Source organism: Hyalella azteca, unplaced genomic scaffold (assembly GCF_000764305.2).
Source record: "Hyalella azteca isolate HAZT.00-mixed unplaced genomic scaffold, Hazt_2.0.2 contig13566, whole genome shotgun sequence".
Classification (NCBI taxonomy): Eukaryota; Metazoa; Arthropoda; class Malacostraca; order Amphipoda; family Hyalellidae; genus Hyalella; species Hyalella azteca.
Genome location: NW_025943482.1, coordinates 72,342 through 144,430, shown reverse-complemented (window position 1 = coordinate 144,430; position 72,089 = coordinate 72,342). Strand labels below are relative to the sequence as shown.

The following is a 72,089-nucleotide window of genomic DNA, read 5'->3' as shown; positions in this document are numbered from 1 at the left end:
ATCTTAATAATAATAATCTTAATAATAACAACAGCGGTGAAGGCTAACACGAAGTCACCGTTCACCAAGAGACGCTGGTCCACATCATCATAATTCATCTCTCTTATCTCTGTGCAACATAGACTCATGAATAGCTGTTGAATTCATGCCAGCTTCTCAAGATAGAACTTGGAAAGACATCAATTTATCTTCATTGAAGTTTTAAATCATCAAGATAAGAACTTTAATTACCTAAGATAGAACTTTAAATCTATCACGATCGAACCTTTTAATAATCAAGAGAGAACTTTCAAATAATCAAAAGAGAACTTTTAAATAATCAAGATAAAAGTTTCAAATAACCAAAAGAGAACATTCAAATAATCAAGAGACAATTTTAAAATAATCAAAAGAGAACTTTCAAATAATCACAGTAAGACCGTATAATAAGAATTCAAGATATAAATTTACGTTATTATCACAATAAGCTTGCAGTGAAGGTTTATCCTCATGCTCCCTCGCATCTAAATCTCCCAGTCCCCGATTTGTCCGTACTAACGAGCCTCATGTCCGACCTACACAATTTCACGCAAGCCTACCCCAATATGTTCGCCTGCAAAGCCCTGCACTAGGATCATAGACCCTGACATGGCGTTATGTCCATCCATGCAGCATAGCTGGACTCGTGGATATATCCCGTGAGCATTTATTCCGTACCTACATCCCCAGTCACCCCCTTAATATGTGCGGGTAAACACTTGATGCTTAGCCATCTTTGAGTCCATACTTCCTAGATAAATAAATATAGGCAAGGAAAATCGGCCCGAATCAACTATTTACACCGTATACTTCACTTATTGGTGGATTATTTACATCGTTTACTTCACTTATTATTGGTTGATTATTTACATCGTATACCGTAAAATGGGGTAACTTAGAGCGGCGGGGTAACTTAGACCACTTTTCGTTTTTTTAACAAAAACCCCCACAACTCAAAAACTATTTGACATAGAAAAATTTTGTCAATGGGGATTAAAGGCCTAATACTGAGGCCACATAACACAATAGAAAGATTTGAAAAGTTTGCATATTTAATAGGTTAGAAAATTAAAAATGTGACCCATGAAAAAAAGCTATTATTTAAAGCCTGTCAGAGTACCCCCTCCATTTTTTTTATTTTTTGGTTAAATAACTCCAGGTTTTGATGCATTGTAGTAGAACTCTAGTTACATATGCAAATGACAAATTTTAGGAAAGTGTCATAGTTCGCAAATGGAGGGCGCCGCCCCCAAATGGGGTAACTTAGACCACCTAATGTCAGCCCTGACGGGGTAACATAGACCGGCTTGGAAGTTAATATAAAATTACCATATATAACATATTTTATGTTTGACAGCCTATTTATGTTTTTTCTTTAGGTTTCAGACTCTACAGAGTCTTATATATGGTAATTCAACTTAATTTCCAGGCCGGTCTATGTTAACCCTGTCAGGGCTGCCATTAGGTGGTCAGAGTTCTCCCGTTTGGGGGAACATAGACCACCTGGGGGGCGGGACCCCCCATTTGCAAACTATGACACTTTCCTCAAGTTTGTCATTTGCATATGTAACTAGAAGAGTTCTACTACAATGCACCTAAACCTGGAGTTATTTTACCAAAAAATATAATTGATTTTAACACCCAGTCTAAGTTACCCCAAGAGCTGGGGTAACAAAGACCATCACTTTTTTTGAAATTACATAAAGACTATGAGAGGCAGGAGCCAGCAATTTATGGTGAGTGAAGCTAGAGTATAGACCTGTATTTTGCATGTTTCAATTCAAGTTTAATTAAGCTAGTAAAAAAATGGCATCATTTATAAAAAAAAGTGGTCTAAGTTACCCCATTTTACGGTACTTCACTTATTATTGGTTGATTATTTACATCGTTTACTTCACTTATTATTGGTTGATTATTTACATCATATATTTCACTCATTATTTGTGGATTATTTACATCGTATACGTCTAACAGCCTACACCTCAAGGTAAGCAAACGTAAATTAAGATCCTCTCATGTAAACAGGTACCTGAGAAATAGTTTTAGGCCCAGAGTCATGCAGATGTACCACCTTCAACGCCTACTCCCAAGCAATAAAACTAATATAAAAACTATTCAAAATTATACTGAAGTTTCAAACCTGAGCCTCAGCTATGGCCATCTCAGGGCCCTTGTACCACTGTGCTATCCTGAAGCTCACCCTTAGCAAGCTCACAACGAAGCTTCTCGGAAGAAGCTCATGTTAAAAGGGCTGAAATTGCAGGGAAGATGATGCTGTATATATTCAGAGTATCATATCTCTTTACATGAAACCATGCAAAAGGGAGAGACTAATCAATCCATTAATGTAATCTCATCTGGAGATTAATGTTATTTCCAGCCTTGAGATTAAGGTCATCTCCCCTTACAATAAGGGTATTTCCTTGAAGGTGCTCCACGTTAAAGCTTTCTCCCCATAGGATAAGGTCATCTCACCTTACAATAAAGGTGTTTCCCCTTGAAGGTACTCCACGCTAAAGCTGCCCATAGGTTAAGGTTATCTCACCTTACAATAAAGGTGTTTCCCCATGAAGGTGCTCCACGCTAAAGCTATCTCCCCATAGGATAAGGTTATCTCACCTTGAAGTACTTGACGGTCTTGACCTTAAGCTCAAGCGTGGCATCCTCATCACAGAGCAGGAGGGTGCGCGGGTGCTGCTGGAATGCTGACACCGTCCACATGTGGTTCACCCCTTCCTCGATGGCCATGTGCAGCGCGTACGCTTTGTGGCTCCCCGTCACCAGCACCATCACCTGTAACGTCATCACTGTTACACGCATCTCAGTAAACGCACATGGTGTGTGGTGGTCACCGTAACGAATATTAGGACAATTACACATTTTTTAGCGCATATTCTCATTTATGGAAAAAATGCGCTATTGTGCTCGCCATGTCCGTCTGTCTGTCCGTCCGTGACCTCAAGTTTTCATCGACGGGAACATGCGCTCTCTGTCACTCACTGCTGTGAGTACTGAGTTATATTTTTTACTTCTTATGCACATCCTACTACAGTACTCCCAGACACGATCGCCCAACACTGACGATTAAACTTTGCCCTCAGAAAAGAATGAAATAGCGGCATCTGCATTGTTTGATATCGCAAGGCGATTGGCAAAACTCCATTAAATTAAGCGGAATAAATGGAAAACGTCATTCCCATTTATTCCTATTTGTTAAAACTGTTTGCATGAATAGCTGAATGGGTTGACACACGCAAAAGTCAGTCGTTGGTGGACCAATACAGGCTTACTTGCCTGCTACACAACAATCAAGAATGACATAATACTTACGCTTCAGCGAGGCAGCAGCTTAACTCGTTGGCGTCCATGACGGCTCACCTCATTGGCGTCCATGACGGCTCACCTCATTGGCGTCCATGACGGCTCACCTCATTGGCGTCCATGACGGCTCACCTCGTTGGCGTCCATGACGGTGCCCACGCCCACGGTGAGCGCCTGCTTGGGCACGAGGCTGAGGTCGTCGCCGAAGAAGCGCGCGTTCGCGGCGATCGTCTCGACGTTGAGCGTCTTGACGCGCGTGCGCGACACCAACGAGGACCCGGGCTCGTTGAACGCGATGTGTCCATCCGGCCCGATGCCTGCCCGAGCAAGGGGTTAGTAGAGGGTTCAGGGCACTAAACGGCCCGATGCCTGCCCGAGCAAGGGGTTAGTAGAGGGTTCAGGGCACTAAACGGCCCGATGCCTGCCCGAACAAGGGGTTAGTAGAGGGTTCAGGGCACTAAACGGCCCGATGTCTGCCCGAACAAGGGGTTAAGTAGAGGGTTCAAGGTTTCCTGCTTGCACATCCTTTCCTGGTCGGGGGTTATAGCTCTTGCTCTCACTCCCATAAGGGACCCCTGCTCTCCCCCCCTAGGAACCCATGCTCTCACCCCCCATAAGGAACCCATGCTCTCACCCCCCATAAGGGACCCCTGCTCTCACCCCCCATAAGGGACCCATGCTCTCACCCCCCATAAGGAACCCATGCTCTCACCCCCCATAAGGGACCCCTGCTCTCACCCCCCATAAGGGACCCCTGCTCTCACCCTCCATAAGGGACCCCTGCTCTCACCCCCCATGAAGAGCTCAATGCCCCCCGCGTCAGCTATGAGCTTCTCGTAGTTGTCGCACTCCTTCTGGAGGTCCTCAGCGTTGCCATCCAGGATGTGCACATTGACAGGGTCGATGTCAATGTGCTTGAAGAAGTTCTCGTACATGAAGGTGTGGTATGACTGTGGGTGGTTGCGGGGTATGCCTGTTCCATCAAACACACATTGAAAGGTCATCATAACTGAGTATGAATAATTGATACTATAATATTAATTTTATTAAGCTGTTTTAAGGAAAAAATTGCAGAAGGGATTACATTAATTATCATTACCCATAACCCAGGGAGTTAATGTGTGAACATCCTGGGAATAACATTTTTGTATTTAACCTTTGGTTTATTGAAGGTAACTCTCATGACCAGGCCTTTAGGTAATAATAGCATTTTTTCATGATAATTAATGCATTCGCAAACAACTTTTGTGAAAAAACTCAACCTATAATTCAAACTTCATATTAGCATATAAAGCTTCACACAATGTTCATGTATTTACCAAAATATACCTATAGGCTATAGATGCATCACCAGTGACCATGGCTAAAGTAGGAATGGCTCAATAAAATATACCTATGTAGTATGGTACTGCATATACATGGGCATATTAAGAACACAGGCTAGGATGGCATCATGGTAGGAGTGTACGCATTAGACATGCGCCTGCATACCGGGTACTCATCCAAGAAGGTTTTGACAAACTTGCTAAAAATAGGAGTGGGGCACATACCAACATACTCGTCCATGTTGAAGGTCTTGACATACTTGAAGCTGACTTTACCAGCCTTGTGATACTCCACCAGCTTCTTGTAGGTGCCCAGTGGTGTGCCCCCTGTAAGGTAAAGCTCATGTAAGTATATTGTAATTCATTTCTCTAATGCTTATGATTTACTAATTTACTTTTTGGCAATAAAAATCTTTTACAATATGGAAGTACTTAGACAATAATATTTTAACAAGAATTCTGTATATACAAAATTACATCCAATGTTTCTACTGAATTTTTTTATAAATCTCAAATGCTTTTAAAAATTTAATGAATGATTTTGTATCAAGGTTCAGCCTAATACCTTCTTACCATAATAGCAAATCCAGTAAAAGGAACCTTAAAAATCTAATAAGTGATTAATAAAAACTCTTTTCACTTCAACCTTCAATAGTGTTTTATTGGACAATTGAAAATATACTTTATTAACTCAACTTGAAAACTAATTCATGTTTCATTCTGTTTAAAATAGAACAAATGTTCATGTCAGCAAATAAGAAGCATTTGCAATGAGAGTCTTGCTGACATCAAAAGATGATTCTGAAATGCAAACAAAAGCATCTCCTTGTAGCATATTATGAAAATTCTTTCAATTTATTCTGGATAATGCATATTACAATAAAGAAAAATATAAACTGCCATTACCTGCCATTCAGGTGGCATGTTGCAAGCAACTCACCAGTAGGCAACCCGAGAACAAAGAACTTGTCAGGTCCAGGATTGAAGTCGTTGATCCTCTTGGTGATGTAGCGAGCTGCCCACTCTGTCACCTCAGCTGAGCTCTCTAATATAACTAAACGCATCCTGACTATCTACTTTTCTATAAAAATTATCTGAAAGTAACTAAAATTAATCTGAAACTGAAAATTTGTAGTTATTTACCAGGCTGTAAAGTAAGGCCTTTTAGCTTGAGATATTGGCATATTTTCAAGCTCTCCATCAGCCACCTCAAGGTGAATTTGGTGTCCATAACCAATCAAACTATGAATGGACTGATCAACACCTCTTTCACTGCGCATTACTTCAGCTTGTTGATTGCTTGTATCTGTCACCCAATTGTATTGCACATATGTCTTGCGCGCCTGCAGCTACTGTCAAATGAAGTAATGAGGGATAGTTTTGAGCATTTTTTTGTTAACATCTTCTTACCATGAAACATTTCATAAATGAGTTTGGGCTCATATTAAAGATCTTTGCAAGGGCTATTGGATGGCATCTCCAAATCCATATGCAATTGGTAAGGTGCCAGACACAAAATAATAGCCTCCTGAATTACCCCTGGGAATGGGGTAATAAGGGAAACTTGAAATAAAATTAAATTTTTAAAGTTTGAAGCATGCAGAGTGTACTCATCCATTACTAACAGTACTCTGATGTCCTCCTGTGCCTTTGTAGATGATGTAGATGTATAATAAATGATATTTTCTGCAATTTTTACTTGCTTTTCCTTATTGATATGCTATTACCTTATCCATACTTTACTGTACCGTAAAATGGGGTAACTTAGACCACTTTTTTTTCTATAAATGATGCCATTTTTTAATAGCTAAATTAAACTTGAATTAAAACATGCAAAACACAGGTCTATACTCTAGCTTCACTCACCATAAATTGCTGGCTCCTGCCTCTCATAGTTTTTTTGTAATTTAAAAAAAAGTGATGGTCTTTGTTACCCCAGCTCTTGGGGTAACTTAGACCGGGTGGTAAAATCAATTATATTTTTTGGTAAAATAACTTCAAATAACTCCAGGTTTTGGTGCATTGTAGTAGAATTCTTCTAGTTACATATGCATATGACAAACTTGAGGAAAGTGTCATAGTTTGCAAATGGGGGGCTTGCCCATTGACAAAATTTTTCTATGTCAAATAGTTTTCGAGTTGTGGGGGTTTTTGTTAAAAAAGCAAAAAGTGGTCTAAGTTACCCCGCCGGTCTAAGTTACCCCATTTTACGGTATTATTGATGTGACATTACTATATCAATGGACATGCTATTGAGCATTGACAACAACCATGTCCACTTCAAGCTTCATATCAGCAGTCATGTAGCATTTCTTCTGTGTCTGTAAGCTTACAGAATGGCTTGTAATTTAGCACAATTTCAATTTGGTCAAGTGATTTCACTATACAAAAAAGATCGTAAAAACATACCTGGAACAGAAAGGAATATTTTAGTGACAACCATCATATTTTTGGAAAAATAAATGAAAATTTAATGCATCATCAGTCATCACAAAATTGTGCATATAGGTAATATCATAGATAGAATTGAACATGGGGCAACACAGACTAAAATGTAATTAACCTAAACTATGGTTTAGGTTAATTACATTTTATTCTATGTTGCCCAGTGCTCAATTCTATCTATGATATTCTATGCACAATTTTGTAGTGACTGATGATGCATTAACTTTTCATTGAGTGACATTTTTTACACTGAGCAACCTGAATGCAATTGAAATTCTTTGTTGTCAATTGATTTTTTGTTAACTGGAGCTTTGCTAACCAAGGTTCTACTGTAAATGCATTTTTAGGGTTGTCTCTTATTACCCTTGGAGGGAAGGGGGTGTCCCTTATAACCCCGTCTTGCCAAAAATTGCTGCATTTTGGGGGGGGGGGGGGTTGGGCTATGCAAAATCTGTCAATCACGTTTTTAAGCTAACACCTGTGACCTGTGTGCAACTTTTATAAAGTAAAATTTCTTAGCATAACAAATATTTTTTTGCTTCAAGCCTTGGCAGAGGTACTTTTAAAAAATCTCACTCGAGCACTTTTTTTGAGGGATTCTTTAGAGGTAGTGAATGTATGATTTCTCAACATTTGTTATGCTACATAGATAGTAAAAATGTTGAAATTTATGCCACTATTTTTAGTTTTTCAATATTTCAATTACTTCAGTTGCTGCAACATTTCTATGAAATGTCAGAGGAATGACCCAAATTAACCCACCCGCCTCTTATTACCTTGTTTGATGAATTGATGGTAGTACAAGTATAGTTGATTTATTATTATTAATTACCGTATTATTTTCATTATTGACCAATTATTATCTTCATTATTTATCATTTAACTATTTGTTCAGGTTCAGCTATCATTGACATTTATCTATGCCTTCTATGGTGTAATGAATGCATCAATCATCATAAATTCATTGTGATTGAACAAATTTTTCTTGGAACTTGTTGAGAAGAAGCATCCCAGTAGCCAGTCCCCAGATATTACTGGAGACGTCTGGAGTGGGGGAGCAAATTCTTAATTGATAAAAACATTACTAAGGTCTGACTCTGACCGTCTGAGGTCTGACTGGTCAGCGAGGGCCTGCCACCTGAGGTCTGAGCCTCTGACTCAGACTCTGAGGCGTCAGACTGTCAGGTCAGGGTGTATTCTTAACAAGGTTAATTGATTGAATAATATAAACAAATTAGGTTTACTTAAACATCTTTTAACAATTACAATTCAAAATTTCAATGTAAAAAAAAATAATACATGGCATTTTATTAACAAGGATATACTAGTTACTACCTAACTTACTACTAGTCTAGGGTCTAGGCCCTTCGCCCTTAGGCTACATTTTTTTAACAGGGTCATACTGTTCACTGGAGAGTGGGTTGCTTATTCTCAACATTTATTAACAAGATCAAAATTTCATTGTTCACATACCTTCTATTCTATATATCTTCGATCTACATTCAAGTTTTCAACACAAACAGTAAAACAAACAAGTGTTTGAGGTCACCTACGACTACGAGACTTACCCAGCGGCCCAGCCCATACGTCCAGTTCACTGAAGAGTCCAAATTGGCCTATTGTAGGAGTCCTACAACACCATTAGTGAGTTTAGTAGGATGTGATGATTAGTTTGTGAGTTAATCATTCGCGAGGACTTAGGCCTAAGCCGTAACCGGGCGTAAGATTCAACTTAAAAATGAGAGGCTATTGAGAGCCAAATCGCGACTTTTCTATGCATTTTGGAAGAAAAAAAAACGTTAAAAAATAACCAACCTTTATCCTTTAACCAATACGGGTTTCAATTTTTGTAATGGTAAATGTAATCACCAAAATGCAAAACATCGCAACTAAAAATTGCTGATAACTGATAAGACCGTTGACCCTACCAGCGCATTAAAGGATCACAGCTGTCTGTTGTCATGCCAGTGCCCAGTTATTAGCGAGATATATTTCTTGCTATCAGGGGAGTTAGACGAGAGGCTCAAGTAGTCAGCAAAAACAGGTACACAGAGACTGGAAAGGCGACTTGCGCGGTAACATGACAGGCTTATAGGCGAAATTTTTACTACAAATTTCATAACGGTTTCAGCGTTTATTAGACCGTAGGCCTGTCGCCGATTCCCAACAATACAGAACATCCACAGCATGTTGCGGGCTTAACTCGCAACTCGATGCTTCATAGTTTCTTTGCTGAACCGCCCGGCCTCCTTGCCAATTCTAACCAGAAACTGGCGCACAGAGCTGGGAACGAACCCGCACCTCTCTGCTCCAATCTTGGTACTCTGAACTTTAAGGAGAGCGTCTTGGTCCAAAATCGACAATTTTGGCTTTTCCTGTTTTTAGTCTCATCTTAAAGCTGGCATTTTGACCTATCCAACGGTACCAAAACCATCTCTGTACGTTGATTTATGCGTACACGACGATCCCGAAAGGGTGGGGGTTGGGTGAGTTCTTTTACATTTAAGATGGGGAATAATTCCCGCAGTGCACTATAAAATACTTGTCTACAGACATTTAGCTCCAGTAACCTTGCTGCAGTCGTACGGGGTGGTTATTGCGCCGTCGCTCGTACCATCCTTGACAGAAATTGAGCTCCAGTATCGTCTAGTTTCATTCCTTGCAATGTTGAATGCCGACGTCGAGGCGCCCGGGACTTTGTCGGGCTCAACTGAACATTCACACTTATTGTCACTGGAAACCTATTTCCTCCTACAGTTTCGAATAAACAGCAATGAGACATATACCATACGAAAAATGCTCCCACACCCACAAAAATGGAAATTTCAGAAAACGCCTTCTGCAATTTGTAGATATGGTCTTTACGCATCGAATGATATGTGTCTCGATGCCGTAGCTTGAAAATCCTAGGCCCGCGGATATTTCTACAGTACCCCCTTTTAATTTAGTTTTCTAAGAATTTCCCGTTTCTTTCATTTCTTTCGAAAAATTCACATGAACAAAAAAGTCTTAGAATTCCGTTTTACATACGTGTATTAAATTTCGAAGTGACCCGTCCGTAAATAAATAAGTTTTTTTTCGGACCAAGACGCTCCCCTTAATTAACGACTAAGCCAATCTGCTTAAAATATTGATATATATTTATGCACATCAAATGTTCAAATATGTTTTTTTTTTCAATTATTCGATCAAAACCGCACATTCTCGACCATTACAGGACTCGAACCTGCAATCTTCGGATAAGAAGTCCGACGCCTTCTTCATTAGGTCACACGGCCAGTAAATACTCAGTGGAATAAATACACAATACACAATGTATGCATCGGATGGAGGTAATATTATTTTCATTTTAAAAATGTTTTCATAGTTTTTAAGAAATACCGAAATGCACGAGTCATGTCTTTATTAAATGACTGAAAATTTTCTAAGCTTAGTTGTTAAATAAAAATAATAATAATAATTATATAAAAAATTATAAAATAATAGCGACAATAATATCGATAATGATGAGTCTAAAGAAAAAACATAAACGCAAGCTAATTCGTCCATCAAAGTTCTTGGACTAATCAGACTTGGACTAATCCTAGATGCAGAAGCGATGAAGCAGTTGCAGTTGCTGTCGTGCGCCCGAATCTAGAGTTTGGAAACGTTGTGTGGTCACCGAGATTTAAAAATGACAAAAATATATTGGAGAATGTTCAAAGGCGAGCAACAAGGATAATTTCAGGCTTGAAGGGCAAGTCCTATGAAGAAAGATTAAAGATTATGAAGCTTCCAAGCCTCAGTTATCGACGTCTGCGTGGGGACCTCATTGAAGTGTAGCGACCATGTTTATATATTTCCTCCAGTTACCCCCGCAACTCATTTTCTGGGAACGTTGCTAGCCTAGTGAATTCTAGCAGAGTTACCCATCAACTCTAACTCAACATTATCATCATGTTACTGCCTTAAGCATCATTATCAATTAGCAACTGCAGTTGATATTCTGTTAAATATGATTTAGCTACATATGCATATTATTAGCACTGACCTAAGACGTTGCAATATTAAGTAACGTCTGTAGTAATAATCATTTACAAATCTGTAATACAGCGCGTAACTTGGTCTCCAGACCTAGTTTCAGTAAATGAGGAGAACTCCTACTGTGTTTCATTCCCCAATACGAAAGACAATTGTAAGACGCTGGCGCAGTCTGGTCTCTGACTTACACGCCTTAGCCGAACCACAGGGCGTTTGGTACAACCAAACGTTTGGCAAGAGTCACAGACCTTAAGGGACTCAATACCGCGCTCGCTGCTAGCATTCTCACGTCTTACAACTGGTGACCCTGAGCTCTCATCAGAGTTCACCCACTCCTCGCACCACTCTGCACTAGGGCAACGATCGCTACGTTGCGTGAACGGAAGCTGCCCCCGCGCGGAGCCTGCCAGACGGTAGTCCTATACACTGCGCCTCACTGCTGCGCACAAAGAGGTTTCATTCACGTGGTTCTCCTCGACACCATGCTCGGCACAACTGCAGAATCTCCTACCCTGACACCGGTCAGGCAAGCCACTTCAACCGACTCCCACACAGACCTGTCAACCGACTCACCGTCTGTATCGGCAGTTGCACTGAAGCTGCCACAAATATGGAGACAGGACCCTTTTGCCTGGTTTGCATACGCCGAAACAAATTTCAACCTACACGGCATCACACGAAGCCGTACCAAGTATAATCACTTGGTGTCTGCTCTTCCGTACGAAGTAATAGCAGAAGTGCGGGATATTTTGTGCTCAACCGAAGTCGAAGACCCATATGGTTTAATGAAACAAGCCATAATAGATCGTACCGCGATTTCCGAACGCGAACGATTCCGGCAGTTACTTTCTAGAGAAGGCCTTGGCGACGGTAAGCCATCGCAGCTTCTACGTCATATGCAAAGCCTACTCCAGCACGACAGCAAAAATTTCGACAATAGATTACTACGCGAGCTTTTTACGCAGAAACTTCCCGTCGCGATCCAGCGTGTTTTAGCGACGATGCCAACGAGCACGGCACTGGAGACCTTGGCAAGCGTTGCAGACCGCGTAATGGACGTCGACGAGAACTGCATTAATGCAGTACAAACATCGTCCCACTCGAATCCCCAGATACTAGACTTGGAAAAGAAAGTATCTGACCTTTCGGACCAAGTCTCAAAATTACTCGCCATAGTGCAGAAAAACGAGGACAGATCATGTTCCCCTTCAAGAGACCGCCAAAGGCGCGTGCAACACTGCAGCCCTCAGCGACAAAACAATTCCACAGCTTCAGGTCAGCAGTGTTACTACCACAAGAGTTTCGGAACGGCAGCACGAAAATGCGTTTCTCCTTGCAACTATAAGGGGAAACGAGAGCCGCGAGTGATGACGACGACCACCGCTCGCAAGCGCCGAGTTTTACGACTCCCGGATCGTCACACTAACTTGAACTTTTTAATTGAAACCGGTGCAGATGTTAGCATACTTCCAGCATCTACTACCGACCGCTCGAAGCCACCAACGTCACATCTCTACTCAGCGAATGGATCATCCATACCTGTTTTCAGAGAAAAGTCGCTCACCTTGGATTTTGGCCTACGACGGACGTTCAGGTGGGTGGTTTTGATCGCAAATGTGAAACAACCTATTCTAGGCGCCGATTTTTTACATCATTTCAACCTCCTGGTCGACTTGAAAAAGCGCGTTTTAGTGGACGGTACAACCAATTTGAAAACAACTGGTGACCCCGAGCTCAAGAGAGTCTCCACCGTCTACAACCGGTGACCACGAGCTCTCGAAAGAGTTCACCCCCACAATTCGCTCCACTTCGCACGGGGGCAACGATCACTTCATCGAGTGAACGGAAGCTGCCTGCCACACGGAGTCCGCCAGTCATGCAAACTGGCGACCCGGAGCTTTCACCAGGAGTTTACCTCCCTCCGCACTGGGGCAACGATCACTGCATCGCGTGAACGGAAACTGCCCCTTACTGCCATGCGGCTTACGTGTGGTTGACAGCATCGTGGTGCAGCTCGTACCTGTACCCTTGCTATCAGCTTTTATGGTTCTCTACAGTTTATTAGGACTCTTCAATATTGTACCCCTGAAGTTGAGATCCTGTCTCCCGGAGCTTTTGGACTTATAGTGAATAATAAATTGTGTGCCTTGTACAGTGGAATTTATGTATCGCCTGAAGATCACCAATATACTACGAAAAGTCCCTCGTGTTCATTCCTCCTGTCTAAGTACTTATATCATTAGTCTGCTTACATCGCAAGTTCACAAGGAATTTAAAAGCAAAGAAAACGCCAAGAAAATTCACCATATCGATATTGAAATCGTTTCGGAGTCCAGCTCCATCATCAGTTCGACTAAACTAAAAATGAATTATTAGAAATTTAATTTAGTAGAGATTTTGAAATGTTAGAATTTATATTTAAAATTTCCATCTTTCTTAAAGTGAAGAAAGAGTTTACTTCGCTCCGTACCTTTGATCTAAACAAAAAGAGACGAGCCTAGATAGCCGCCGGTTTTGCCAGCGAATCTTGCCTCTATTAAATCATTAAATTTCCTCTTATATCATCAACCTCCATCATTTGCATGCCATTCTCTAATTAACTTCATTAGTTTCCACAACAGCAGCGTTGGAAGTAAGGTTGATGGTGCGGTCAGAGAAGCATCCTGTATGACCAACAGGCCAAGCTATTGGATTCTCATTCAAAAACTGGGGTCCATGCTTCCAGAATTCTAACTTCTTTAGCCACTCGGCTGCAGTTACGCCCCTCGAAACCATATCAGCAGGATTATCAGAGGAGCAGACGTAGCGAAATTTAACGCTGATTTCAAACATTTCTTCAACATCCAAAATTAACTGTCTTACGTCTCTGACTCGGTTACGAGCAAAGAGGTTTTTTGAGTTCACTTTCCCGGACAAAATCCAAGAAAGGACAACTTGTGAATCAACACAAATGAAAATTTCACGCAAATTTAAGGTGTTCAAAGATTTAAGCAAGTTAGAAAGGCATTTCAGAGCCAAAAACACGGCTAACAATTCCAAGATCGGGATGGTTTTGGCTTCAAGTGGGGCACTTTTGCCTTTAGCAAATACTAAGTTCGGTTTACTTGAAGAACAAGTAGATTTCAAGTATGCACAAAATCCATACATGACCTTAGACGCGTCAGTAAAAATAACTAATGAAACTGGATCTTTGTCTTTTGCAACCATACGTTGAAATGAAACCGAATTAAGCTGCATTACATTGGCGGTAAGCTTCTGCCACCTGCCAAGCATTTCATTACCCAAGGGCTCGTCCCAACCAACCTTGCTTAGCCAAAGATCTCTTAATAAAATTTTACAGCCAGCAATGATGGGGAAGAATATGCCTAAGGGATCAAACAGTTTTCCTAGGAACGATAAGACTAGTCTTTTACACGGGTTACCTTGAGGAGGAGTAATTTCAGCAAGTTTAATTTCGTCAGTTTGTGCATAATAGCGATAACCTAGCAATTTCTCGTGATCAGAATCGTGGACCGCGCCAGAACCGTCGCTGGAAAATAATGCGTTAGTTGAGGGACAATTTGATGACCATGAACGTAATTCAAATCCACCTTCCCTCATACGTTTACAGGATTCCCGGTACAGGTCGCACAGCACATTAGGATCATTACCGGTTATTACCAAATTATCCACGTAAAAATGGTTAGCCAAGAACTTTGAGCAAAGATCAAGCGGGTATTTGGCAACGTGCAATTTAATAATATAATTCAAGATAAATGGCGAGGACACAAATCCAAACACCAAGGCTTTGTAACGATAAGCAGCAAGTTTACCATCTTCATCATACCACAGCACAGAGAAACGGTTTCGGTCAAAGATCGATTTAAGTTTAATTTGCAAAAAAGCTTGCTTTATATCAGAAAGCATTAAATAGGTATTGAACCTCAAATTTATCAAAAGGAAGAATATGGTTTGGAGCAAATTTACGCCAGGATAGGCACACTGATTCAATGAATGCGAACTTCTAGTTTTGAAACTGCAATTTAAAACTGGTCTTACTTTTGTGGTGACCTGGTCACCTTGTCGAACCACTGGACGATGAGGTATCCACGTGTGATCGGCAGTGTTAATTTCCTGTAAGTTAATCTCCTCCAAGATATCGTCTCTGATCTGNGAAGTTGTGGAATCTTTAGCTGGGGAACGCAAGGTCAGCGTTTTAATTACGTCAACGTAATTAGTGAATATATCGTCAATGCTTGGGTAATTGTTGCCGACTTTGCGCACCATTTCTTGCCGGACAGGCATAGGCAACTTGTTAAAGATTATATGAGAAATGAAATGCTTGCTAGCATTTTCTGCCAGCAAATCCTTATTGTAGACCTTCAAGTCGGCAAGTAAACACCGGACATCATTAATGAATAATTTGGTCTGCAAGAACGTCACATCAAATTTAGGCTTACTTTCTAAGAGTTTCTGATAAAGCTCGCCAATCAAAGCTTCTTTGTTCAAGAATTCGGCTTCTAGTAGTTCGAGCGCAATCTTATAGTTTTCATCTGTAATTTGCAAATGGTTTATCAATTTAAGTGCATATCCTCGCAAGTAACCTTTGAGATAAGTGAACTTCACGGAGTTAGACAGAGAGGTTCGTGATCCAATAATGTTATTAAACTGGACAATAAATTTATGGTATTCTAAATTATTTGTTCCTTCCCCTGAAAAATTATCGCAAGTCAAATGAGGAAGCTTGAGGTCATGGCTAACCTCGTTGAATTTAGGTTGCGGTTTTGAATTCAATTTGTTAATTTTAGTTTTGATCTCTAGGTGGTAAGAAGTTTGATTTTCTAGTTCACTATCAAGCTGCGCAGAAATTTCATCACTAGTGCCTGTGAGAAGTTCAGCATTAATGGACTCGTCAATAACGCTCACCTTGTTCAGCAAATCATCGAGAGTTTGCTTCAAGGAGTCTGAGGAAACATTGGCGCCGCCTTCCTTACCGAGAGCAAGGGTGATCTTACGCTTCAGCAATGCGCGCTGGCGCACGAGGTCGACGCGAGTTACAGGCATGGCGCTGCTTAGAGGTCAATTAAAGCACAAAATATAATAAGCAGCAAATCCAACGGAAGATGAACCCAAACCGAGCAAAGAATGAACTATCATTTAAGAACTTATTTTGGTATTAAAACTAATTTCAAGCTCAACGGATGCTCCACTGTTTATTCAAATTTGAATACAAGCAAAAGTTCAGCTTGGAAACCAGTTGACAAGACGTGGATTAATGTTTCGGTCAGGTTCAAGTCTTCGTTGCTTAGAAAATCAATGGAAGCAGTGGACGAATACGTGTTGGTAGCACGTAAATGCGCGTGGGGGGACGAGAGGGAACAAAGAGGGACGAGGGTCCTAAGACGCAAATCTCGGAGCGGTCCTTAGTTTCAGGGACATTTCCGGTGAAAGAGAGTAATGCTTAGGGCATAAAAATGGGGGAAATCCGTTGCAATAACGACATTTCTTAGGGAAAAACAGGTAATTTTGGAAGCAGAATTATTGTTATGGTTTTCGTTTCTGAAGAATATTATCAGAGCAGATACCAAGAAAATATTTCGAGGCAAAATAATAATAATATATTATTATAAATACAATACTCAGGGCGCCTTGCACCAGCCATGCCATGGCTGAGAGTCCCATTCAGGTCATCTGCCAGTCTCCAGCCGGGCAAAAAACTTTAAAAGTTATAATAATAATATTAAAAATAATTTTGGCCGGAGCGTGTACCGAATACTTTTTGGCGGAGTAACAAATAAGTAAAAATTAATGTTAGCGGTAGTCGACGAAAAAAATTGTGATGGAAAATTGTTGTTTTTAAAAATAGCCTGCACTAAAAACTTGTTATGATAAATGATGCCGTGAAACAATTTTCCTGAAAACCGGTAGTTAAGAAAATGTTTGTCATGCAATAGCGGTAAAAAAAATTTAGGTAATAATAATAAATTATTAATAACTAATACAACCTAATAGAAGTAAAAAAAGCCTATACAAAAAATATAATTTCTGCGATGGCTGCATCTTTGTATAATTTATACAGACGCTACTTTCACCTGCACTTGATGGTGTAAAATAATCATAATATATATTTTTATCATTTGATTATTTATATTATATATATATATATAACGACATACATATTTCAAACAAAATCATGCCTAAATTCCAACAACCGCTCAACTTAATTGCATAATCCCGAAAATAATTGTAATCCTGTATTTATTTTCACAAGAGACTATTTACAATTATGCGAGATTCTACAAGAGATTATTTACAATGTTATAAAACTCAAGCATAAGTTTGAAGCAAACTTCCAACTTGAGTTGCAAGCTGAGACGCGCGGGAACTTAGCTCCGAGGTTGGCCAACTTGAGACAAAAGCCCAAGTTGAGCTAAAGCTTGTTTCGATTTTTTTTTTGTCAACTTGGACGATAATCCGAGCCAGCGTTCTGAGTTTGAAGTGTTTTTAGTTTGTAAACTATATGGAAATAATAATGAATAATATTATAACGGCATAATATTGAATAAATAGAATGAATTCTCGAATAATTATGGAAAACCAGATGAATATTTACTAGTTATATTAAAAAATTGATCAATTGTTACGAATGAATAAATGAATTATTGTAGCATATTTTAAAAAATTTTTATTACTTAGTAATTGACGATTAAAAAGTTTCGATAAGATTTTCGGTGAATTATTCCAAGAAGCTTTAAATCATAAAGAATTATGTATTTGGTACAGTATGGTATCAAGACAGTAACAAGAAATGCCTAATTATTAAACACGAGATAGCGTATTATGGGCAGGCTTTGCTTTACTCAACCATGTATACTGTAATAATAAAGTCCATACTCAACTATATATCCAGTANTCAATCAAGTTTCATATTATAGTCTTTACTCAACCATATATCCAGTAATAAAGTCTTTACTCAACCATTTTTCACATTAGAAAGTCTTTCCTCAATCAAGTTTCCTGTAATAAAGTCTTTCCTCAATCAAGTTTCATATTATAGTCTTTACTCAACCATCTTTCATGTAATAAAGTCTTTACTGAAGCCTGTTTTCCATAATTATGTCTTTAATCAGCGATGAATGCATGTTGAATTGACGACATAACATGGGATATATCATCTCAAATATATCAACTGTATGAACCGCGTTATCCGGGTTATATCAGTACACTCGCGGGCACTTTAATCATTGCATTGATTATGCAAAATTAATTCACTGTTGCCTTCAACATTCACTGAATTATTTGCATTGTTTTATACCTCGTTTTTTTGTAGACTGAAGGTGCATCATACAAAGAGCCTCATTAATGGCTGGCATGCTAATTAACTTCGTGTGGCACGTGAGTCCTGATTAACAGTTAATCAGCTAAAAAAATTAAAATTACAGAGCTAATGATTTTATTCATTGAAGTCAAAGAAGCCAGAGATATTAATCTTACGTTGAAAAATAAAACGTGAAAGGGACTTTGCGTTAATCTTTCACGGTTACGCATTTCAGGTCATGGTGCCTTGAGCATCATTAATAAGTTCAATTATAGAATAGCCTTTCAAATTGATTAAAAACAGACACATTCATTAACCGGCGAATCAAACAATTGCGGATGATTAATATAAGCAGGGAACATCGGCAAAGAAACGAATAAACGCAACTAAAATGTTGCGCTAAAAGCGGCCAAAAAAATTGTAAAATATTTCAATATTATAAGGAAAAGAGATCATTATGATAATGAAATAATAAACATGAATAACATAACAAATTATAATAATATAAAGTTCAATATGAGCAACATATTAGCCAGGAGTTTCTGTTATTATTTTATATTATTATATATATTAATTGGTGGCTTCAAAGGCAATAATAACATTATAAACGCAATATAAATCTCTGGAAATACGAATAGAAATAACATAACATCATCATGGTGAACATTATCAACAATTGCAATTCAGTGCAACAATCCCTACAATTGAGGTCATAAATAAAAATAAAATGGCTCCTTCCCTTGCTGCAATCTGGCAATCCCTCCTTGATTGCCCCCTTGAGATCAGGATTGCTTTCCCGGATTAAGGAGAACGCGGGGTTCTAAATTACAGGAAATCTACGAGGTTCTTAAATGTTGCTCCTTGAAATGAATGGTCGCAGGTTCTTCATTCGTTTTCACCACAGCTTTTGTGATCCTTTATCACTTAGTTCAAAACATGGAGTTAATTCAATTATTATTATTCATTTCATCAATCTAATTTATTTACTAATTTTGAAATTAATTATTAATTTCTTTAATTATAAATATTCATTCACTATAAATATTAACCAGGCATTTCATGCAGAATGAAAATAATTATTTTTAATTTGAAGTTTTGTTTATGATTTTTATGCGCAGTGAAATGTATCTGTGCTACGTCCAGTCTTTGCTCGTAATGTGGGTCAATATTTAGACGATACGACCCATTCATTTTCGTGAGTATAAGTACGTATAACGCATGAAATGAAATATATTAAATTAAACTGACTGAATAAATTATATATAATATAATAAATTAACTGAATAAATTATATTAAACTGACATGCATATTGCAGCACCATTTACTAGAAGCAAAGGCAGCTCATAGATCAATCCTCTGATATTTCTATTAATGGAAATTCTCTGCAAGAGCCAAGAGAAAAGTTCCTCTGTGTTAGAACGCATGAAAGGAAATTTTCGGAACTGTGAGTTTTTGTCTCGGACATTAATTGCAAGCAAACTAAGGCGAGGAAAAAACTAAACGTACATGTAAAAGAGCTGGTGGAATGGATACATGGAAGGGGATGAAGAAATTAATGGATATAAAATAATAATAAACATTTATATACATAAAAGGTATGCAGAGATGGATATTTATTCAAAGATGGATTTCTAATTCTCTCTCTTCTCTATACGGCCATGCATGTTTACTTTAGCGTAAACCTTCATGTCAAATTCAGCAAACTTTTCGAATATTTGATAAGTATAATTAGCTTTCACTTATGTAAGAAGAAACTTGGTTGTTTATAAAGTAATAAGAAAATTACAAGACCATTAATACCAAAGAACCAAGCATGATATACTTTTGTCAAGATGAATTGATTCTTACTTAACGTGAAAATAAAATTTAAAGCCGTCAAAATAAATATAGGAGCTTCCTTTACCAGGAATTTTGATTCCACAACTATATATATAAATTTCAATTTGATGCCTCAAGTAATATCTCAATTTAATAACTCAATTAATACCTCAATTTATTGCCTCACGTAATACCTTTCTTTAATACTACGAATAATATATCATTTAAATTCCTCAAATAATTAATTCTCATCGCAACATAAAAGCTAAACATTTCAAGGTATTAGAACCGATTTGATTGGATTCATTTGTAAGTCGCTGGAATAAAATTTATTGTTAGAGATAATTAACGAAATTTCTGGTTTGGTTTTAAAATTACTAAACTTGTGAATAAAATAAATCCATTGGCTGATATCTAAATCAATAATCTTAACCGAAAACATTACAGCGATTAAAAATAAAATCTAGCGCACTATTGGGTAAACTATACGATAATTTATGTAGAAGTAATTAAACTCGTTCGAATCTACGTAAATTATTCACAAACCCAAATATTTTGAAGAAGTTAAATGAAGAAACTGAAATTAAATAACAGTTGTTCGCATTCACTGATAGATATCTTCAATGAAATATTTTTTCGTGAGCTAAATATTTCTCATGATGAAAAGTTCACGCAAATATTTTTCGCCAGGCCCTATGTTCGCATGGGGCAGCACTAAAGTCGCCGGATCCTGGCAAGTTCACACGGCACGATTTTCCGGATTTGGACAAAGGGATTTGGGGATCTGGGCTCAAGTTTCGTGGCGGGCGCCTTTGATGTCTTCAAAGGCAGCCAATGCATTCCTTTAAGGGCTACACATACATGCCTTTATATGCATTTTACCTGAGCCCTTAGAGACAGCCCTCAAATGCCCTCAGAGGCAGCCATCAAATGCCCTTAGTGGTAGCCCTGAAATGCAATTAGTAGCAGTCAAAAAATTAACGAGGCTTTTAAATGAAGCAAAAAAACTTTAGAAACTGAAAACAAATGCTCTAAGTCTAAGGGGCAGCCTCCGAATTCCTTAAGGATAGACAACGAATGCTCTTAGCGGCAGCCTTCAAACGCCCTTAGAGGCAGCCAATCAATGCCCTTAGAAACAGCCCTCGCAAGTAGGCATTTCCGCTCAAGGCGCTGAATTTGCCCAGAATGAATCTCCACCTGAATAACACTTAGCAATAAACGAAATAAAATTAAAATAATAAAAATGTGTTGTATAAATCGATCTTACGAAAAGATCTCATAAAGACCCTAGGAAGATTCAAGCGCAATTTGGCTACAGAGTGAAATTGCAGAGGGACAAGGTTAACCTTATCAGGAGTATGATATTTAAATTAGAAGCTTTTTCATATCAATTGCATACTGCAATTTTATTATAATATTAAATGCATCTTCGGAGCATTTACAGTGAAAAGATAAATAAAAAACAAACTCATTCATATATTATGATTTTATAATCATAATATTAAATAAATTTAATTAAGATAACACGTGAAGAAATTTCAGCAACAAAAATAATTCAGAAATAATCTTGAGAAGCCAGACAAGAATATTTTCCTTCAAGAAGCAAAGCAATCAAATTAAATTCTGTTCAAAATGTTTGAACAAAACAAGGTCTTAATCAGACAGAGTGCAAGCGTCAGGCAAACCGAGTTGCTGGGAAGTCGGAAATTTGAAAGAAGACAGAAAAGGAAAATAAAATTCATCACACATCAATTGAATAATTAATTCAAATATCGATTCATTAAATCAAATGTATTCATCGATTAATTCGATGAGAAACGATTTTTTAAAAACAATCATCGATTAATTCGACGAGAAACGATAATTCAAAAATATTCATCGATCAATTCGATGACGCAACGAAAATTCACCATTTCGTCATCGAAAAATTCAATAGAGAAATCATGAATTTCCTTGGAGTTTGCAGCAGTTTCATATTCTCAGTCGACATGCGATTTAATGAAACTAATGATGTAAGAATGTTTCTACATCTGAAGCTTCCAGACCTACTAAAATCCATGAATTTTAGATAGATATTTAAATAGATGAATATAATAATGGCGCACTAAAGCCATTAATAGCACTAAACAAATTTTTGTACATCAGAATATAAAATAAAACATTGAATATATGGGACTGTACCCTAATGACACATGTACAATGAAGATATTTTGATAGATGAACAGTCAAAGATTTACACGAAACACGATATTTAAATTATACTCATAATATCAAAATGGGAGCTGAGACCGACGCGAGGGAAATCACACCATTTTGAACAAAATTCATTGATAGCGGCACCGAGGAAAGGAAAATAAAATATAAAATAAAAGTAGTAACTAAAATTAACGAACTTAAATGAGAATTGTTGCTAGGAAAATCATTCTGTACCAACCAAAATGTAAATAGGAACATAAATCCGTTGTGAAGGAAATCGGTTAATAATGAGCGAAATTGATTGAGAAGTGAGAAGAATGGACAGGACGATCATATCTGAAAAAAAAAATTACTGAGGACTAAAATATACCAAGCAAACCAGGGTAAATGTAACCAGGGTCTGTTTATGTAAATGAAAGCAACTGAAAATGGTTTAGCAACGAAAATGCGTGTAACGAAAATTGTGTGGTAACGAATAATTTAATTAATGCATAATCTTGAATTAGTCCATTTGACTAACAATTGTGTCTTTGCAATTGAAAATATCGGGTTTGGTAGAGCCCAACTCTGATCCCCTGATTTTTGTGGTTCAGAAGACATGAACTCAGCTCGTTGGCTTGCCTTACTTCTTCAATACCAATGTTAGTTATTACCATGCAAAGGAGAAAAACAACGAAAACACAATAATTTAATAACAAAAAAAAATAACCTAATAACACAATAGTAACTAAAAACAGCTGTTAAAATAATGTCTTGGACACACACAATGAGTCAAAATGATGTGCGCGGCATTAGCCATATCAGTATAATGAATTACACAAAATGGAGGTACAATAATGTACTGAGAACACATCTAACACAATATATTTTGCACACAATTGAGGCACAATATTGCAGCGAAACAGGCAGCAACACAATATGTATAACACAAAATAGAGACACACAATATATTCAAATGCCGCCCACACTTGGCATGTCAAAGCGGCGTTGCCGTCTCGTTTAGAGGTTAATCCGAGGGATCAGAGGGAGACCCTCCAAAAGGAAAGCCTGATGGTATTTCTGAGCAAATCTGGCAACACTCTGAAGAGGAATCGTCTGGCTGAAATGGCAACACCGTGAGACGATATCTTGTGTTGAATATGGCAACACCGTGAGCGATATTGTGTTGAGTATGGCAATACAGTGAGCGATATTGTGTTGAATATGGCAACACCGTGAGACTATATCTTGTTGTGAATATGGCAACACTGCTAGCTATATTATTTGTTGAAGATGCAACACCGTGAGACGATATTGTGTGTTGAATATATCGATATCGTGTGGCAACAACGTGTGGTGACACTTTGATGGTAACATTGTGGTAACTTTGCGGTAATAACACAGAAATAATCATTTTATCCAGCGGGTAAATCGATTTAATCCCTTCTGAAAAAAAATTTTTTTCAGTACGACTAACATTATTTTCTATACATTTGCGTATAGGTGCCAATTTAAATTTGAAGATGATCACAAAATTCGAATAAATAGTCGATAGTGTTTTCTCTGAATGATCGTGCATTCGTAGCAATAGAGGAAATTGAAGCTGTATACGGGTAACAAATTTTCTATCAATCTCGTTTTTTGTAGAGTAAAAAATGTGATCTCAATTAAGTTATTCAACAAGCTTATATGGTTTTTATCATCATATTTTCTGTTAGTGTCGTCTAGATTAGAGACGACACTAGAGATTAGAGTATAGATATTAAGAATTTTTATTGTCGTTATATTTGTGTCAGACGAATAATAGGTTCAAAGTTCTTCCAGCGAAAGTAATTCCTTTTTAATTCAAAATTTTTAAACATTTAAGTGAACATTCTATTAAATAATTCCCGCTTCTGTTGAAATTCCGTTACTGACTTGTAAGACAAAATTTTCTTTTTTCCAATGGCAAGAAAAAAAACAAAGAAAAATTCAAAATATGAACTAAATATTAAAATTTACACATTATATTTTGTAAAGCCTCCATTAATGCCGCTGTTTTCGCAATTCAAAGCAAGACAGGAAAGGCTTGCTCTTTTCAAAAGTTCTGCTTGCAATGTGCTGGCAAGATCGAGAAAGTTGGTTTCGGCAAAGTTGACATAACATTAAAGTTTTCCGGCTATCTCTTTCATGGGGCCTGCATCCACTCTTGCCTAAGTTTGGAAGACCTTTGATTAAAGTTTTGAGCAAGTTTAGAACTTGAGAGGCTGCTTCATCTTTCTTATCTCATCATTAATATCTCATACATGTATTGAGTACGTCGTCCTCTTCGAGATTTAAATATGAATGTGAAGGAGATGAAAGTTATGAAAGTTAACGAGGAAAAGTTTTGTGGCTAAAATTATGGAAGGGTTCTATCAAAGTGGAGGTCAGTTTCATGCGCAATAAATTCATCCAATCTGAATTCCAAAATTGTGACTAAATTTATTATGAAATCGGCGAATCTTAGAAATTCCAGGTATCAGAGTACAATAACAAATTGATTGGTTCAAATCACTCAGAGAAATTAATGGGTCACGTTGTCCAAATAATGATGCATTCTATGCAGGCAATCCTTTTTTGCTAGGCCAAACTGAGGCAGGATGACCCAAATTAGTCAAAAGATTAATCGGACAGTCTCGCTCTTTTTCACTAGCGTCAGTTCAGTTGTTTTTTAAATAGAATTAATACAAATGACTTTTTAACTTCAACTTCAGCCGTTTTCTGGTTACAATTAGAATGTTTCAACACCAAATATCACCTTACTCAAGGATTCCATTCGCCCTTCAGCTTTGCAATGGCTGCATGAACTAAATAGATATTAAACCAGCCATTCCAGAATTTGTATTTTCTGCTGATAACTTCAATGATTTAATAACGAATATCAGCTAATTCGAGGAGTTCATTCACTTCATTACAGTCCAGCGGCTACACTATATGCATGGATGTCAGTGCGGCTTTCCAAAATTAGGTTCTCCAATTTAACGGGAGTCAGTTCATCCGTTTCAAAATGGAATTTTTGGTAATAACATGCAAGATTCAACTTGAAAATTCTCCCTAACATTGAAATTTATTCGCTTTAGAACGGCGAGAACTCTGTTTGAATTTCACGCATTTCAGTTCACCAGTTTCTGAAGTAGAATTAGGACTGATAACTTTTTTACTTCAACTTGAAAGTTTCCTCTGACCATGATAAATATTTTCACTTTACAACGGCAAAAATCAAAATGCTGTTTGAATTGCACTCGTAGCCGTTCAGTCGTTTTCGAGAATTTTGAAAAACCTTAAATTTTCCCCAAAACCAAGAAATTTACCGCGACCCGCTGAGTCCAATACACCGCACACGGGGCCAATACCGCGACCCGCTGAGTCCAATACACCGCACACGGGACCAATACCGCGACCCTATGTCAGCAGCGCGATGATATTGGCCTACTTGATGATATTGGCCCTCATGTCAGCAGCGCGATGATATTGGCCTACTTGATGATATTGGCGCTCATGTCAGCAGCGCGATGATATTGGCCTACTTGATGATACTGACGCTGACGATAACTACAATATCAACATTTTGGGGCTGACTGGTGATGCTTCGTCCACTGATAAAATAAACAAGCGAGGATACAATATTTCTTGCAACAATTACTTCTCTGACAGGAATTTAGGACCAACATTAGAAAAGGACCAACATTAGACAGTGACGGCTTGTTTAAGACTTCTCCGGTCATTATTATATATTTTTTTTCAATTTTAATCTTCTTTCGCATCGAGAATTGAAAAACCACACAAAAAACTTAATTTTTTTCAGTTCTGAGAGCTATCTATTTATTACCACATTTCTACATCATTTAGCATCCTGTTGTTAGGGAAATAATAGTTTCATCGATAGTTAGGTTACGGATTTTGTCATTTTTGTTTTGAGTTACTGTTACGTGACCTCGTTTAGACCCGCCCTGTAACTTGTCATTGCTATGAGATCCACCACAGAGCTCGGCTCCGAACCTAGGATTCTCAAGAGTTGAAAGTGAAAGGCTAGATAGACACACGGTTTATAGTTTTGTAATTTGTTTTCTTTTATTTATCTTTCATTTGTTATTATAGTTCTTAACTTATCAGTGTTTATTCATCCTTTTATTTGCGATCATTGGCCAAGTGTTCGGGGTCAGATAATGTTTACTTATTGACTAGCCCCAACACTGTGAATGAAAATAATTTCAAAACACACTTTTTACCGTCATAGCGTAACGCATTTTTCATGTGATGTACTGATAATTGCTAATTATAATGCGGATATATGCAGTCGTTTTTCAATACGTATGCATAATTTTCAGCCAAATTTATGATCGTATTCAGAGCTCAAGAATCGGCCAATGCCAACAGAGGGAGCGTCGACCCCCTGTTGACGTAATGAATAAGCTATTCATCGTCCTCAGTTATCACGATGAATTAAACTGATTATTCTTTCGACAATTGTATTTATCATTCAATTCTCTGAAATTATCTTTGTTCTCAAAACAAAACAGTCGAGAGGAACTAAGATAAATTTAGGGTGAAAAATTAACCAATTATCTCTATCTTGATTTTTTCAGCACGACGGATCAGTGATAAGTGAATGACAGCGAGCAGCTTAAGAATAAATGATTTCTGATTGACTATAATTATCGATGATTGATGGGTGATGGACAATTGATCATTGATGGATGATGAACAATAATCACTTATGGGCGAAAGACCTTTGTTAATTGATTATTTACAAGGACATTGGACCAGTTAAAACCCTAACAATAATTAATAAATAGAACCCAACTATTTTCCATCAAAACAGAAGTACCAAATTATGTTTTTAAATAAAGATTTATTTTAATACTCTGATGCCATGGACGTAGTCCACTCGAAGAAATAAGCGAGACTTTGTCCAAATAACATAACACAACATAGTGATGTCGGCGCTGAAGAGTAGGCCTGATGTGGCTTGTCGCCGATGCTCGAACTTTTCGTGACCTATTCACTGAAGATCTAAAATCGTATCATTTGACCGGATCTTTTCAAGACTTTTTCCATAGCTTCATCTAGTCTGTTCTTGAACGCGTTCATACTCGGAGCGCCAACGATGTAATCAGAGAGGCTATTCCACATGTCGGTGATTCGAAGCGAGAAAAAATGTTGTCGCCTGAATATAATGCAGCGCAGTTTTTTTAGTTTATAAGCGTGGCCGCTGGTGTTGTTCTTATTTCAACTTCTAGTAATCCTTCGGGGACCTTGTATAAACCATGAGTGTACTTGTACACTTCAATGAGGACCCCACGCAGATGTCGATAACTGAGGCTTGGAAGCTTCATAATCTTTAATCTTTCTTCATAGGACTTGCCCTTCAAGCCTGGAATTATCCTTGTTGTACGTATGTGAACACTCTCTATTAAATTTTTGTCCTTTTCAAATCTCGGTGACCACACAACGTTTCCAAACTCTAGATTCGGGCGCACGACAGCAACAAACAACTGCTTCATTGCTTCTGCATCTAGAACTCGTATGAGCATCTGATTAGTCCAAGAAGTTCGTTGGATTTATTAGCTTGCGTTTCAACATGTTTAGAAAATTTTAGCTCCTAGTCGATATAAACTCCGAGATCTTTTTCCACACTAGAATTTCAATCATAACTCTCTCGTTGCAACCATGTCTTCTCATACTGTAATCTTGCTGTTCATCGTTCGTCCGGAGGTGAAGTACTTTACACTTGTCAGCATTAAACCGCAGCTGCCACGTATCAGCCCAAGTAACTAAACTGTCAAGATCATCTTGCAATTGCACTTTATTTGACGCATCCTTCACTGTATTATAAACTTTTGTGTCGTCGGCATACATGGAGCACACGCTGGACACTACTTCTGGCAAATCGTTTAGAAAAGCAACGAACAAAATAGGTCCAAGAACGCTTCCTTGTGGCACGCCACTGCTCACTGATGCCCAGTCTGACATGGTTCCGTTAATACCGACACGTTGTCGTCTACCTACTAGAAAATCTCTGATCCATTGGAGTACGTTTCCTCGATTCCCAAAGACTTCACTTTACGCAACAGCCACTCATGCGGAACACTGTCAAATGCTTTGGCAAAATCAAGGTACAATGCATCCACTGGCTCCCTTTCGTCCAGCAGGCGAGTCCAATCGTTCAACGTAGATAATAAGTTAGTGGTGCAGGATCTGCCGGCAATAAAACCATGTTAACAATCTGATATGAGATGGTGAGCAGTCAAGTGATCAATAATCCTATCCCTCACAACAGATTCCATTAGCTTACAAATAACACTTGTCAGACTGACAGGGCGATATTTACCGGGGCTACTTTTGTCACCTTTTTGAAACAATGGTGTTATTTGAGCTATTTTAAAAATGTTACTTGAGCTATTACTCAAGTACTTGAGCTATTGTTACTTGATCTATTTATAGCGCATTAATATTTTCTCATTTATGGAAAAATGCACTATTGTGCTCGCCATGTCCGTCTGTCTGTCTGTCTATTTGTCCACGTGTCCGTCCGTCCGTCCGTGACCTCAAGTTTTCGTCGACGAGAAAATGCGCTCTCTGTCACTCACTGCAGTGAGTACTGAGTTACGTATATTGTTCAAGAATCTGGTGGTAGCAATGATATCAGATATAAATAGCAATGCATTATTTTGCCCTTGTGTGACCCAGTCATTTGCCCGCATCCTGACCCAGTTTGGGCCGGCAAAATCACGTATCAGTGCTACGTCCACTCTCTGCTCGTGCGGTGGGTAACAAAGTTGGTCAAAATTTGGACGCTTTGACCTATACATTTGTTTGAGTGAGATAAACGAACACAATCCGCCCTCAGAGCACTCTATGTAAATAGAAAAATTATCTCAAATTTTGTGACAATCTTACACATTCCCAATGTTTGACCATACATTTTATCCGCAGGCAGATAACGTGCAATCAGTGAAAAACAATCAGAAAAAAATTATACTGTCCCAATAGCTCCACACTTTCGAGAAAGTAGCACTTATACCCCATTATGCCTGACAAAAATGGATCGAAATGACCCACAAAAGCGCAAAAAGTGCATCGCTATTCAGAGTCACAATGCTCGTTCATTTATTTGAGTGTAGACGTGTAGAGTTAGACATTTTGCGACTTTTATTTTTGTAATAAAATTATAATTTACCTTTACCTCGGCAACACCGTTAGGAAGTTAACGTCGCCCATACAATTTTCTCGTTAATATTATCGTTCGGCTGATCCCCGCTGCAGGTTAGTTTAAGCTCTACTAGGTTCCTTTTTATTGCCTGAATAATTGTTATATTGTATTATTATTTCTTTATTCATCTTCAACGACGTTCATTTATTAGATTTAATCTTCAACAGATACGCACGTTGCCAATGGGTATTATTATTTACACTATTTTTCCATATCTTAATGCTTATATACAAAGCACACCTTGTAATTCATTTTTAATGCATTAAAATCTTAGTTCCAGTCTCTTTCATTTACAATCCTGTTGGTTTACTGTGTGGGTAATGACTGCTTACCCCACAGACGCATCAACAGGCAAGCAGAGCTTCATTAAACGTCGCTCGAAATGAAGCTGAGTTCTCTTCACATCAAACATCAAACAAGCTGGGAAATTAATGGGTCATATTGTCCAAATAGTGACAGACTTCTTTAGCCACAACACGAGCACTAAATTTGCCGGGCCAAAATGGGTTTGAATGAGCCACACAATGGGAAAAAGCGCATCGAAATTAGGACAAAATCTCACTAATTTCTCTGACTGCAGAGTAATTAGTGACTCGGCCACCAAGATTGCAGAACTTCAATCAAATGCGTCATTAAAATAATATCAACAGCCGTGCCTAAAATAAGAGCAAATGCCGAGATAATACTGCGAGATTGTAATATTAGGAGCCGTGGACAAACAACAGCGTGTGCTTTTAAAGCAAAAAGTTGGCTTCTCGATGCGTCTCTCCAGATGCGTTAGCTGCGTCCAATGAGCTGCATTCAGGAAAATGGTGCGTCATAATGTAAAAATACTGATAGATTTCTATACATAGTTTTGGTGCAATCTTCTGCCGGACTTTGCAGCTTAGGATAAAACACACAAGAACAGAAAGCCGGGCTTACCGGGGATAGGATGACCCGCACAAGAACAGGAAATGCATCGATATTTGGACAAAGTCTGACCACAATGGATTCATGAATTCATTTCATCATGAAATCATTCATTTGCATTCATAAATACATACAAATTGACATTTATTTACATGTTATGTTGTAAGTTTGTAGGTCGTCGGATCGTGGCAGTGTAGGTCGTCGGGTCGTGGCAAAACAGGTCGTCGGGTCGTGCATGGCAGTGCAGGTCGTCGGGTCGTGGCAGTGCAGGTCGTCAGGTCGTGGCAGTGCAGGTCGTCAGGTCGCGGCAGTGAAGGTCGTCAGGTCGTGGCAGTGCAGGTCGTCAGGTCGTGGCAGTGAAGGTCGTCAGGTCGTGGCAGTGCAGGTCGTCAGGTCGTGGCAGTGCAGGTCGTCAGGTCGTGGCAGTGAAGGTCGTCAGGTCGTGGCAGTGAAGGTCGTCGGGTCGTGGCAGTGAAGGTCGTCAGGTCGTGGCAGTGCAGGTTGTCTGGTCGTGGCAGTGCAGGTCGTCGGGTCGTGGCAGTGCAGGTTGTCTGGTCGTGGCAGTGAAGGTCGTTAGGTCGTGGCAGTGCAGGTTGTCTGGTCGTGGCAGTGCAGGTTGTCTGGTCGTGGCAGTGCAGGTCGTCAGGTCGTGGCAGTGCAGGTTGTCTGGTCGTGGCAGTGCAGGTCGTCGGGTCGTGGCAGTGCAGGTCGTCGGGTCGTGGCAGTGCAGGTCGGCGGGTCGTGGCAGTGTAGGTCGACGCTCAGGTTACATGATCGCTTCATCTTCCGCCGAGTCCAAATCCTAACAAGGAATCCCCAAACCGGCAAACGAAATATAGCAATCCGGACGCTGGTGCCCAAATCCTGGAACAGGAATCTTTTTACGAATTAAATTCGACAGCTGGATTCCTAAAGGCAAGATGCAAACTTAGCGGAAATGTGGCGTCAAATGAATCACGCTAAATTGTGCACTCTACCGAAGTGCACGACGTAGTTGTAAAAAATTATTGCACTTAATTAGACCGGTTAATAACGACAACATTTGCATCAGATACAAACAACACGTTCTTGACGTTAATCGTAAATGACAAGTTCCAAAAATGAATAAGAAACGATAAGTTCCGAGCATGAAAAAATTCCACGTTACGAACACGAATAAAAAATGCCACATTTCGAATATGAACTACAAATGACACGTTCCAAACATGAATAAAAAATGATACGTTTCAAACACGAATAAAAAATGACACGTTTCCAACGTGAAAAAAACGCCATACTCCTGACTTGAAGTGGAAAAGACATTGCTGCAGGATCTGCATGTGTAGAAACTCGCTGCACGTCTATTAGAGAAGTTCTCACAACAGGGAATAAAAATGCAACAAAAGTGAATTGTACGTTGGACGTTGTCTAAAGAAATTTAAAAAAATAAACCACCCCACACAAAGCGTCATCATTCATGTTGTAAAAGTTCAAGGAAAAGCTCTGTAAAAGTGCAATTTCACAGACAACGTTACTAAAAGAAGTTTAAAACAGGTACTAAATACAAGTTAAGACTGTCAGTTCATCGACTATACTTTCTCTGCATTATTCAGTGGAAACACTCTGAGACATTCACTGAAGGGCCCAAAAATTTTCTGAGCATTTCTTTTGTCTCTCCTAGGAAAACAAATTAAACCAAATATTCGAAACTAACCTAACCTGACCGAAATTAAACATAACTAACTTAACCAGCCTAAACAAACCAGAATTAACCAAACCAGCCTGAACAAACTCAACGTAATTAGAACTAACCTAATGAAAAGAAACCTAACCTAACCAAATCAAAACAAACCTTAACCAACCAAACCTAACCGAATCACAACTAACCTAACCTAAAAACAACAGACCTACCCTATTTAATCTAACCTAACCAAAACTAACCTAACCTAACCAAACCTATCTAACCAAAACTGACCTTACCTAACCTAAACTAACTTTACCACCCTAAACTAACTTTACCTAACCAAAACTAACCTAACCAAACTAGTACGCATGAAATAAAGCAATTTTTACGGCGCCCGCAATGATGGCTCAATCCAGCAGATCAGGTTGATCGCTGCTCACGTTTTTGCGGTGCCAGAGGTAACCTGCGTCCAAAAATCAGTCGATCACGAGCAATAGATCGGTATATCACGACCAGCCTGTGATCTGACACAAAGATCACACCCAAAGGCGTGACCGCTCCAACTCGATCGCGCGTGGGAGAACATCTTCCGCGTAGGTAAAAGTTCGTAGGTCAAAGTTCACGCGAGTTTCTCACGTGGCCTCACTATAATCATCATATTCTTCATGTCACCGTTCTTCACCTCATCATATTCACATTTTTTGCAAAATTATAATTTCGAATAACATCAGACACTCAGAAGTTGTTCGTAACTCCACTTACGTTAGCTCTTAGGAATAACTTAGACACATGTCCTGTCGTAATATTATGTGTACTTCTTGTACGTAGCTTGGCCCGGAAATATGTTCATAATACCATCGTTTGCAGTTACGATCAACTTGTAGTATTTACGCAACACAGAAGTCGCTACGTGTACTAATCCGAGTTTTAAAAACCAGTTAGGTAGTTCGATGAACTCGTATGTTACAGAAACATTGAACGATTACAAATGCAAGCTCACGGCGGGTAACATTTTTAACGAATATTGTAAAGTCAAGCCATGTATGGTCACCTCATATATGTATGATTACCACATTTTTGAAGAACAATTTTGACATTTTTAGCTTGCCCGGAATTTCACCGTCCTTGGAGGTAATAAGATCATGAATAATATCATGAGATTTTTAACGAGAACACAATTTGGAGGATATCTAAAATCTCAATTTTTTAATAATAAATTTTTATTGTGAAATTCAGGCTGGATTTCATCGTCATTGTAGGTAATATAATCAAAAGCCGGATCAATTTATCCGCAGAAGTTGCTGGCACAAACAAGATATTTCTGCGTCCATACCGCGCGCATCGTAACACGTCGTAACGCCACCACCGTGTCGCCGGAACCGAGAGTGTAGCCCTACCCTTATCAGGGCGAGCCAGACCGATGTTTATAGTGGCATGAAGATGTCGATAAAAACCATTAAGTTAGAGCCTCAGCCTCATGATAGTGAGGACTGGCCTCACATACAGAGCTTCTTGTGACTCATGTGCCTCTTGGGCCTCTTGGACCTCTCATACGTCTGGCATCTTCCATATAAAAATAGTGACGTCATGAGAGAAGTAGGGGAGGGGGAGGGGGTGGAGGGAAGAGAAGGGCAGAAAGGGGAAAAGCAGCTCTGGGTATTAGAGATGAAGAGGGCAGGGAATTGAAAGAGGTGGGGAAAATTAGGGAAATAAAGGGGATGGGGGAGATTGTAAACTAAACCCTATATAATAACGCACAAGTGTCCCATCATGGGGATGAAGTAAGGGAGGGGGGGAAGGCTTTCGATGATGGGGGTAAATGGGATTAAGGAATGTGTGGGTATGCTATGATTTTTTCTTGTGAGGGATGAAATCAAATCTTTTTTTCTATTTGAAAATAATTTATATAAAATGACGTTTATGATGGGAAAATTATTAACGTGACTACATAAATTGCTGAGCTTATCAACTCAAGAGATAATTAGACCATCGCATGCATCTAAATATTGATGACTTCTCTCAATATCTACTTAATTAAAAATTAATGATAAACTGAATAAAAATATTAATGAAAAAAACTTCCTGGAAAACTGAATGAAAAAATTTATGAAAACATTGAACGAAAAACCTAATGAAAATACTTAATGAAAAAAAATTAGTGACTAAATTGATAAAGAAACTCAATCAAAAACTTCCACAACCGCGATCGAAATTAGAACGTTCGACACTTTACTCTACAAATTTTTTACCACATTTTGACTATTTAAATTTAAGCATAAACTATCATTCTTCCACAACAAATCATCGATGGCAGGCAAAGTCAATTCGAACATTTTTTCACAAAATTGAGAGTCTGAAATGAAATAGAAGTCAAATTTTTAATTAAAGATCAAAATTTCAAAATTTTCTCTTAGTTATACACTCACTCGGATGGCGTTTCAACAAGCATTACACGTAAGCATCGCGCAGAAGAATAATATAATACACCGTTTACTTAAGATTAATTACCATGAATAAAGTAACTCGAACTTTTTCGGTTCTTGGGGTCTTGAATATCGCGGCGAACGCAGAAGAAATTCGACATCTGGAACGAATATTCGTTACCTTCACACCGCCACGCGACGTCGTGAAATTGTAAATCTTAATTACCGTCTATTGATGTCACATGGTTATTTATTAACAAACAAATTACATAATTTCTTTTGAATTCCAACAAAAACTTACCTCGACATGTCAACCTTGGGCGACCAAAACTTCTGACGCGGCGCTGATTTTCAATAAGGTATGTATTTCCGCCCGTGTTTCGTGAAGGTCTGGTGGACAAAAATTAAGCGTGAAAAAGAAGTGAGAAAGTAGAAAACAATGAAACGTGAGAATTGAATAGCAAGCCAATGAGTTACAGATTTTAAATAAATGATATTTAAAGGATATTATATTCTATGTATAAGATAATTTTCTAGTCATTTTGGGGAAACGTGGCACAAGTGCCTCATGAACTATTTGAAAATTTTTCATCATTAGTAAAACTGCAGAAAAAATTACTTAGGCTCTTTGCCTCATTTTCTATGATCTTGAAAAGTTTTTTGTGAGATGTATTAATCAATCAAGGCGCATTCAACGGTCGACCCGTCATGAATGAATATACAGTTACTGCTCTAATACAATATTTTCTTTGAATTAACGCAGAAAATTGACATTTCTAGGACTAACTTATTTCGATATTGAAATCGACTATGTATAATATAATAATGCTTTGTATAATAATAATAATACAAACAACAATAAATAATAATGAGAAACATTTTTAAAATACTGGTTAACAAATATATTAGGATTGATTTAATAGTAAAACGTTGATTGACAATTGATTGAAATTTGAACATGGAGTGCAAGCCATCGCCCCGAAATTTTTTCGAAAAAAATACTTTCATAAAAAAATCATCTATAGTCGTTAACGTGCATACACTCGTATACGACATACTTACGTGCCTACAAGAGGTCCGTTTAATGTGAATACATGAAAAAAATCTAAAACAGCACAGAAAAGAAGCGATCCGACACCTTACACGCTAGTTGATCATTCAAACTTGCAAGGTAAAACAATTTGCTTCTGTGTCGGCATGTATAGGGAGCCGGAGAACTGATGACGAAAAGCACAGAAGAACTTCGAAGTAAATATAACATAAAATAAAAAAATTACATTTACCAAATCATCTTATTTTGTAATAACATTGTTATTTTGTATGTTTATTTATTTTTTACAAAAAAAAATAAAATGCTCTTTTTATAGCGATGTTAAGCATTTTTCCATATAAATCTCAAATACGGAAGGAGTGATCTATGCACTCGTTTTCGATCACAGTTAACAGTTCACTTTTTTCTAAATAAAATTTTGAATACAGATCATATTTATTACACACATAACATGATACAGCAAAGTGGATCAAGATAAATGTACTTGCAAAAAATGTCCTAATATTCAAATCTAATGAATCGACATCGCCATGAAATATGATGTAAATAGTTTCAGTAAAGAAAATATCAGTGCCCGATGTTTCCGTGAAGTCAATCAGTATCTTATTCGTTAATTAAAACTATAATTTTACGCATGATATTACTCGTGTTATTTTATATATAAGTGTATGTCTTTAATCAAACTTGCATATACTCAGACCAATGAGTGAGATATGACCATATAACGATGCACTTTTCGCCCTTAAGTTGGTAAAAATTACTCAATTTTCCCCTAGCGACATGGCGTATCTCTGCTCCGTGGAAAAAGTGAATCACTATTTGGACAAAATGGCCCTTTCATTTTTTTCGACAATCCCTCATTGATACCCTCGCGACTCGCGAGGTCTTGCATTCGGGCAAGCTCCAGTCGGTGACGAGCTGTCAGAGGAGGAGCACGTGTGGTGTCACCTGCAGCATCAGTGCCATAACCAACCATTGCTGTACTTCTACGTTCCGATTATTGGTAAAAAATTTGTTCATCGTTGAAAATCTCCCAGTACCAGGGATTAATAATGAAGGTAAGCTATTTTAGTTTCATCTAGTGGAACCAACAGATAATTTATTGAATTCTAAAAAAGTATAAATAACAAATTCTTGTGGACTGTCAATATCATTGACTTGCATTTGAAAAAATATCATTAATTTGCTTTTGAAATTTCTTCAATAGAAATAAATCTTCAATATCGTGTTGGACGAATTTCTCGGAACCGAGCATTGCAAGTTTTCGTTGAAGTTAATTAAGAATTTATCGTCTATATCAGTTATTATTTATACCTACTGAAGGTAAAAAAGGCTAAATTAGTCATTTTTCCTCGCTAACATTCGTTCTTGTTAATCCTAGTTAATCCGTTCCATAAGAGGTAATAAATTGCTTATTTAACTTGTATATAACTAATGCACCAGCTTTATCTCATTAAAATTACACACGTTTTTCCATCAATGGTAATTCAACAATTTTAAAATAAGCTTTGTCGAGTACCGTAAATAACATAGAAGTTACCCTATATATGTCATTGCTCTGACGTTACCAAATAACTTCCTAATATGATTAAAAAATTCCCTTCTTTATATTAAAATGGTTTCATTAAAATAAAGTAAATTTCATGTTCAGAGTAAAAAGTAAAGTTCAATAATGTAAAATTCATTTCAATGATGCACGAATCTTGACCCAATGCAAAAATTGATGAAAAAAACTTTTAAAATTAAATTTAATTAAAAGTAGTTAAATGGAAATTAATCAATTAATTAACATTGTTTCTTGCGTACACTAATTAAGGCTACTTTGAACCTGGTGCACGCAGAGAAATGAGGAAGACTTAGCTCAAATAATGATGCAAATTTTGCGATTGTGTGCGTCATTTTGACTCAGTTTGGCCCAGCAATAAAGAGTATCATTGATACATTCTTAGTCTGCACTTGCTATGGGTATGAAAGTATATCAATGTTTGGACAAGAAGACCTATCCATTTATCTGAGTGTGGGCATTGAGAATTCTTAGAACTCAGCCTGCATCATACGTGGGAAAATTGGAAATATTAAACACACATATTTTTTGTATCAAACATACATACATACATAAATACATACATGTACATATTTTTTCATTCAAACATAGACTAAATAAGATATTTTATTGTATTTGAGAAGGTTCTTATGTCGTTTCTGCAGACGTAAGATTACAAAGGAATTTAATGCCGGTTCAGGATAATGATACAGATTGATTGATGCATTTATTGATGTTTATGTTAACATTGATGCGGTGATTGCAAAGTTTAAGTACATTTAAGTTCATCTCTAAAGTTACGGTCAACCATTCAACATGACTACGGCTACTTGAATACATTCATTAAGATCTGAATACATTCCTATTTATGTAACATCTGACAATAAATGTACGCGTGTCTATACTGTATCATGTGCATTAAGTGTCACTGTATAGATGTGTTTTCGAGCTTCCCATCTCAACATTGCTTTTGTCCAAATCAATTAAAATAATGTTTTTTTTAGAAAACCAATAAATTTGGTTGTGTTATTTTTTTGAGAAAGCCAATTAATGTTGTGGTGTAACCTCGACGTTGATGTGTCTGAAACAATGTTTTTGAATATAAGTTTTGTGTCGCGTTTGAGGCATTCGTTACAAATTCAAGAAGGATGAATTCAATTAGAGGTTTCGTTTGTTTCATTTTGGTTGTTAAAATTTTATTATGATTGAACGTAGAACGAATACGTTTAACGTATTCGGTAAACAAATTACTGGAATGTATTTGAATGAAGATTTCGCGCGTTTCGCTCAACGCATACGTTAAAAATTTAGCTATTAGGTATATAAATACAAATTTCGTGCGTCTCTCTATTGACGTTTTCGTTAAAGGTTTTCCAACGAGTATTTGAAGATGAGTTTCGTGTAACTTTATTCACGTGTTCGTAGATGTATACACAGGCCTTGCAATGACGTTTTTTCCAAAGTTATTTGCTTGCGAATCGACGCTTTGAGCTAGAAGCATGCGTGTTGTTTTACGCTCATCTGCCCAAGATAATTAGAACATAAAAATTAATATCATAATTAATATCGTATCTAAAAGCAGAAATTTACATTTTAGAAATATAAAACCTTAGGTTTGTTTCTTTTATTACGCAGAAAAATGTTTTTAACGACGCATTCTGTCCAAATAATTTAAGACCTACAAACATGAATTTCTAATAACGATGATAATTTTAGTTTAAAAAAATATAGCGGCAGTTTATATATTTAAGAGCGACAATATTTTCATGATATAAAAACGCTTGTAATTACTTTAACACTGGAAATTAATACTGCAATAAGAAATCAATGAGAGTAATTTCCTGGGCCTTTGTGAAGACATCGATCTCATGTCGATAGCAGATAATTTATTCATGGAGGCATAACCAAGGTTTAGGTGTTCTCTGCAGGGCCGCGAAATATAGGCCTAATAAGCATTTATATTGGCCTAAATATATGTAGTCACAAATGAAGGTCGAATTGTATAGGCCTTATTTTTTATGAGTTCTTAATCATTTTATTATATTATATCATTAGCCAAGATCCGATAACGGAAAAATTTTAGTTTTTCCATCAGTATCATTTTTGCAAAACGTATATCAGATTTTTTACATTGCAATAACCTGCAATACTCAAACATTGGACCTCATACCATATAGTATAAAACTCACGTGCACTCGATCATACCTTTAAATACCCAGAAATATTAATACCCAGAAATAATAATTAATATATTAATTAATATTAATTTTATGCAAATAGCGATGCACCTTTTGGCCTTGTGTGGGTCAACTTGAACCAGTTTGGCCCGGCAAAAGAGCGTATCAGGGCTCCATCAGCTGTCTGCTCTTGCGATGCGTAAGAAACACGTCACTATTTGGACAATGACATCAAACAATTTTTTGAGTGTAGAGAGTCGTATTCTTCGTAAGACATTCTTTGTTTCCGTAAAAATCTTGGAATTGGTCGCTCATATAGTAATAATTAAAACACAATGGCCCCTCTAACAGCAAGACAAAAAAACAGTAAGTCCTTAAACCGGTTACTATGCAGCAGCGATGTCTGTATCCCCAATCCCTTGAGTCATTTTGGAAAAGATTACGTTATTTTTACGGATCATTTTATCGTATTTTAATCGCTTCGTACACTCAATACCGCCCCGCTCATCCATTCTCAATTACTTTCTTCTCCAGCTTCCTCTTGATCCGAATTGAATAATTAACGGGAACGATCTTTAGCCATACGAAACTTCATCATTATTCCATACACCGCAAAAAAAACCTGCTTTGATCTCCTATTCCATATTGGATCCGCAGTTTGATCTCCTCCCCTCACTGGCTAGCTGGATTATATGAAGTATTTTGTACAGCATTAATAGTGAGCAATGTAGACGATGCGACACTCTTGCGTGCGGTTGAAGCATCGTTAAGGTGAGAGCTAATCTCGACTTAGAGTTTGTATGTGAAATCGACTACTGTTTTCCCATAAACTCGATATTGCTTTTATATGAAATTGACATGTTTTATATACAAAATCGACTTATGTTTTTTTTTATAAAATTATTAATGTATTTCTAGACTCGATTAATGTTTTTATATAAACTGGTCTAAGGTTTTATATAAGATCTAAAATTTATAATAAAGTGAAGAATACGTCGCAAAATGTACAGTTGCAAGGTGATCTTGACAGGCTGGTTGACTGGGCTGATAAGTGGCAGCTGCGTTTTAACGCTGACAAATGTAAAGTAATCCGCCTTGGCAAGAATAATGAACAGCAAGATTACAGTGTGAGAAGACACGGTTGCAACGACAGAGTGATGTGGTCGAAGTCGACAATGGAAAAAGATTTGGGAGTTAATATCGACAATGAGATGAAAATTTCTAAGCATTTTGAATGTCAAGCTAATAAAGCCAATAAACGACTTGGACTGATCAGACGCTCTTTCGAGTTCCTAGATGCAGAAGCGATGAAGCAGTTGTTTGTTGCTGTCGTGCGCCCGAACCTGGAGTTTGGAAACGTCGTGTGGTCATCGAAACTTGAAAATGACAAAAATTTAATAGAGAATATTCAAAGACGTGCGACAAGGATAATTTCGGGCTTGAAAGGCAAGTCCTATGAGGAAAGATTAAAGATTACGAAGCTTCCAAGCCTCAGTTATCGACGTCTGCGTGGGGACCTCATTGAAGCATACAAGTATACTCATGACTTATACAAGGTCCCAGAAGGATTAAAAAGAATTTGAAACAAGAACCAACACCAGGGGCCACGGCTATAAACTAAAAAAACAGCGTTGGAACACATCCATGCGACAACATTTCTTCTCGCTTCGAGTCACCGACATGTGGAACAGCCTCCCTGATATGCTATTTCCTATTCACGCTGCTGCTATTTGCTATTCACACTGTGGCTATTTGCTATTCACACTGTGGCTATTTCCTATTCTTACTGCTGCTATTTGCTGTTCACGCTGCTGCTATTTGCTGTTCACGCTGCCGCTAATTGTAATTCACGCTGCTGCTATTTGCTATTCACGCTGCCGCTAATTAATTGTAATTCACGCTGCTGCTATTTCCTATTCTTACTGCTGCTATTTGCTATTCACGCTGCTGCTATTTGCTATTCAATTCACGCTGCTGCTATTTGCTATTCACACTGTGCTATTTGCTATTCACGCTGCTGCTATTTGCTATTCACGCTGCTGCTATTTGCTGTTCACGCTGCTGCTATTTGCTATTCATGCTGCTGGTATTTGCTATTCACGCTGCTGCTATTTGCAGTTCACGCTGCCGCTATTTGCTATTCATGCTGCTGGTATTTGCTATTCACGCTGCTGCTATTTGCAGTTCACGCTGCTACAATTTGCTGTTCACGCTGCCGCTATTTGCTATTCACGCTGCTGCTATTTGCTATTCGCGCTGCTGCTATGCTATTCACGCTGCTGCTATTTGCTATTCACGCTGCCGCTATTTGCTATTCACGCTGCTGTTATTTGCTGTTCACGCTGCCGCTATTCGCCATTCACGCTGCATTGCGTCTTGCAATTATCCGCACGCAATCCATGACTGCGAATCAGTCTTTTTTCTTTCTTTCGCCCTGTTACAGTCACAGAAATATGCGAGTTTTTGTCCAAATATCGATGCACTTCTAGGACTTGAGTGGCTCATGCTGAGCCAGTTTTGCCCAGCAAAAAGTCGTATATGTGCACCGTGTAGAAAGTGTGTCATTGTTTGGCCTTGTGTGGTTTCTGGACGTGTCTGTTGTACGTCCAGAAAGTGTGTCACTATATAAACACTATGACTCATATATTTTTGTGAGTGCAGTATCGTAGAAGTTGAGGTCGATTAGCAGTAAATCAGGAGTCCGTAATTACCGCCGCAGCCTCGATGGCTCAGGAATGCATATTCAATCAGAAGCGGACAAGAACACACGCATATCACTAAGAAAAATTATTGGGTCGGTTATTGATTCCTGACATGTTTCTAGAACATAGAACACGAGACGAAGAACATGACAACATACACTCAGAAAAATGTTTTGGTATTATTGTCGAAATAGTGACACACTTTCTCGTCCACTGTACGAGCAGAGAGCGGACGTAGCAATGACACGCACAAATGCCGGGCCAAACTGGGTCAGGATAACACACTGAAGGCTGAAAGTGTATCGGCATTGGGACAAACTGTCTCTCATTTTTCTGAGTGTGCAGGCTGCTTGTCACGTATGCGGCCAATCGATGATTGGATGCCAATGTTGGTGAGTTGAAAGACGAGGTCTGTGTGGTGTGTTGGGGACTTGCTAGGAGTGCTGGGGACTTGGTAGGAGTGCTGGGAACTTGCTATAGGATTGGTGGCGACTTCGTAGGAGTAGTGGAGACTTGATAGGAGTGCTGGGGACTTGGAATATAGGAGTTATAGGGACTTGCTAGGAGTGTTCAGAACTTGGTAGGAGTGCTGGGGGACTTGTTAGGATCAGAGTGGACTTCTATCATTAAATAAACAGAGGCGATGGCAACGAGCAATATTTCAGCTTCCGTTCACTGCAGTTGCAGTTGGTCTCACGGAAGCGAAACCAAAATTTCCATGCGGAAAATTTTAATGTCCATGTCATTGTGAATACTCTGGGATATCAAACAACCTATATGTAGGCCTAATATAATTTTTCGTTAATACGGTGAAGTATCTTCGTAATTTCATTTTAATAAAAAATTAATACTATGCCTCGTGCTAGAAATACTTCCGGAATAATTTTTATACATCAAAACAATCCTCTTGATCGCAAAAACGTAAACGTACACAAAAAACTCAATTAAATTCATTATAAATTCGATGAAAACGTAAGACAAAGTGAATTTTCTGGAGTTTTCTTTGCTTTTAAATTCTTGGTGAACCTGCGATTTAAGGCTCCGTTTTTCTTCATTTCAGTTATGCGCCCTATGCTCTTAGGCATAGAGTCGAAAATGCGCTGCATTTGCCCCGTACACTACAGGAGGGCTAAGTAGATTAATGATATTACGGATGATTAAATGATGAATAAATTCTGAGTTTTAAAGTTACTCACGGTAGCCACCGTGCACTGGGCCATGATGAATGGTGAAGCAAACTTGATTTGTGATACTCGTGATGTTTATAATGAATTCGACAGATGATGAGAGTCTGAAATGATGAGTATGAGTGAAGAAATGATGAATGTGAGTGAAGAAATGATGAATATGAGGGAAGAAATGATGTGTGTGAAATGTGAAGAGTTAGTAGTGTGATTATTTAGAGTAGTGAAGAGTTTGCGATGAAATATGTATGAAGTGATGTGATTGTGAATGCAATATGATGAGGAGGTAAGAAAAAGAGTATATATGAGGCAGAGCGTGTGCTGATGAGTGAATAAGATTCATCATTCATCCATGAATTACTGAGCGTGGCTGTGGGCGGACATCTTTAGTTGCGGTGCAGGGTTTGTGGCTTTAAAGCCTCCATGGCCACCGCTACACTCACAGAAATGAGGCAGACTTTGTCCAAATAGCGGCCATTTTTCGGCCACGTGCTTCTGTCCTAAGCCATTTTGGCACAAAAATTGGCCTGTCATTGCTACTACAGTTCTCTGCGCGTGCTATAATTAGGAAAGTATGTCGAAATTTGGACAAAAGTACCCATTCATTGTTCAGAGTGGCTTAATAGATAATCCAACACAGATTGATGAAATATTTTCGATTACACCAGTGCGGCTTTAAATTATAATTTCATTATTAATTATCAATGGAATTTAAATTAATTAATTAATAATTAATTAATGAATTCAAAGTCAAGGAAAGATTTGATAAAAACTAATTTCTAATTTTTATTGGAGCGGGCGATGATTATTGTAATTTTTAAACATGCGTTGAGTATTTCAGTGGGAATTTTTCCAGTGAATGCTACAATAGAATTAAATATCTAATTATTGAGAACAGAATTATAATAATATAATTATTATATAATTAATATAATAATATATAAAAATGATTTTTATTTAATTTTGTTAATATTATTTGCCTTGAAAGTTCGCGTTCATGGTCGATTTTTCCTCAATTTAATATGATGCAAATACGAGTATATATTAGGCGAAATATTTAATTTTGGGGCTTAAATGTAATTTAAATGTGTTGAATTTTTTATTCTTCTAATTAAATTCCCTCTAAAATAAATTAAAAATATCTTTAGATTCTGTTTATGGAAACATAAAAATCCCATTATATTAAATCGGAAATCTTATTTAATTGTGATAATGAAAACGTAAAATCACTTTGATTGAAAAAAATGGAGCAAATCTTTGACTATCTTAATTAATCAAATCAAATTGGCTTAAACATTCCATTTAATGCTATTGATTTTAATTCAAAAATCCAATTGGATTGAGTTCAATGTTTCTTCAAATTCAAATAAAATACTAAATTGATTCCAATGAATTCCAATAGTAATGCTATTAACAAACTTAACAATGGTCATTATTATCAAGAACAAATAAAATATCGCATATACTGTATATTTATAAATACATAAATATTTAATAGGAGCTAAGCCTTTAGGAAACAAAAAGTAAAATAATAATAATAATAATTTACTAAGTAAGAAAAAACAACATTCAGAAAAACAAAATAGTGTACAGCTCATGCAGTGCCAATCCCGTGTGTTGCAGGAGCAGCTTTTAGGATTAACGTTCTATTATTCCTTATCATTTTGGCGATCTCACTTCTGTGTGGATGTTCCTGTATTCTGTGTACCGGAAAATACAGTGAACATGTGCAGACGAAATAAAAAAGTTTTTTCTTTCTAATAAATTTATTTTAAAATAGAAACTGAACAAATTCAAATACTTTGTACATGTGAAAGAAAACATATACAGAAAAATTTGTTGGATTTATCGGCATAAAAAAAGTAATTGTCCTACATTTGAATCTCATAATGGAAAATCTTGAATTGGACACAATCATCCAATCGAGAAAAAATTCAAACACAAACATTCGAAGTGTAAATATTTTTTATGGACATTTTTAAATTGGAAAGGAAACAAGCATCCGAAAAAATTTAAACCAAAAACAAACCGATAAATTATTTGAAAATCTGAACCATTAAACCCTGTAAACTATTAAGGACTGCAAACATCCATCGACAATTTATCATAAAAAATGTAGAATTATTTAGGCAATGCAAAGATTTATGAAGTGCAGACAATATTTGGCTGGTGCAGAGTGCAGACCATGAGGTGAGGCTGGCAGGTGCAGAGTGCAGACCTGCTTGGTGCAGAGTGCAGACCATGAGGTGAGGCTGGCTGGTGCAGAGGGCAGATCATGTGGACTAAGCGGCCTTGAGGCCATGAGGCCATGAGGCCATGAGGACGGTACTTAGGCCTCCTCAGGGAGGGCCTCCATTAGCGTGATCAGCTCGGGTTTTGTCTCGGAGCGTCGGCCATTGAGGCCGCACCGGAAGTTGCTGCCTCGGAGAGCGCCTTTGATGTTGAGGGCCTGAGAAGAGGCCTGAGGCCCTGAGAAGAGGCCAAAACTATGGTCAAATGAGGCTGAGAGAAAGGCCTGGAAATCGTGCCTGAGACTCATACAAGAGGCCAAGAAATTGAGCCTGAGGGTCACACAAGAGGCCAAGAAATTGGGCCTAAGGCTCATACAGAAGGCAAAGAAATTGGGCCTAAGGCTCATACAGAAGGCAAAGAAATTGGGCCCGAGGCTCATAAAAGAAATTATAAAATTTGAGGCTCATACAATAGGCCTTAGACACAGAAAAAAATACCACAGTGATTTTGTCTGAGACACAGAAAAAGGCTACAGAAATTGGGCCTAAGGCTCAGAGATTAGGTCAAGGCGAATAGGCCTGTGGCCAGATAATAGGCCATAGGGCGATTGGAACGGTGCTTTTCAAGGCTAAAAGATTATTTTTCTGATACATTAACAATTTTTTAATAATAAATGTTAATCTTTATCTTTTAATTTAATCTAATGAAAGCGTGATGGTGTGAAGGTTACGAAAGCCGGGATTTATCATTTATATTGAAATAAATCAAATAAAATGTAAATATTCCCAACATTTCTGGGCAGACGATAAGCCACTGTTATATTTTTATTTAGAACAGGATCAACACATTTTTTATTTTCCAATTTACTAACAAGAAAAGATTTCATTCAACCAACGATTACTACAAAAGTATTTTAAAACTTTGAGATGGTGTTCGTCAAAATATAGTCGCCTGCGCATAATTAAACAATTATATTTATATGTCTTAATTGTGTTCATAAAATTCATTAATGTAAACAAGAATTAATGTTAAATTATCCTAGAAAATAAAATTCATATGGCACCAAGAGTCGTTGGGTCGGTGTTAAAATGAATATGTATGAAATTTAATGGTTAAGTCTGATGTGTGATTCTACTTATCTATCATCTGGCTACGTTAATGGGATCATTAGGACGCTGCATTATCACTACACAAAAATCTGAAAATTAACTATTGAATGTATTAATTCAGTGAATAATTTACGGATTTCCTGCATAGAAGAAAATTCTTCATTAGAAGAAATAAATTTTCTATTTTATTAAAGTTGACAATTTCTCGAACTGTGAGAGGTTCCATAGATCATTTGCAATTTCTTTCATTGTAAAAAATTCGGCAAATAATTTACAATTTTCTCGCAATCCATGAGGTTTTTGCAATCATTTACATAAAGGCTTCATTGACAAGCCAAATCCCAGACTACATAAGCTCCCATGAACAAATTTTAAATGTAATGTAAGTTTCTTAATATTTAATTAAAATTGTTTGACAGCACGCGAATGGCAGAATTTTCCCAGCATTATTATTCAGTAGTCAGCATACGGCGATGAAGCTTGCCTCTAATGTATGGCTTGAATTATCACAGTTATGTTATTATATAATATTTTATAATAATATAATATACTCGAGGCATTACAGTGCACCTTGGTTTAGTTTCAAGCCGCAGCGCATGTACAGAAAGAGGCTTAAATTACACCGTTGTAGTTTTTCATTAGTGTACCTTGAACTGAATTACAGCGTGGCAGCACGCACGAGTCATATTCGTACTCGTGTGTCGTGTTTATTAGTAGGGAATATGAAGTGGAAAACTGTGTAGAAGGAATTGTGTAACAATATACTTTATTTGTGCGAATACACAAAGTGAAAATTGTGTAGGTATAAATAACAGCATCTGCACGTTGAACTGCCAACCTTTGACTGTTTGCCTCTCTTGCTAGCGCCTCTGCGAATAATAAATATTAAAACAACTCCTACAAAATGCATAAACTGTTACTTTATATTATTTTCATCTTACATCAAATCATCGTTGACACTTTGCCACACTTATTTCTCCTTAACACTAGAAATGTGTAGAAGTTACCTTAAGGTAATGTACCTATGGGTCTACATCCCCATTACCCTAGAAAAATGTAAAAAGTATCCTAAGGGAAATTTTTGCTCAGACTTCATCTGCATTACTCTAAAGAAATTACCCTGATGAAATAGACTCGCATCTCCGTTACCCTAGAGATATGTAGGAATTACCTTAAGGGTAATACCCCCTTGGGGGTATTACCTTACCTCACCCCCAAGGGGGTAAGGGGGTTAAGGTGCTTACCCCCTTGCATGTGCATCAGTTTGCGTGACGCCAGAGAATGAATGGCAGCTCAGTATTAACGTTACTTTTCAATTACAGTTCGTGCTGGAGAGACATTCTTGTACAGCTGTATAGTCGGTACTACAATTTATCTAGTGAAGCTAGAGTTGCACTGCCCAGCGTTGTACAGGAACATTCTTGCGTAGCTACTTTCAATGCTAAAGTTTGTCTTGAGACAATAAGGCGAACAGTGAAAAGTCTGGTGGGAATCTCACGAGCCTATTCTACATCTACTTCTATAAATTTAGCTAATATTATAATATATATTTTCGTAAAATTGGCAATTACATTCACGATATTGACCATTATTTTCAAGGTATAGGTATTTAGAAGGCCTTATCTGTATTAAAACGAACTAACATTGAGTAATTCATTTTTAGTTGATCTTATTTAAATTGTTTTTACCAATTTTTTAACAATTGAAACTATAGGGCAAAAAAAATTACGTAATGAATACATGACAAAAACTTAATCCTGTTATGAAAATTTTACATAAAAACTCAGTTATTATTTATATTATACCTGACCGTGATCTTGTCTATTGTATTTACACGCCACATACATTCATAAAAATTGTTATTTGTAAGTGTTTTTTTTCACATTACTCACGCATGTAGTATAATAATAAGATTATTACTCTTATTAATATTACTTCTTTTTAAGTGATAGCAGCACAAGACATCTTACCATCGCGTCAAAACTTCCATTGTTCAATTGTCTTCGTCTGCGAGTCTTTTCGACTGGATATACATATCTCATTAAGTAACTTTTAAGTTCTACAAATTTTAAATTCCTCGTAATTGCGTGAGCAGCCGTGAAAGTTCTCATTATTCTTTGAAGTTGTGTTTGTCCTCACAAAGTTTGCAGGGCAAACATTGTTTTAGAATAATCAAGATGACAATCATTGACGAGTTTGAATGAATCATCTTATTACTTGGCTTGATAATATAATCAAATATAAACATGGTAATCAACATGACAAACGTTGAAACGTTTACATGCCTGATCCTGTGACAGTGTTTGATAATCAGACGTAATATTCAACGGTAATTAATGGTGATATTATTTAATGGCTGCCACTACTGGCCCCGTGTACAAAATGGCTGCCACTACTGGCCCCGTGTACAAAGTGGCTGCCACTACTGGCCCCGTGTACAAAGTGGCTGCCACTACTGGTCCCGTGTACAAAGTCTGTTGCCACTACTGGCCCCGGGTACAAAGTAGCTGCCACTACTGGCCCCGTGTACAAGGGCATTAAAAAAGCAGTTGAAATGTCTGCACTAAGAAATGCTTCAGTTCGCGTGCCGTGAAAACGAAGCTTCCGTGAGCTTCAATTAAGAAAGCTAGAAATTGCATGAAAATTGCGTATGATTGGAAGACCTGAGCTCATATTGATCTTTATTTGGCCAGCGTACGGCGCTAAATTGCGGAGAGTGAGGCATGCAATCGACATGGATTGTGATGTGAAAATTTATAGCGGATAGTGAAGCTTGCAAACGACATGAGTCGAGACGTACAAAAATTATTTTAAAAATTATTTGAATGACGATTTGCGACTATGAATATAGATAGCTTGAAATAACGTTGATAGTAATGAAAGTAATTTCAGGTGGCCTGGTGGCGACCCACTTACTCACTAAGTGGGTAACTGCATGAAACTCAACCAGTAGCCTGTCGCGGATCACGGTGGCCCACTCAGTGACCTGGTGTGGGTCACGGTGACCCACTCAGTGACATGGCGTGAGTCACGGTGACCCACTCAGTGGCATGGCGTGAGTCACGGTGACCGACGCAGTGACATGGCGTGAGTCACGGTGACCCACTCAGTGGCATAGCGTGGGTCCCGGTGACCCACTCAGTGGCATGGCGTGAGTCACGGTGACCCACGCAGTGACATGGCGTGAGTCACGGTGACCCACGCAGTGACATGGCGTGAGTCACGGTGACCCACGCAGTGACATGGCGTGAGTCACGGTGACCCACGCAGTGGCATGGCGTGAGTCACGGTGACCCACTCAGTGACATGGCGTGAGTCACGGTGACCCACGCAGTGGCATGGCGTTGGTTACGGTGACCCACGCAGTGACATGACGTGAGTCACGGTGACCCACTCAGTGACATGGCGTGAGTCACGGTGACCCACTCAGTGGCATATGGCGTGGGTCACGGTGACCCACTCAGTGGCATGGTGTGGGTCACGGTGACCCACTCAGTGACCAAGCGTCGCGTGCCGTGCGTGGTGCCAACTGTCAAGATTACCGAGACAAATAAGCGCCCTTGTCTACGTGGACATTACCCGCTTTGTATTCGTACCTACACTCAGAAAAATGAGAGAGACCATCCAGAAAACAATGCCTTTTTTGCCTTCGTGCGAGTTGTCCTGACTCAGTTTTGTCCAGAAGAGGTCAAATTGGCAACATGTACGCTCATTTTGCGCGCGTTGATTCAAAGTAAGTCATTAATATATGACAACATGAACTGTTAGTTTTCTTGAGCGTAAACCCTTGCAACGACGCAGACCAGCGTTGTAAATGGAACCCTCTGATGTTAATTTTTAATTTTAATAAATATTGGTTCGTCGTAATATTATACTAAGCTGTCTTTTAGAGCCCTCAAATCAGACATAAAGTCACGAAATACAAAAAATCCCGAAAAAATCATACAAAAAATGAGAAATGAGCAAATGAAATATTGTGAACATGCAAGAATTATTCACTGGTTTTAAATAAAATGTATTAAAAGAATAACTTCTGCCTAGCTACACAATATAAATTAGTTAAAAGTAATTCTTTCAATATCGAAACTGAGTATAACCATTAACACGTATTGATCAATGCTGCTAACCATCAATTATTCTTAACTGCAACATGGATATAACGAGTGCGAGCTACCATTTAGGTCATTATATTCACCATGACCTACACTGAGAGGAATAGGTGGGTCTGGATGACCCACTTAGATGAGTCAACCGCGTCTAAAAAGCGATGCACTTTTTTGACTCACTTGCCCCATTTGTGGGACACACTGACCCTTTAAATTTCAGGTATGACTCACTTCACACCCTTAGCATGGATACGTCTGTAGCGTCTGGGCGCTACAGTCATTAGCGCCACAAGTGAGTCATACCTGAAATTTAAGGGGCCAGTATAAGGTCAGCATGACCCACAAATGGGGCAAGTGAGTCAAAAAAGTGCATCGTCATTTAGACGCGGTTGGCGCATCTAGGTCATCATCCAAACCCACTCTTTTCTCTCAGTGTAGTCTGATGATCCAGTCTGCTCTAATAATGATAATTATTTCACCCGATATTTTGAAAACCCAGCAATATATAATAAGATAATGATTATCTGTTCTTTCATTATGATATTTTAACGATAGATAATTTGATTTGTTATCATGCAATTTCAAAAATAAATAATGTTGTTCTATTGGACGCCTGAGGCTGGTGCAATATCAGTCGCCTGCGGCGGGCGCTATACCAGTCGTCTGAGGCAAGCGCTATATCAGTCGTCTGAGGCGGGCGCTATATCAGTCGTCTGAGGCGGGCGCTATATCAGTCGCCTGAGACAAGCGCTATATCAGTCGTCTGAGGCGGGCGCTATATCAGTCGTCTGAGGTGGGTGCTATATCAGTCGTCTGAGGTGGGTGCTATATCAGTCGTCTGAGGCGGGTGCTATATCAGTCGTCAGAGGCGGGCGCTATATCAGTCGTCTGACGCGGGCGCTATATCAGTCGTCTGAGTCGGGTGCTATATCAGTCGTCTGAGGCGAGCGCTATATCAGTCGTGTGAGGCGGGCGGTATATCAGTCGTCCGACGCGGGCGCTATATCAGTCGTCTTAGGCGGGCGCTATATCAGTCGTCTGAGGCGGGCGCTATATCAGTCGCCTGAGGCGGGCGCTATATCAGTCGCCTGAGGCGGGCGCTATATCAGTCGTCTGAGGCGGGCGCTATATCAGTCGTCTGAGGCTGGCGCTATATCAGTCGTCTGAGGCGGGCGCTATATCAGTCGTCTGAGGCGGGCGTTATATCAGTCGCCTGAGGCGGGTGCTATATCAGTTTTATTGCCGCGCTGACGCAGGCTGCGTCTGGCGGACTGCCTCTCTCCCAGAAAAATAAGTGAGACTTTGTCCGAGTATCGATATACTTTTTGCCTCTGCAACGAGACTTTGCATAAATGCCTATCAGTGCTTCGTCCGCTCTCCGCTCGAGCCGCGGGTAAGGGAGTGGGTTATTATATGGACAATATGAGCCATAAATTTGCATGAGTGCAGCTTCCTAGAGCGCTCGATACTGTGACCCGAGAGAAGCTTTCTCACGTCATAACCCTGCGGTAATGGCCGGTATTGCTGTGGAAATGGACGGTAATGGAGATATATATAATATGGATTGCCACATTATACTATATATAATGGATTACCATATTGCGATAATAATGGAAAGAATGGAAGCGATAAGGGGTGATATCGCTATGGTAATGGAAAAGGTGATTAGTAGACGGAAGTAAATGGGAGATTAGTAATGGAGAAGGTAATAAAAATTAATTTTTTAAACTATTGCAATGGTCAAAGAACCTATAATGACCGTCAAAGATCCAATAAACTGGAATCAATTAATGGACGTATATGCAGTGCCAGCAGCAGTGCCAGCTGCAGTGCCAGCTGCAGTGCCAGCTGCAGTGCCAGCTGCAGTGCCAGCTGCAGTGCCAGCTGCAGTACCTATAATGGAAGTTAGCTGAATTTTATTTTCGACGTAAATTAATCGATGCTGTTAGATTAAAAATGAATATCTTTAATAATCCTAATAAATTTTGCACAAAGTTAATAAAAAATTTTTGGTAAATATCAATAGTACGCATATAAATAAAACAAGTTACAAAATAAAAAGAATTTTTACTATTAAATAGTCTGTGATTATGGAAAGAATTGTTAAAAATCAGCGATTAATTAATAAACTTTTATTAGTTGCTGATTGCTATTTTTTATATAATCAAAATGTTTGATCGAATAACTGATCGTGAAGTACAAAGTTGTTATGAAAATAATCGATAAATATCTTATAAATGGGTAAAACATTGTTTAGATATCAGTGCAATTTTCGCCCTTATGTGGGTCATCCTGACCCGCTTTAGCCTGGCAAATTATAATATAGTTATCCAAATAATGATATGATAATATAATTTAGTATTAATAGAATTATTCTATTTAAGTCGAAAGTTTACAAAGAACTAAAAATAATGAAATCACCGTATCAGTGCTACGTACAGAAACTGTTTCGATGCGACAACAAGACCCATTAATTTTTCTGGCTGCATGGGCCGACCTCTAGCCGCTCATGCGACGGCTATAAATTTCAAGAGGAACATGTTTGCATGTTGGCGCTTTAACTTCTGCAGTGACTTGCATATTTTTATGAGACAGCTTATCAGGCGTTGTGAGGCTCTTAGAAAACCCTAATTTAATTAAAACTTTCAAGCGAGGCAAAAGAGGGACGACGCGACGCCTCTTGAATTGATGCGCTATAAGGTCTAGTTCTCATTAACCTGGCGCCTCTTGAATTAATGCGCTATAAGGTCTAGTTCTCATTAACCTGGCGCCTCTTGAATTAATGCGCTATAAGCGCTAGTTCTCATTAACCTGGCGCCTCTTGAATTAATGCGCTATAAGGTCTAGTTATCATTAACCTGGCGCCTCTTGAATTGATGCGCTATAAGCTTTAGTTCTCATTAACCTGGCGACTCTTGAATTGATGCGCTATAAGCGCTAGTTCTCATTAACCTGGCGCCTCTTGACTGAATATTGAAGAGTGGAATAAATACGTTAATATTGCTTCAGTTATTTGGACCTGATCGAAGAAAGTCTCTACAGTTGGTGGTTGAATATAAGAATTTTCAGCTCAATTTCCCGTTTACGCAGAAAAGAAACTTCAATAGTACCAGCAAACATCCTATAGCTCTTGTTTCTTTCTTACATTAATTTAATCATTAGACCTTTTATTCAAACATATTTTTGCGCATAAAGTTTCAAATTTCAACAAACTGAATCACCGTAAAGAAATTTTTATGCACTGCGTAATTTTGAATGCGAATTAAGTCCTGAGGTAATGCGTTCTCAGTGATGTTCGACTACGGAAAAATGACTTGAACTCCCTCATTAAATTTCCAGTCTTTGAACAAGTTTACTTAACGAGTCTAATTATTGCTCATGCTTTAAAAAGGTTAATGAGGATAATCATGCTTCAATGAGTTATAAGAGTTTTAATTCTCAGAAAGGGTCACGTCTGAAAAATGTTGCTGATGTTGGGAAACATTTTCCGAAATGACTGCCAATTGAAAAAGTATATATTTATATAATTGATTATATTTTTGTCACTGCCAATTGAATATATATAGCTTTGCTTACGAAATTTTTCTTCCAGATATGTAGTTTTGGGTTTTAAACATGGAAAATACTTATATTTTCAGAAAACTGCACTCACGATTTGCGTTAAAAACCGGGATTTTCATAGGCTTACGCCAGATATTTCCATTCAAGGAAATAAAACTGAAGCACTTAATGCAGAGAAGCAATTTTCGACTTATTATGCTAATTTTCTAGGAAAATCTTTATTTAGTCATTAATAGTAAATAATCCAGTCGAATGAATTATTTCAGGATTAAATCATTCACTTTAAAACTCCAAAGTGCTCTCGAAGCGCGAAGAATTTCTTTAGCAAAGCCGCTTCGTTCAACATGAGTTATTGAAAACTCAGAATTATGAATGAGTTTTAATGAATAACTAATTTTGTTTACCTTCTCACCCTCTTTGGAGTGAGACCTGTACACATCGCAGGGCACCCACCCCCATTCATCAATGGATTAAATTATTTCTCATCGAGCAGCGGCCGATGAGGGAGATTTCCGTTAAACAGACTTTCGAACTGAAATACATGTAAACTTGCTGCATGTATGTAAACTTGCATGCGGTGCGCACTTCGTGCGCACCGCAGAGAAATTATCCTCTTACATGTATAGAACATGCATACGCAGTACAGTTCTTGTACAGTCATTCACTGTACAGTCAAACTCCGTAGAGTCATACACTGTATAGTCATATACCGACAGAAACTGTATGTTTTTCCATAGAGTGTACAGTGCAAATAGCTATGTTAAAAGTAGACGATCAGAATAATATTTTTCAGACATCAAATAGTGGGTTATGAAAAGCAGACAAAAAATACATTTAATACGTTTTGTTAGTTCTCGCTACTTAACTTGTAGGGATCGGAATCACCAAATGCTAAATTTTTTTTTTGTCCTTTCTAGATGCTGGCCAACTGCAAGTGCCGACCAATTCAAGACTCCAACTGATGATCAATCAAGAACAAAACTTCTAATCAACTGAGAACTCCAAATGATAATTACTCATGAACTAAAACTGATAATTCATTGACAATTCCAACTGATGACCGTTCAAGAACTCAAACTAATGATCAGTGTTCAAATTGAATCAGAAACTGAAACAGCTAATAAACTGCGAACTGCAAAAGATGGCCAATCGAGAACCCTTGCTGATGCTGAATTGAGGACAGTAAAAGGAAGCAATAAAAGCGACCTAATAGACAGACGACACCGAACATATATTTCATGACTTAAATATTTCGTATTATAATAATTCTAGCACTAATGAATGGAAATAATATAATGTAAATGATCATAAGCTAAGCATGTCTTGAATTTCAGATCTTTCTCAGAGTGCTTTGCTGAAATATTAAATCCTAACTGATTTCCGAAGGAGTAGAATAACACCTTGTTCATAATACGCACTCAAAATAAAAGATGTCAGCGTAGATAATTCCGTAGTTGGACTGCTTTCGGAAGCGAGTAAAGTTTTTCTGTGGAATTATTTCATAAACTTATACGGAATTTACAATTCTAATGCGTAAACATCACTGAAATATATTTATGCTGCATATTTTTCCAGTAAAATGACGCTAATCATGAACGAAACTAATAAATACGAGGCATGGACCAATTTTTGTTACCGGGCACGATGATGCCATTACTCTACGGACCATGAGGGCCGTGTTCCTACATCTCCTTTTAGGCGCAGTGGCGGCCAGTAATGGCGCTACGACTGCACAAGAGAAATTAACATCTCATATGTCAGGAAAAAGCAGTTTTCGGTGCTCTCTTCATGGCCAAAAGCTACATTGCCTGATATTCGTGAACCACGATAACAAATTTGCATCAAACGCTAGTGACTTTGACAGGACATCAAAAAACTCTTTTAATTTTTCCGACTTTATAAATCGGAGCCAAAGTTCTACTTCGGCCGAAATGTTTTTACGCGAATATAGCGACAAAAACTCTGACCCACACATCAAAGGTTCAAATATAGAGACTTATTCAAGCCACACAATTGTTGAGACAAACACACAAACTCTATCATTTTCCGACAACCTAAACTCCAACCGAGACCTCCCAACAACTTCACCTCTCTGGAGCTGGAACTCGTCCCACCGCTTTGTCCCGCCGCCAGGAAATGTTTTCGGCAATAAGGCTGAAGTGAAAGAAGTTTCTATGACCTGCGTTTATTCCACTGACCAAAACACTCAGGTTCTGAAGACCAAAGACCATGAAGAGAAAATTAGCGAGATCAGCCCATCTTCATTTACCGCGGACCCCGGCCATACGTCTCCGCGATGTCGAAGTGACAAGAAACTAATTTCAAGTCTACAGCTCCAACATGAGAGTATCATCAGTTTTATACTGGAGGTAATGCTTGCGAGAATTACAAGAATTTCTTGAATTGCCCCCGAATTTTTCCTGGGAATTTTTTATTCGGGGCCACCAACGAAATTTGAAAGTTATTTCGCCTGAATGTTATTTAGCTTTTTTATGCGCTTTAAATATCCATGATTGTTTACATTAAATACTCGTATTTTATTCATAATTCCTTACATTTTTTGATAATGATGATTTTTTGATAATAATGATGAGAAACTCGAAGAGAATTTGTGAACAACTATTAGCGGAACGCTATCACTATCAAATATCTATACGTAAATTTATGAACTCAAATTATTTAGGCATTGAATAAGGGTTCATTCGCATCATACTTATGTTTGAATATTTTGTAAATCAAATATCATGGGCATGAAAGCATTTTGATTAAATTGGTTTTCTTGAGCATCTGCAATTTGATTTTTTCAGTAATTATTAATTATACCCATACCATTGAAAGGCTCCAATTCGTAATGCTCCCGAACTCAATCATTGTAAAGTTAGCGTAATTATATAAATAATAATATTAAATAATCCATACACTGCGACAAACAACGCTACTTTCGCAGCAGAACTGTTTCTCGTGAATTGCTTACGTCATCCAACTTCTTCGCTATACATAAATTTCTTCGCTATAATTCAATTTTCAAAATGGAACTTCCATGTATAAAGAATGTCTATCGTGTATTTAGATCATGCGTCTGCTTTAATCGATAAGAAAATACATGTTCATTTACCATAAATTTTATTGAAAAAATTACTACATGAGCTTGATCAGACTTTATATGGAATCAGGCTAGCAATTTTTTCAGATGCCTTCAAACTCTATAATTATTTCTCGCAGAAACGGCAAACTTTATGTATTTTTTTCCACAGAAAATTCCATCGGTCTCGTCGGTTCGTGTGACGAACTGCGAGTTGCGATCTTTGGACAGCGTTGTTCTGCCGCCCCAGCTACGTCGCCTGCAGCTGCAGCGTCAACGGCCCCTACGAGAGAGGGGCACTTCACCATACAACGTTACAGCCGTCGATGTCCCCCATCAAAATTTTATGACCCCCTTAAACCATGCCCCCCATCAAGAATATATTGGGGGCCTTTTCGATGCTGCCCATCAAAATTTTTTGGGTGGCCGACACGACGCCTCCCGTCAAAATTTGATGGGTGGACAAGAGAGCATGATGACCGAACAAACTTCAAATGCAAAATTTCCCCGAAAACATTCTTTCCTCGGTGAAAAACACTTTGAATATTGCAGTTCGTTAGATATAAACGAAAATAATCTACCGAGATCTTTAGAACATATTCATATTTCACATTACAGGATAAGATATGTTAAATTAAACTCTTTTTGTGGAATAAATAGCTTAGCTGACTTGAGACTCACCCACTGCGCAATCAATGATGATTTTTTACGCGGAATTAAAAATCTATATAATTTAACGAAGAAATCCGAGTTGAGGGTTGACACTAAAATTGATCCGAATAAAAAAACAATTCAAGTCAACGCTGGGACCAGAGGATGCGCAGAAGCCTTACGTTATCTCGATCTAAGCCACAACGAAATCCAGCGTTTGTCGGGATCAGCGTTCGCAGAGTTCACTTCGTTAAAGGAACTACACATCAGCCACAATAAAATTAAAGAGTTAGAAGAAAATTCTTTTCAAGGCCTTGAAGCGCTAGAAACTCTTGTAATTTCACACAATAAGTTAAGGTCTATCCATGAAAACTTGTTTATTGAAAATATTGTTCTTAGAAAGCTACTTATTAATCATAATTTTTTGCATGTCTTCGATGGAAGATCATTTTCATCACTAGAAGAACTTCAAATTCTAGATTTGTCGAATAATTTTTTTAATTTCAAAGGACCTGACAGGTCAATTTTTGCAAAGTTAAGAAGGTTGGTCATTTTAAATGTATCATTTAACCGTATCGACGAACTACGGTCGGCTTCCTTGAAAGGTTTAAGTTCCTTGCAGAAGTTGGACTTGTCTCACAATTTCTTGACGAAATTAGAAGCGGGGACTTTTTCCAACATGGTCAACCTATACGAACTTGACCTCTCCCACAATAGTTTAATAGTTTTACGACCTGCCGCTTTCTACGGACTTCTTGGACTCTCAACACTTACATTGAGAAACAATCAGCTGAAGGAGATGAGCTTAGGGCTTTTCCAGAGCATTGCAAACCTCAAAGATCTCGACTTGTCCGGGAATTTTTTGGAAAAAATTCCTGCCGCTATTTCGGATCTGTCGTTCTTGCGAACCCTTGATATGAGTCGAAACAAAATAATTTCTCTGGGGAATTTTTCTTTCGGTGGCATGACCAACTTACTGAATCTAAATTTAAGTTATAATTTAATATCGATGATAAGTTCATTTTCATTCACAGGCCTGGAATCATTGAAATCGTTAGATCTTTCTAGTAACGGAATACAAAAAGTCAACGAACAAACTTTCGACGTTCTTGCTAATCTCGAAAGTTTGCACATGTCTAATAATTCATTCACTAACATGAATGGTCTATACGCGGGGATGGAGAAGCTATTATTTCTCGACCTTTCATATAATAAGATCGCTTCATTTGACTACGCTTTTCTACCAAGACAATTACTTAAATTAAATCTAAAATCAAATCAAATTCGTCATCTCGGAAATTTCTATAAAGTCCACAATTTTTTACAACTCACTGAACTTGACGTAAGCTTTAACGAACTCAAAAGCCTCACTCGGCTGTCATTACCGAACGCCATCGAAAGAATCGTGCTTCGTAACAACTCCGTAGAGTTCGTAAGCTCAACGACATTCCAGGAAAAATTCAACTTACGTTATCTTGACCTTCGTCACAACAACGTACGACAGCTCAACCCATTCCCGCTTAAGGACAAACAAGTTCAGGAATACTCTACTCCTTTAGAAGTACTCCTCTACAACAACGAATTGGTATGTGATTGTGAAATGACTTGGATTCAATCCTCGTCTGTATTTAAAAAACAATCTTCTTCAAAACAACTTCAACCTTCTTCCCTCCACATCGTGGATGGAGCAATATCTTCCTGCTCCTTGCATCACGTGCACGGTAACGAAAAGAACCTCAACGTCTCAATACGTTTGTCGGAAACGGTTCCAGAGAATTTCTTATGTCCATACACAACGCATTGCTTTGCCTTGTGTCAGTGTTGTGATTTCATAGCATGTGACTGTCAAATGCAATGTCCACACAACTGTTCATGTTACCGTGACCACACATGGACCACAAATCTGGTGGACTGTTCTCACTTGGCCCTACGAAACCTACCTCCCGGACTGCCCATGGACGCCACTATCGTTTATCTCGACGGTAACGACTTCAAGGATCTGCCGGCTTTGCACTTCATAGGACGACATAGCATACGGACGCTTTATTTAAATTCTTCGAACATCCACTCTCTACGAAATCGCACTTTCCATGGACTGCGGTCTTTGGAAACCCTTCATCTTGAGAAAAACGAGCTTACCCATTTTACTGGCTTTGAATTTTCAGGACTTTCACATCTCAAATCATTATTGCTTAGTGATAACAAACTTGCTTTTATCTCTAACCTTACTTTTATTGGACTAAATAGTTTGAAGGTTTTAAACTTAAGCAGTAATCTCCTTTCGTTTTTCTCTATTTCGGCTTTAACAGTTAATGAGCATCTAATATATCTCTCATTGTTAAATAACCCTATAATTTGTGATTGCAATTTCATATTTTTGTATGATTCTTTTATCAATGAGCACAAAAACAAACTCGAGTTTAAGAACAGCATCATCTGCTCAAACTATTTTGATTTAAGCCACATTTCTGCGATCGTTAAAGAAAATTGCATAGAAGAACTAGAGAATATAACTTGGCTAACACCTTCTGCGTTAGGCGTGATTATAGCCTGTTGTTGTGGCACTGCAGTGGTGCTGTTTACCCTGATGTTAGTATTTGTATATCGACTACGGTATAGCACTAGCAAGGTTAACCAGTTTAAAAGTCTTCCGTATTCCACTAAGAATTCTGGTGATTCTGAGTACTTTGATTTATATGTGTGTCATAGTTCGGAAGACTTACCTTTCGTACGTGACGTTTTAGTAGCGCGTTTCAAAGAAGTCAGTCCCTTAACAAAAATATTTTTGAGTTCGAATCCTGAATCATTTTGTTCAAGAGGAAGTTTAAATATTTTCTTGACGAAGAAGAATATATCCAACAGCTGTCGATCGATGATTGTGGTGACGAAAAATTTGTTGGAACACGAATGGAAGTCGAAGAACTTCGCTGAAAGCCACATCGATGGGTTTCGTGCTTTGAACAACTCAATAATTTCTCTGTACCTTGATGACATTCCAGATTCTTTACTAAAAGAAGATATCCGATTAATTATTTCTGAATCAATAAAAATTTACTGGGGGAGTGACAAATGTTGGAACGAGCTTCTTGAACTTATCGTTTCCTATCGTCTGCCATTCTCTCGCACTTCATCAATTTCTCCATCAAATGACAGACGAAGTAACAGCTCAGCTCGCTTCTATTCATTAGTTTCTCATATTCCTCCCTCTCCAGATAAGGTTTTTCGCAAAGATTATTCGTCGAAAGTGCGCCACAATTCTGGTGCGTTTGATTTTAATGACAGTGAAAATGATTATTCAGCACGACCACTTGCTCGGCGTTCTGTCGTTGTAATTAGCGATGACCGTAAATTTAGCACGGATCATTACAACCAGGATGGATGTTTAACAATTTCATCAGACAGCACAGTATGTCAATCATACAAAAATCCCAGAAATATTAATGACTCTCTGAATCATGGATTTTCACCCCACAAATTTCATAATTATATGAGTCCCATTTCACTATGTGATTCTAACTTGCCTTGTGCCCGAAAAATATCTCAAGATTCTTCTTCAGGTATTGAAAAACATGAAGACCCATCAAATCAATTGCCATGAATCTACCGATTCTTGGGGCAATCTATCAATTCGTGGGGTAATCTATCAATTTTATGGGTTAATCTATCAATTTTGGGGTAATCTATTAATTCTTGGGGTAATCTATCAATTGTTGGGGTAATTTACCAATTCTTGGGGTAATCTATCAATTCTTGGAGAAATCTAACAATTCTTGGGGCAATTTATCAATTCTTGATTTTAATGAACAATATCACGACACACGAAATGATTCTTACCATGTGAATCATGTGAATCAACATCCCATGTCATCATTGCGTGAAGTTCTACTAATCGTTAATGAGAATGATATCGAACAGTTCACTGAGATGATGTAGCATTTTCAAGCGTTGCCCCTACATTGTCGGGATATAAACGGACTAACTCGACCTCTTCATACGAGTCTCACAATGATTCTGTGAATAAATAATTCGAGCGCAGAATGTAAGCACTGAGATCAGCATTGATTTATTCCGTGAGCGACAGGCTTTTGATCAGCCATCCATGAGTGTCCACCTTTTAATCTAGATTTTATTGTCAGTAATTATCGTTTCATTCGCCTTTAGGTACGCAGAGTTTGAAGACAATGCATACGCAGAAAAATGCTCAGAGAAGTGAGTGGGCTTAGGCCAAATAGCAGTACACTTTTTGCCCGTGTGCATGTGGGTCGTCCTGACCCAGTTTGTCCGCACGTATAAAGGGCTAATCGATGCTACTTCTGCTCTCTGCTCGTGCTGTGGGTAGGAAAGTGTGTAACTCAATATTGAGGCAAGTTGACGCGTTCATTTTTCTGAGTGTTGGGTTGAGTGAGCAAATATCAAGAGGTGCACTTTGCTCTTTGCAACTTTAATACTGTCTTTTTAGCGCATTTTCTCATTTATGGAAAAAATGCACTATTGTGCTTGCCATGTCCGTCTGTCTGTCAGTCTGTCTGTCAGCCTGTCCGTCTGTCCGTCCGTCCGTCCGTGACCTCAAGTTTTCGTCGACGAGAAAATGCGCTCTCTGTCACTCACTGCAGTGAGTACTGAGTTATATTTTTTTTAATGTGATCAAAAATTATCATTATATGTATATGTTGGGTATTTCAAAAGAATTTTTAAACTATTCATGTTACAATTTTTGGAGAGATTCAGAAAAATTCTTGAAATGTGGATTCTTAATAAAAAATACTCATAATTTAACACGGCGCTGAATAAAAGACAAATGTTAGAAATTTAGTAAGATAGTTAGTATCACAGCCGCCATCAAAATTCCATCATTGAATATACCACTACCTTGTGTATGAAGAGAAATAATTGGGAGAATTTAAGAGTAGGTAACAGTCCAGCCTGAGGGAATAAAGTAGGCAAGAGACTCGTCTCTGACGTCTCCGGGGCTTGTGGCGTCTCCAATCACTATATGCGTAGTAAAGATTTTAGTGCGGGTCTCGATATTCATCAATTAATTATTCTCAATCGTTGAAATTTTTAAATTAATGAATATTATATGTTTCTATTTCGTACATAGGTTCTCACCGATATTATATTTTGTGCAGTAACATGACTTGCGTGTTAATATGTAGTTAGAGAGAGATGTCAACAAGCAATGTTGCTGCATCCTATACATGATAACGAATAAATATGTTAAATATATTGAATCGTTGTTTTCCTTGAAAATTTAAGTACAACATATGGAAATGTTTATGTTCTGTACATTTGTGGACCTTGATTAGAAAACAACAAAATATGAGAAAAAAGTAAAATGGTTGACGTTCACAAATTTTCTCTTACATTCCCCTCCTTTGGACGCCTTCGTGATAAAATATAAAAAAATCTAGCATGGGTCATTCTGACCCGGTTTGGCCAGATAAATCAGAGTTTCTGTGAGTGCCACGTAGGCGCAGAGAGGGCATCACTTTTTGGACCCCATGAAACGTTAATTTTCTGAATGAACTCGAGTCAAGCAAAAATGTGTTATAAAAAATGCGTTATACTAAATAAATGCGTTATAGAAAAAATTGAAACACAACTGCTGAGAAGCCAAGCTCCGCAAAATTTACGATCAGGTTTTCATCCATGTTGTGACTCAATATAAATGTCATCTATATTGAAAAAAAAGAGTGCTGAGTCATAATATATTACCCACCCATCTGTGATGCGCAGCAAACTTTTGCAGTGAGCATCACAGGTACATGCGGCATTTTTGTCTCGGATAGCTTAGACCATCACAATCTTTAACGGTGGGCATATGATATACTCGTACCAACCTAAAAAACACATGGAGACTGTAAAGCCGTGGAATTGCTATTCACTCTTTTTCTTCTTAGAATATAATGACTTATTGACTTATGATTATGTGAAACTCAACTGCAACCTATAGAAAATTGGACTCTAGTTGGGTACCAAAATAGTGCGGATTTTTCCAGCAATATAATATCTGAATATTTGAGCCGTGAATATCATACAGAAAGAAATGTAAATTTATATTAATAATAGAATTTTTAGGAGCAAATGAAGACGTTGACTACAAGGAAACGATTTACATTATTTAAGCTCTCGTGATCGTTGCATGGCAGGCTCGGTCAACCATGACAAGTCTCGTACAACCAACTTGCAGACAAACAAATTCAAGCTTGATAAAACGTTAACTAAAAATTCAATCATTGAATATCACTACCTGGTGTATGAAAAGAAATAATTGGGGGAATTTAAGAGTAAGTAACAGTCCAGCCTAAAGGAATAAAGTAGGCAAGAGACATGTCTCTGACGTCTCCGGGGCTTGTAACGTATGCGTGTCTTTCACCCAGCAGAGGAACGTCGAAACCAAAGGTTTACGGGAACGTCGAAAAAAAAATACGACTTTAAAAAAAATTATCCCTGCATTTTTTACACGTTTCTGCAAACATTTCATGTTTCCGAGGCATCTTAATACAAAGATTTTTCCAACAGCATTCCAATCGCTTCTATGTATTTTCTACAGGTTTTTTGGTTTTTCGTGGGTCATTGTGAAGCAAAAGTTATAAATATTCATAAAAATTCATACTACACAGTTAAAAGTGTTGTATTCAGAAAACTTTAATTCAGTGAGAGGGTGAAGCCTTGTGATGTATATAAGAATTACTTTAATCACAGAGCTTAATTGTAATATGTTTTCTGAATGAACTCCTCCGACTCTCTCTCTCTAGGCACCGCAACGCATGTTAGATTTTCGTTTTCGACCGCATGCCGCTACCAACGATCGGCGAAAATTTCAAGTCAGATCCGGCGAGCTCCGGATTACCATATTCAGTATAAGAAATCTAATGAAACATATGATGGACATTCTTCTGAAAAGAAACGCTCTGACACTCTTGGGACGAATTTTAAGACGAATTTTACAGCTGGTTTTCCGTGCGTAAGTTGTCAAATCAGGACCGATTTGGATCAAAATTGTAACTAAGCTATTTAGTTACAATATACGCTCCTGCGAGCCTCGTTAGAATATTATCGCCGAAATTGGAATATTATACGTTGAAATTGGAATTTTGGCAGATTTTTGTGAACTTTTTCGTTTTGATTAAAGGAAACCTTCAAAGAATTCGGTGAGGTTAGTTTAAGGTTAGGTTAGGTATGGTTAAATTAGGCCGTTTGTTATGCAATCATAGTTATCTAACCTATCATAGCATAAAAAGTTAACCTAACCTAACATATCTTCACGTAACAACACAATTTTTCGAAAGGTTAGTATTTTTAGTTTCCTTGATAATTCAAATTTTTTAGTTTCTTAGATAACTCAAAAATCCTTAATAATTACTAATAAATAGTCATGTTCCAAATTTCAAGCAGATTCGTACATAATTGAGGGACTAAAAAGTTGCTCGGTTGCGGTAAAGTTGAGTTCGTGCTTGAGTCAGTCGCCCCTCCTTAATTGTCCTCAAAAGCTAGTGACTCCCTTTTCGAAACGTCCAGATATACTAGAACATTTCTACAGATTCTTCTCAATTTACCCGCCAAGAGCCGATTATGCCTCTGATATAAGTAATACTTAGTTATAAAGTTAAATTCAGCATTAGCTTTTCACGACACCCGGGGTCGGGACTATGAAGACTGACAGGGCTGCAGGTCGCGTAGCGCAGCGCTAGGCGGTTAGTTGCTCAGTGGATGTCGGAGTGTGAGGTTGTGCCGTTGCGCGATGTCTTACCTTCTGTGACCGTAATTTCAGAAGATATATCGCAGAAGTTCATAAGTAAGTTTAATACCTTATATAAATATATTAATATTGCCGCATAAACTTCTGGTGAAATCGAGGTTCTATTCGTAATTTTATCAATCGGTGCTATTCGTTTGCAAATTAATGCATTTCATCATATGTAACATCTTGATATGTTTAGACGGATTCATGTCACGCCTTCAATTATTTCAAATGCATGCGGTTAAATTTTGAAATTATAAATAAGCACGACGTAAATAATTTTATAGAAGAGTGGATATTTTATTTGGAAATCTAAGAAAAATCTTACGAGCGCTGACACAAAAACGACGAAAAAGTAGAAAAAAGTTTGTGAACTTTGAGTGCTCAACTCATAATTGCAAAATTTTCGAGATTAATAGGTCTCTTGCTTTATTTGTAGTGCTGAATCTCTTGAAATTGGACACTAATTTAGTGTGTCTTTATTCGCAGGACTAATAATTATGATAAATGAACAGAAAATTATTTAGCGGGTGTTTGAGAATATCTTCGAGAGCTGAAGGCTTGTCAAAAGTACCTAGTAGTAATAGACGATACTGGTGAGGCTTGGGAATTTGTAAATAATTTTGATTAATCAACTCGTCTTTGAAAATGAGTTAAATAAAGACGTTAAGGGAATAAGGGATCGGATTAAAAATATACATATATTAAAAATATTGACAAATGAAAGGTCACATAATGCTTAATGGCAACTAAGTATGTCGCGTATTCTAGTAAGAGATCTGGAAAACTCAATATACAATTAACTCAGTTCTTTGACCAAGTTATAGATCAATTCATTATCCCCATGAGTTCTTCAAGAAAACTTTGGAAACTGCAGATATAACCCAACCAATTTGAATTAATTATAATCATGCCTCTTTCCTGTGTATCTTGTCTGTTATTTAATGACTTGGTATCAAAAATGTCGCCTCTAGGAATGTATCAGACATCAAGCCTGTCAAAGATGTCGTTAAAGTATATACGGCCGCGGACATTGTAGTGCACATGAATGAACGGACCCCAAAACATGCATTTACTGCTTCCAGTACGAGTGGAAAATGAGGGGAGTGGAAGCTTATCATAATTGCAAAGTGCTTTCAATAATGAATTAAAAGGTCGAAATTAAACATATGACATGTTCAATGATCAGTGCCTGTAAGACGTTAGACAAAGTAATATATGTATTTTCTTACCTTATAATTTCGATATTTTACTGCGTATAAAATTATAATTTTTCTGATGTTTGTTATTATATGCATGTATTTATTTGTATTCATACTCTACCAACTATATTTGTCATTAGAAAGGCGAATGTGGGGGAGAAATAATCACACAGCTAAACATTCAATCATGAGCTGCCGTTCACTGGGTTTTATTGCTCAATTGCCGCCTTTTGTTTGTTGAGCGTCCGCGCGCTGACAAAAAGATTGATTTAGGACACAAGCTCGAGATGGAAGACACAAGCTCGCGCCTGCCTCCTAATGAAGTGGTCGAAACAACTTCCCTATGAACAGTGACTATTTGGTAAACGTTTTGAGTGAGACGTATGACAATTAATTACTAAAATTAATGTAGAGACTATATAAATGAAAATTTATGTCAAAATGCAAATGGAATGCAATCGAAACTATAAATTAGTTGCAGGTTGCAGAGAATAATTACAACATTTTTTCACGTAGAAATGCCTACTGAGGTTTTGTGAAGATTAAAGCTTTTGGTTAATTGAGTCTTAATTGCTGAATAATTAATATTATTTTTGTATTAGAGTATTAAGCGAATTAATAAAACGATGGCAAATGCTAACTCCGATTATACTTGATTGCGTCGTAGCAGAATAGTGGCATGAAGCAAACGGCTAGAGGCGCGAAGGCTGTGTATGCTCATAAAGCTATTGATCGTAATTCACACCAATCGAAGCCATGAAAATTACGAGGTCTCGAAAAGCGGCTAAATAAAACCGACTTGTCAGTATAGAGATCCAGTTTATGACTTTGAACCAGAAGTGTACAGTTGGTCAAGACTGATAGGTTCTTGCTCTGAAATGTTTCACTCTTAAATTGTTGGACTCGTGTTTTACATGCATTGTGTTATTACCACGTTTTTCTTAGCTCGCTTTCGTGTCCGTCTGTCTGTCTGTTTGTGATGATCAAATCTTGCAATCGATATTTCACCAAGTTTCCCGCTAGCTAGCGCTCTGAAACTTTTAGGGAAGCTCAGCTCACGATGACAATACAATAATCAATAATTTGTTGCACGTTTCCAGGCGTATTTATCACTATTATAAACAAATTAATTTTCGAAGTGGAAATTTGTTTTCCTTTAATCGATCGCAGTGCCATTCCCCCTAAAGCGGCGATTTTCAGAACTAACAAAGGAAATTGAAATTTCGATTGCAAGATTTGATCAGCACAAGCATACAAACTAACATAAAACTAAAAAGTAGAAAATAAAATGTATAAAAAAAATTTTTAAAGACCACGTTTTTCATGTGGACTCAAAAGTAGAAAATAATTTTTCGGCAGCTACTGATCTCTGTTTGCTTCCATTCTCTTGGTCTTTTGTATATCAGTTAAAATATTTTACAACATCTAAAACGAAAAACGTGGGGCGCATCTTCATTTAGGCATGCCTTAATTTCAATTTTGAATTCAACCACTATTTCGAATTTCTCTATCACTATTCGTTACTCCATATACCTTTGACTTGACAGTGAGCTATTTAATTGTGAACTAGGTGGTGGTGGTGGCGGGTTATAGGTGCAGAGATGACCTCACTTCAGGCCAGCCGTTGCACCTGGACATATGGCAGAGGTTGATGAAGTTTCTAGATTGTTTTCTTCACTTTACTTTATTTCTTCTGGTTCTTGTACAACATACATGTTAATTATGAATGTTAATGATTATGAATGTTACATGTTAATTGTGAACTATTTATATACTTAATGCATTTTCTTTTCAAATGTCTTAATATGCCTCTTAAATTGATTAGATATAGTCCACGCGTTTATTTAAAATTCTCAAAATTTGATTCTTTTAAAATTTTCACATACCCTGACCTGCGTTATTCATGATTCATATATTTACTTGCTTGAATTACTTATACACATTTCAAACTACCTATATTGGATGAAACATGATAAATCAATATACCAACAGTAAATAACAATCAGATATATCAGCAATACACTTATCAAATGTTCAATGAACCATCATATTCATCATATCAAGTAATCACCAAACAATTAAATACATATGTGCCCCACGTTTTTCGTTTTAGATCTTGTAAATTATTTTAACTGAAATACTAAAGACCAAGAGAATGAAAGCAAACAGAGATCAGTAGCTGCCGAAAAATTATTTTCTACTTTTTAGTCCACATGAAAAACGTGGTCTTTAAAAATTTTTTTATACATTTTATTTATTAATTTAAAGTAATGGGATGTGGTTCTAAATATTGATTATTTTTAATTTTTTCTTGACGCCTCTGTCATGTCATCGAGGTATTTCATAATTCGAATCAATCACTTCGCTAAACTGCCGATAAGCTGTTAACCTGTTAACGAATGCCGGTGTTTGGACCCGATCGCATCCTGTCTGCCGTTAGCAGCCTAGCAGGTAGTGAACTTGCGATGGCAGATTCAGATTTGCTGTCAGTCGCTTGATAGACGTCACTGTGAGGAGGCGTTCCGGAGCGTGCGATGTGTTTTCATCTGAGAACGCAATCATTGCAGATTAATCGCTGTCGTTCATAAGTAAGTTTAATAATTTAAATAATAGAATTATCGTCAATGTTACTACGAAAACTATTAACTTTTTTAACTATAACTTGGTATCCAATATGTCGCCTCTAGAAGAGCATCAAACATCAAGCTCATGTCCCAGATGTCATTAAGGTTTACGACCGCGGACATTGTATTGCACTGGATGAACTGACCATCCATATACATGCATTTACTGCTTCTCGTAACAATGGAAAATCGGGACAGTCAAAACAGTTCATAATTGGAAACGTTTATTAAATGTTCTACGTTTTTTAATGAAGTGATAGAATCAAATTACGAATATTAAATGTAATGAACACTACCTATAAGAAGTTAGACGCAGTGTAATATGTTCTGCACTCATTTTAATATTTTACTATGTAAAAAATTGCAATTTGTCTCATATTCATTTATATTTTTTTATTTATTTCTTGAAATTCAAAATTTTTAATTTATATTTGTTGTTATCTTGGCACATATGAAAGAAAACTAACTAGTAAAGCTAACAATTCAATCAGTGGACTTCAGTTCAATTGGTTTTATGGCTCAATTCCGTTGCCGTCTTTTGTTTGCTGGGTGTCCCAGCGCTTGACCACAAATTGGTTTATGACGCAAGCTCGAGATGGAAGCCTCAAGCTCGCACATTCTTACTATTGTAGTGGTCAAAACAACAACACAAGCGGTCGTTAACAAGTGATCTCAAGCAAACAAGTTGTCTTTATAATAGCAATGATTACTTAGTCACTGGGGCAAACTGTTGAAAAGTAATTATTAAAATTATTGACTCTACTAATGTAACTTTAAATGAAAATGTATACGGGATGCAGTCCAAACATTAAGTTTGTTGGGAGATTGAGAGAATTATTACAACATTTGTTCATGTAGTAATGCATACTGACGTCGATTAATAATCAAACTTTTAGTATCTTGAGTCTATACCGTCATCATGGTAAATGCAAAGAAAACGTGTCTTAAATGCTAGAAGCGAGGGAAAGTTTGAAGAGAAACGTGATGCTAAGTTAGGTTTACGTGTGAATGAACTTCACGTTCATGAATAATAGTAATTAAATAATTTTAATATTTATTAATAAATCTAGGAATGCTTATTAAAGTTCTATGTGGAAATTAGCGAATTAATTGGGCAGGGCACGTTGATTTCGTGCACAAGGGAAAAGAAGGAACAAAACAGAAAACAAGCATCTTTAGAAGCAAAATTCTTTTCTGCTTTCGCTTAGGAACGGTTTTTTCTCGAAGTTATTTTGTTAAGGTAATGAAAACACGAGTAAAATTTCGTGACGACAATTGTGGCTCCAAGAGGAGCCGGGTTAGTATTGTTAGCAGCCACTTTGCGATCAAGTTACTTTGAAGAGGTGTATTTGGTAACAGCCTTGGTGCCTTCTGATACGGCGTGCTTGGCCAGCTCTCCAGGAAGCAGCAGNGGAGCGCCACGCCTCCAGTCTCCTGCCAAAAGCCTTTCTTTCATAAAGTTATTTGGGCTTGATATCTTGGCTCTGGTTATCTTCGGGTCTTTAATAAGCTATATGATCATGAAAAAGACCTATTCAACTCTCCGAAAGTGCACTGGAAAAAATCGCAAATCAGCCAAGCAGAAGCCATGGTAATCGTGGTGGTGGTGGTGGTGGTGGCGGTGCCACTAGGAAATGTGGAAAAAAACAAGAGGTGGCTCAGGGTGGCCAGAAAGAAGAAGGGGAAACGGAAACAACAGTAGGAGGCTAAAAGGCGCTTAGCGCATAATTCGGTTTAAGGATATGTCCATGGGGTTTTTTCTTGGGTCTGGGGGGTAAAAAAAACCCGTCGGGGCTTTGAAGGGTCACGTGGAGTTTTTGGGCTTTCAGTTCGTTGAGCGGTTGCTAGACCAGCGCGATGATGGATGAAGATGAAGATGATGATGCGGATGAATGATGGGTGATGGTGGTGAATGCTTAGTGTTGTGTTGTTGTTTTTGGACCAGCTACACCCATCCGCGTTATGAACAACTTCGTCTGGGTGCAGCATGGTCCGCTGTGTGTTTGTGTGTATAGTGGTAGGGATGAGGGGTTATCTGTAGTGTTTAGTTTTGGGGGTGTTGGTAGGTGTTATTTGTATATTGCTGGAGGTTTAGGGCCTAATGCCATCATTTTGGAGCTTCGAAATTGCTGGTGTTGCTTGTTTACTGCGTCTGGTGGGAAAGTTAGTTGGTTTATAAGATCGGGCGTGTAAGTGGCTATTGTGTTCCAGGTTTTCCGCGCCTGTTCGTATAGGGCGATGTTGATTGTGGGTATGTTGCATCGTTCGTGAAGTATTTTTGATGAGACAAAGTCGCTCCAGTGGGTGTTGGTTATAAATCTGAGTGCTTTGTTTTGTATCCTTTGAAGTTGAGAGATTGCTGTTCGCGACAGAGTGTGCAGTGGTATGGGCGGATAGGTGAGTGAGGATCGTACAAATGCCATATATAATCTGTATTTTAGGTTGGGGGGGGAGGTTTGCGAATCTGTA

At 37.8% G+C, this 72,089-nt stretch overlaps 3 protein-coding genes across 4 annotated transcripts in view; 2 read left to right on the top strand and 1 right to left on the bottom strand.

Moving 5' to 3' along the window:
* LOC108676792 (glucosamine-6-phosphate isomerase 2-like) overlaps nucleotides 1–5,787 on the bottom strand; it is a 12,834-nt gene extending 7,047 nt beyond the window's left edge. For both annotated transcript variants that reach the window (XM_018164930.2, XM_018164929.2), the window contains exons 1-5: nucleotides 5,605–5,787; nucleotides 4,890–4,991; nucleotides 4,130–4,312; nucleotides 3,472–3,656; nucleotides 2,638–2,811 (exon numbers count right to left, since the gene is read on the bottom strand). In XM_018164930.2, the coding sequence (XP_018020419.1) occupies nucleotides 2,638–2,811; nucleotides 3,472–3,656; nucleotides 4,130–4,312; nucleotides 4,890–4,991; nucleotides 5,605–5,728 (768 nt within the window). In that variant the 5' untranslated portion in view covers nucleotides 5,729–5,787. The remainder of the gene's footprint in view (nucleotides 1–2,637; nucleotides 2,812–3,471; nucleotides 3,657–4,129; nucleotides 4,313–4,889; nucleotides 4,992–5,604) is intronic.
* A 5,824-nt stretch (nucleotides 5,788–11,611) lies between these two features.
* On the top strand, nucleotides 11,612–12,895 carry LOC108676784. The gene has a single exon (XM_018164921.1). It carries the CDS (start codon nucleotides 11,612–11,614, stop codon nucleotides 12,893–12,895), a length of 1,284 nt encoding a protein of 427 aa, XP_018020410.1.
* Nucleotides 12,896–36,624: 23,729 nt separating this feature from the next.
* Nucleotides 36,625–62,545, top strand: LOC108676782 (toll-like receptor Tollo). Its single transcript, XM_047883752.1, has 3 exons — nucleotides 36,625–36,761; nucleotides 55,235–56,686; nucleotides 57,572–62,545. The coding sequence occupies exons 2-3, from the start codon at nucleotides 55,985–55,987 to the stop codon at nucleotides 61,646–61,648; spliced, it is 4,779 nt and encodes a 1,592-aa protein (XP_047739708.1). The 5' UTR covers nucleotides 36,625–36,761; nucleotides 55,235–55,984; the 3' UTR covers nucleotides 61,649–62,545.
* Nucleotides 62,546–72,089: the final 9,544 nt, after the last annotated feature.

Excerpts from the sequence above, each read along its gene's own strand:
- LOC108676784 (XM_018164921.1), top strand. The coding sequence starts at position 11,612 with ATGCTCGGCACAACTGCAGAATCTCCTACCCTGACACCGGTCAGGCAA.
- LOC108676782 (XM_047883752.1), top strand. The coding sequence starts at position 55,985 with ATGAGGGCCGTGTTCCTACATCTCCTTTTAGGCGCAGTGGCGGCCAGT. Across the intron at positions 56,687-57,571 it reads TCATCAGTTTTATACTGGAG|AAAATTCCATCGGTCTCGTC; the intron begins GTAATGCTTGCG and ends TTTTTTCCACAG.